The 72,089-nt window shown below is 36.8% G+C and overlaps 1 protein-coding gene across 3 annotated transcripts; it reads left to right on the plus strand.

Moving 5' to 3' along the window:
* Positions 1-8,625: 8,625 nt before the first annotated feature.
* ODF2L (outer dense fiber of sperm tails 2 like) lies at positions 8,626-56,205 on the plus strand. Of its 3 annotated transcripts, none has more exons than XM_073007143.1 (17): positions 8,626-8,934; positions 19,518-19,689; positions 21,018-21,150; positions 21,789-21,914; positions 23,387-23,449; positions 23,581-23,652; positions 24,245-24,361; positions 30,258-30,443; positions 34,222-34,331; positions 35,612-35,747; positions 45,432-45,542; positions 47,123-47,227; positions 49,107-49,265; positions 49,676-49,761; positions 49,843-50,005; positions 51,546-51,671; positions 55,648-56,205. In XM_073007143.1, the coding sequence occupies exons 2-17, from the start codon at positions 19,577-19,579 to the stop codon at positions 55,774-55,776; spliced, it is 1,935 nt and encodes a 644-aa protein (XP_072863244.1). In that variant the 5' UTR covers positions 8,626-8,934; positions 19,518-19,576; the 3' UTR covers positions 55,777-56,205. The 3 variants fall into 3 exon arrangements, with proteins under 3 accessions (XP_072863244.1, XP_072863243.1, XP_072863245.1); XM_073007142.1 differs by lacking the exon at positions 8,626-8,934 and adding an exon at positions 8,936-9,018; XM_073007144.1 differs by lacking the exons at positions 8,626-8,934; positions 21,018-21,150.
* The last annotated feature ends 15,884 nt before the right edge of the window (positions 56,206-72,089 follow it).

Consider the following 72,089-nt stretch of genomic DNA (forward strand, 5'->3'; position numbering starts at 1 on the left):
GTGAGAAGTCATGAAAGCCCCTATTCTTTAAGCTACTTTAACAGTTGGGTATCCTGTTACTTCCAGCTGAAGCTGATAACGATTGATAAAGGCACTTCAGAAAATAGCACTGACATTTCTAAAAAGTGTCAATCAATCTTTGGAAACATGTACATAAAGTGGTTTAATCTGTAAGCTATGTAACATTTTGATGAACATATTATTATTATTTTCAGCCCTTCTTTTCCAAATAAAAGGATCATGTTTAGCTTAATAAGCTAGCGGGGGAAAGACCTATTGAAAAATATCCATCCAAAGTAGACAAGCCTACGTTAAAAAGAAAAAAGGGAAAAAGCAAAGTAATTGTATAGGGTTCTAAAGCTTTTCTTAAAGTGTGTCCTAGACCACACATGTGCTAACTATGGCAGTTTCATATTTGTATCCCTGCATTATTAAGCTTCTGTGTCCAAAGGACCACTTTCTGTCTTCCTATAAATGGTTTTCTTTATACTTGGCACCTAGGAGTTCATCATTTTCTGAGGGTTCTTTAAATAGTTCACTAGCTCTCAAATTAATTTCTGGTTATATGAGTGGATTTTTCAAACAATACAAGAATAGAAAGTGTCTTAATTTCTCTATGACCACACAGCATCTTTATGCCATAAGACTTAAGTTGCTTACATTACCTTTAAAAAGCCCTTAATAGCTAATGAAAACCAAGTGATAACATAGTTTAAAAGGTAAATTTTATACTTAAGCATCATTTCCCTTTGGTCAGACAAACACTGATGTCCCAGAGGACAGAATATTAAGCTTAAAATACAAGGTTAAACAGTGTTATTTTCTGAATAGCATTTAAAATAAACAGATTTAAAAGCTGGTTATGTAATACAATGCATTAAATGTTTAATACCTGACCTAATTTCATTGACTGTAGACATTGAACATATGCTGCAAGGTGGGCTAAGTTTGACAGTAACTATTTAACCGGTCAAACATCCTGGATTTTTTTCAGATTATGGTAATTACTGGAATCATTTATAGTTAGAGGGAAAACTAGATTCACATATACTATTACTCTCCTTTAAAAAAAGGCTCATGTCTGAAGACTGTAACTTATGTGGAAAATATCTGGATGAAAAGAGATAAACATTCTTGATTGTGCATCATGTACTTTGCACCTTAAAACAATCATTGTCAATACCTACCACTTATAGAGCACATACGATTTATCAGTGATAAGGCAAGGTATTCTACAAATACGGCTTCAATTACCACAACAATCCTATCAGATGGGTAGAATTATTCCTTAGTTTTTTAATAGAGAAGCCTCAGAGAAGTAAAGTAATTTTTCCAAGACTTCTTGGTAGAAAACATGAATACAGGTTGGTCTGATTCCAAAGCCCTTGTTGCTAATTACTGTGTAATTGTAACAACCCATTTCACCCTCACCCCAGGCCCACACTTAGCCCTACCTCCACAGGTTTAGTTAGTGTAGTGCTGGGGTAGTTAGTTCCTTTCTGGATGGTTTCTGGTAAGAACCTCCTTTCAAGGTTCAGGGTAGCATGTTGTCCATTGCTATGGATTGAATGTTTGTATCCCCCACTCCCCAAAATTGATACGTTGAAACTATAATACTGAATGTGATGGTATTTAAGGATGGGGTCTTTCGGAGGTGATTAGGTCATGAAAGTGGAGCCCTCATGATGGGATTATTGCTCTTGTAAGAAGAGACATGACAGTGGGGAGCGCATGGTCAGTAACTAGCACTAGAAAGTCGGCAGAGCAAGAGCAAAGAAAAATTCCTTTGTTCCTAGGAAATCGAGTCCTCAAAGCCACTCAGTCAAAGCAGGCACTTTATAGCAAAGAAGGAGCAGAGGAAAGGAAAAGGACTCAGGTTTGAGAGACTGGAATCATTCCTATTTGATTCTTGGCAGCACAAATATGACAAGCTGCAACTCAAATGACTAGATGTAAAACCTTGTGCCTTGAAACAACCAGATAAACACTCCTCAGCCTTTGTTGTATGCATTCAAAGGATTAATGATGTGAGTTTACTGGTGCAGAGAATCATCATAATACTTTACCTGAAGACGTTTTTCAGTGGTGTCTTTGTAGAAGTCACCCCCTCCCCACCCCTCCACCTTCAGCCTAGAAATGCACATATAGTGGAACATTATGTGACCTGGGGATTTCTAAATCTGAAGTCTCTCCAGGAACTCATCTTGAAACGTGGGCAAGTCAAGGTCAAAAGTAAGACCATTCCCTCTGGCAGACAACACAGTTATTGGGGAGCACCTGGGGAGGTTTGGCATTATTTGCTTGAAAGACGTCATTTGTGAAATTGCCTTCCTGGGGAAGTATTTCCAGGAGATCTCATTGTTCTTGCACCCTTTCCACCTCTTGGTGGCCTGTCATGCTACCAAGAATGATATGGTGGGCTTCTTCAAGGGAATGGGCTCACCTGGCTATCAGAGTGAAGGCATGAGTGAGGTCATCCACAGCTGAACTAGATCCAGAATACCTGAAAGCACAGTGTAGTAGTGTATTGGAAGCATGTGTTTTTGCTTTTCAGAAATGATATCAAATAACTTCAGAGAAGATTATTTACTGCTCTATTGTCAAAAACTGAAGGGAAGGGTCAGGGAAAAGACAGCAGGTTATGTTCATGGCAGGCACCTCTCGGCACAGTCCAGTTCTAAGGAAACATTTCCGTGTTCTCCATATTGGCTGCCACATCCTCTGAAATCAGCATAGGCCATGGAGGAAGGAGTCCTGCTTTGTCGCATCTTCTATCCTGGGGTTTAATATTCATGAGTGAATAAGCATTTTGTACAAGACACCCTAAGACTCCTGCAGCAGTGCACCAAGCCCAGGGGCATACTTGAATCTAGCGGTTCCTGAGGCCTTATTTTTAATTGACTTGAAATACAGTTAGGAAGAATGGCACAAAAAGAACTTAGTTGTCTCTCCTGTGCGTCTATGTTCCAACTTTTCACTGATGGCTCTGTGAGCTCTCAGACTTGGCTGACTCTAAGTATAACTGGTGTGTTCTGTATTCTAGCCTGCAACTGGCTTAGTCTTCTTCTCTAAAAGCTCAGGATTTGAGAATGAAAGACCTCTTCAGCAGAAAAACATGTACACACTCAAAATTTTGCTTGCAGTTTTAGGGCGTTTAGACCCTTCTCCTCAGGGACCTAGGCACCTTATGTGAGGAAGTCCTGCTGTTCTCAGGACTGGTCACCCAGGCCCTGATGTTGATCATTTCTGGTTCCATGTCCTGTGCAAGACCAAAGCTTACCAAGATAGCTTTTTCTCTTTACATGGCAGATTGTGTTGCCCCTATGCCTCCTAGAACTCTGGGAAATGCCCACCGTTTCTCTCCTGGGCTTCAGGACAGAATTTCTTGATTTCTCTGATGATCAGCACTCTCCTCAAAACGCAGATCAGGAAGGGATGAACCGTTTTCTTGGTTTGGCCTGGATAAAGTTAGCACTATCTGGCTTTTTAGGCCCCAGGCAGGCAGCCTAATAAATCTTTTCTTTGAAATTCTAGTCTCCAAAAGTATTGCCCTTTGTCCTGCTGGTAATAATGTAGGAAACTAGCAACAAGGCTTCTAGGGATTTCCTGAAAACAGTGGCTCTGATACTGCTTGTGTTTTTCATCAGTGTCCACCCTCAAGTGGATCCTCGCACTACTCCCTTCAATCCTACAGCTTGCCATCTGAGCAACTGACGAAGATGTGCCAGACCTAGGTTAAACTTTAAAACATGCTTGACCATTGTATTTCCTGATCCTTTCAGAACATTCTACATGTTGGCTTATGGGGCCCTCAAATATAGCTGGAAATTGAGTTAGAGGTATAAGAATGCCTTAAAACGTGCCATCTTATGAGGCCATCAATTAGGTTGGTTGGCTCCAGAGTTAACTTGCCAGGAATAGATACTATAGATGTTATTCTTACACTGTAAAACACTGTGAAATCAGATTACTTTTAAATGATGTATCACAAAGTCATGGAAAAAAGCAGTGGTGAATATGGAATCCCAGGTCTTATATCCCAGCTTTTATACTAAAAATGGCTACAGTGTTTTCACTCTGCCTGTAAAATGGGAACTAATATCCTCCAACCTGCCCACCTCATGTTGGTTAAAAGGATTAAGCAAAATAATAGTTTGTAATTTATAATTCTATACAAAGCAAAGATCTTATTATTTATAAAAGGAAGAAACATGAAAGAGCTTGCTTCCCTTCTCTCTCCACCATGTGGGAGTAAAACAAGAAGGCATCCTTCTGCAAATCAAGAAGAGGGCCCTCACCAGGAACCAAATGGCTGGCACCTTGATCTTGGACTTCTCAAATTTATGTTGTTTAAGCCACCCAGTCTATATTTTTGTTATAGCACTCCAAACTAAGATATGCGCTGATACTCTATCTTGTAAAAGCAATGTTGTTCTGTTCCCCCAAGACTTTGCTCAATTCTTGTCTGACTTACCCTGTGGACAACCATCTTTGTAGTAAATGGAGTCTACCCAATTTTAAGACTTATATAAAACTACAGCAATCAAGAGAATGTGATGTAGGCAAATGTTTCGATTATAAATTATTAGAATGGATTGTCCAGAAATAAACACACACACACATATGGTCTAATCATTTTCAACAAAAGCACTAAATTAATTCAATGGGGAAGAGAAAGTCTTTTAAATAAACGGTGGTACCACATTGGGTATCTGTATAAAACAAAGGGAATCTTGACTCCTTATATCATTCCTAAAAAACTTAATTCAAGATACGTCATATACTTACTTATGAAAGCTTCAAATAATAAAACTTCTAAAAGAAAACATGGCAACTTCACAAATGTGGAGTTGTGGTACATTAAACTATAAAAGAAAAATACTGGTAAGTTAGATGTCTCAAATAAAAATTTTCTTCTCTTCAAAAGATACCATTAAGAAAATAGATAGATAAGAAATAGGAGGAAAATATTAGTTACATATATCTGACAAATCATTTTTCAGAATATGTAAACAACTCCTGAAAATCAACAATAAAACAACAATCCAATACAAAAATGGGTAAAAGACTTGAACAACACTTCATAAATCATGTACAAATGGTCAATAACTGAAAGGTACTGAACGTGATTCATTACCAAAAAAACACAAATTGAAATCCACGTGAGCTGCCACCTCACATCCCCTAGAACAGTTAAAATAAAAAATACTGCTTTACTAAATGTTGGCAAGGATGTGAAGCAACAGGAAGCATCATATACTGCTGGTAAAGTTAAACATACTCCTAGCTAAGAAAAATGAAAGCATATGTTAATAAATGCCTTTTAAAGAATGCTTATAGCAGCCTTATTCATAATAACTAAAAGCTGCAAACAACCTAAATATCTATCAACAGGAGCGCTAATAAGCAAATTGTGGTATATTTACACAATGAAATACTACTATATAGTAGGCTGTTCTTAAACAGTTTCTAAAATCTCTTGATTTTAGAGGACTGAATTAAAAGAATTTAGGGAAGGGGGTAATGAAGAGAGGTTGATTAATGAGTGCAGACATACAGTTAGATAGAAGAAATAAGATCTGACCTGGGAGAAGGCTTTCATACCAAAAAAGTGCAAGATTTTGCTTATTTATATTGGCAGAAGCCTATGGAAAATAATGAATTCCAAGTGTGGCAGACCAGGGATGACGGAATATTTTGATGTGTCCAAGATATTAATATGAATATATTTACCAGAGACCATAATTCACTGTGCTTGCTTTGAACATCTGGGAGTGGCTGCCAAGGTTTGCTCTGTTGGTTGGTTGAAACTAAATACAGTTGAGATGTTAGAAATGTCTTGATTTTAGAGGAATGAATTAAAAGACTTAGGGAAGGGGGTAATGAAGAGAGGTTGATTAATGAGTGCAGACATACAGTTAGATAGAAGAAATAAGACTCAGTGTTTGACAGATAAGTAGGGTGACTATAGTTAACAATAATCTATTGTATATTTCAAAATAACTAGAAGAGAACAATTTGAATGTTCATAGCATAAAGATAAATATTTAAGGTGATGGATATCCTGACTATCCTGATTTGATCTTTACACATTACACATTCATATAAATGTATCCAATTATCACATGTACCCTGAAAATATGTACATCTAGTATGTATCAATTTTTAAGGAAGACTTAGGGAATAGTACTGTAGGAATAGATTTATCATGTGTGAACCAGTCATCTCCTTTCAAAGGTGTTCTGAGAGGGTCAAAGGGCCTTCTTTTTACTAAAGCATTGAGGAAAATATAGGGAATGCCAGAATCCTTTAAAAGCTCTGTAGCTGCTATTCTATAAGCCTGGGGACGAAGATGTTGCCATTGCATGAAACCCCTAATTTTCTAATGGAAATAGTAAGATCCCAAAGTGATAGAGGCCAGGTGATACTACTGAGCCATCAGAGATGAGATACCTGTTGTTACCATGATACCAGCAGGACGTATCATGTTGTTTGACTAAGCGGGGATCTTTAGGAGTTGATAATTAATCAGTGTCCCTATAATTGAAATGGATAGTCTACTAAGATTCTACTTAATTTGTACAGCAAAAAATTTACCAGAACTAATGAAGAGACCTGAATGTCATAACCTTAAAGGAGATTTACAGCATCTTGACATTGGCTTTTTGACTCATGGCTATTATAATGGGAAGACAAAGTGGAAGCCTTTTGAACTGCCCCTATCTACTAAAAGATTAAACCAAAGGCAATACCATAGTCCTAGGGGAATTCCAGTGATTAGTGGCACTATTAAAGAGTGCAAAGATGTAAAGGTGGTGATTCTCCATCACACTTTCATTTAACCTTCTGTTTGTCCTCTGCAAACAGAAGGTTATCTAAAATACTGCTTTTTAATTTTGAAGTATTATTTGTATTCAAGTATCTTTATTCTATTTCATTGTTCGCTATTTTCACATTCTAGTCCCTATTTGTTGCCATGAAGGTAGAAATCACAATTTCTACCCAACACTGTAGTGTTGCATCCTACACACAAATGTACTTTAGTGAGCTCATATGTTTACATTTATGTATCATCTATGGCTTTTCTTGGTACAACAATGGCAGAGATAAATACTATCACAGAGACCATATGACTTGCGAAATCCATTAATAAAATACTTACTATCTGGCTGTATTAGCCCATTTTCATACTGCTATAAAGAATTGCCCGAGACTGGATACTTTATAAAGGAAAGGGGTTTAATAAGACTCACAGTTCAACATCGCTGGGGAGGCCTCAGGAAACTTACAATCATGGTGGAAGGTGAAGGGGAAGCAGGGCACCTTCTTAGTAAGTCAGCAGTAAGAAGTACCCGGTGGAGGGGGAAGAGCCCCTTACAAAACCATCCGATCACTTGAGAACTCACTGGCACGAGAACAGCATGGGGTAAACTGCCCCCATGATTCAATTACCTTCACCTGGTCTCTCTCTTGACACATGAGGATTATGGGGATTACAATTGAAGATGGGATGTGGCTGGGGACTCAAAGCCTAACCATATTACTGGCCCTTTACTGAAAATGTATTAATTCTGTCTCTCGCTTTAAATTATTAAAAGGGACAATTACAGTAGTGGGGAAAAAGCATTGCTGGAGTGCTTTAGTGAAACCAATTATTAGGTAGCAGTATGCCACGGTTACGGCTCAGTTGACAGTTGCTCTACCTGTGAACTTCCTATGTTGGTGTACGATTCTTAAGATGAATATTAAGTAGAGGCGTTGAATGAAGATTTTTTCCGAATTAAATCTTGCTTTGCTTCTTCAGGACTTTAAAAACCTGACCAGCTGGCTGTAGCGCAGATACAAAAGACTTTGAGACCTTGAAGTCACCTTGGAGAACATCATCACGCTCCCTCATTTAACAGGAAAAAACCTGAGGCCTAGGGAGGCATCTCAGCTAAAAATACCACTATACATTTAAAAGGTGGTTTCTTCCGGTCGCAGTTGCCTTCACGTTTTCAGATCTTTCCTTTAAAAAGTGAAAGCAGGCCGGGCGCGGGGGCTCACGCCTGTAATCCCAGCACTTTGGGACACCGAGATGGGCGGACCACGAGGTCAGGAAATCGACACCATCCTGGCTACCACGGTGAAACCCCGTCTCTACTAAAACTACAAAAAATAAAATAAAATATTAGCCGGGCATGGTGGCGGGCGCCTGTAGTCCCAGCTACACCGGAGGCTGAGGCAGGAGAACGGCGTGAACTCGGGGGCCGGAGCTTGCAGTCAGCCGAGATCGCGCCACTGCACTCCAGCCTGGGCGACAGAGCGAGACTCCGTCTCAAAAAAAAAAAAAAAAAAAAAAAAAAGCGCGAAAGCAGAACACATACAGGGCAAGCGCCAGAAAACTCGGAATTGGCTTTATTTCCTTTTTTTCTAGTTGGGCTCAGTTATGACTTTCGGTAATGTACACAAGTGCCGTCCTTTTCCAGAAACAAACGCTTAAAAAAAAAAAAAGCTTACCCGAGACACAAGGATAGACGAAGCTCCCCTCCCTGCCCCGTACCTCACCCTCGCCAATAGCTACAGGCGCTGCCCGCCGTCCCTAACCCGGACCAATCCGCAGCCTGCTGCGGCCTGACGGGAGGGGCGGAGACGCCGTTGCCAGAGAAGCCACTAGCCGGTTACTAGCTGAGCTTTTGTTCCACTTGAGAGGGCATTCTTCCGCGGCAAGCAGGTCTAGGAATTCGCCTGCTTCCCACCTCGCGTCCCTTGCCTTCTTTCCTACTCTACCCACTGTAGTGCCTCATGCGTCCCGCTCCCTCCTAGCCGACCAAGAGCACAGAAGGATTGCCAGAGTTTGCACTGCAGCAGCCGTGGTGCCTCTGACCCTTTTTATAGCGCGGCGACGGCGGGCTGACGTCACGACGACGTGCGGACGCAGCGGCGGGGGCGTAGGTACGCCTTTTGGGTTGGGGACGACTTTGTGGGGAGCAAAGCTGCTGGTGGGCGTTTACCGTGGGCGCCCCTGGAGGTGTGGAGGTGAGGGCCGTGGTGGGTCCCGGAAATAAAAGGCCCTCGCGCCCACCCAGCCCCCTCCGCGTTAAACCCCCCACCTCCCTCAGGCTGACTACCTGGCCTGGGAAAAGGGCGGCGAGACTCGCTCTTAGGAAGGGTGTGGTCGCTGGGACATCAGGGCAGATGTTAGCGTGAGGTGGGCTTGTCCAGAACCAAGTCCTGACCGGGCCGTTCCTGGATATGGTTGCGTTTCTTTCAGAAATAGTGACCTCTTAATCACTGGGCTGGCTTTTAAGCGCCCCTCATGTTATATATCAGATTGTGGGAAGCCCTGGGGGCTTCATAAGTGAGGCATATTCCAGGAATCCTCAGGAAATAATTCCTTCTCTAGGATTCCTCTAGGTCCCAGCACCTATAGGCGACCCCTGTAGTGCGGGATTGGCCTAGGGTCGTGGAGAGTGCTAAAGGCCGACTTGTGTTCAGTCCCAGCTCTGCCACTGAACCCGCTGTGTGGCCTTGTCTAGGTCACTTAACCTTCCTGGCTTGCTTACTGATAACTGTAAAATGGAGACAGTAATCATCACTTTGGGGTGGTTGTAATACGAGATTAAATAAGCAGAGGGCCATTAAGGTGGCACCGAATGTAGGTGGTTAGTGAGTGGTGGTGCTTGTTGTTTACTGAGAATAACCATACTGGGGCTGCTGTTGGGGATAAAGTCTATTTTGAAGACAGTTTCTTCATCACCCAACGCATAGTACGGTTTCAAGTGTTTTTGAATGAATGAGGTTCTTGGAGTTTTAAGTGCAACTTAGTTATGGTTAAAGAAACAAACCGCAGAAAACCTGTCTGCTTTTGAAATTGTGATGTTCCTCTTATAGTAAGAATGGCATGATCTTGTTTATGATCTGCTTTTTGCTTCTCTTTTTCATCTTCTAATTTCACAATGGATGTGTATTTATAGTGTAGTTTTTCTATCCTAAAAGTTCCCTGTGACAAACTTCAGAACAACAGAATTTAGTGATCTGGTCGCGGTGTGCTCTCCCTCTTTAGAATTGCAGTCTGTGCTTTTAGGTAGCTCAATCTTTATTCATTACTCATTTCCTTCATTTCCTTGTGTAGAACAGTCTTCATCTTTTGAATCTAAATTGAATTTATGAGTATTAAAACCTGACTGAATTAAGGCAAGTTTGTGTGTTACTTTTTGCTTTGTAGATTTTTATATTTATGTGTTAGTATCTCATGACCTTTTTTTTTTTTTTTGAGACAGAGTCTCGCTCTGTCGCCCAGGCTGGAATGCAGTGGCACGATCTCGGCTGACTGCAAGCTCCGCCTCCCGGGTTTACGCCATTCTCCTGCCTCAGCCTCCCGAGAAGCTGGGACTACAGGCGCCCACCACCACGCCCGGCTAATTTTTTGTATTTTTAGTAGAGACGGGGTTTCACCATGTTTGCCAGGATGGTCTCGATCTCCTGACCTCGTGATCCGCCCGTCTCGGCCTCCCAAAGTGCTGGGATTAAAGTATGAGCCACTGTGCCCGGCCTTTTTTTTTTTCTTTTTTTTTTTTTTTGTTTTTTTTGAGATGGAGTCTTGCTCTGTCGCAGTGGAGTGCAGTGGCGCAATCTGGGCTCACTGCAACCTTCACCTCCAGGGTTCAAGTGATTCTCCTGCCTCATCCTCTCGAGTAGTCGGGACTACAGGCGCCCACCACCAGGCTCAGCTACTTTTTGTATTTTTAGTAGAGACAGGTTTTCACCGTCTCATGACTTTTAATTCAAAGCTAAGTTCCACCAATTCCTTACTTGTAACCTTGGGCAAACGATTTAACCCTTCTAAGATTTAATTTCCTTATTTATAGCTTTTTAATAGCAACCTTGTGAAGCTTTTGTGAGATGTTTATAAGGTCAGTCAGTGCTCTGCTCAGTAAATGGCAACAGCTGTCATGTTGAAGGAAAGGAATATGCTTTATGTTTATCTGGTAAAGAATGGTGGCTTTATTTGGGATTAGACAGTATTCTGAACATCTTTGGCCCAGCCTTTTTCCGGGTAAGTGGGCTCTATATGGACACTTAAAAGTGTCCGAGTTTAAACAATAAATAATTTAGTCACCTTAACTTATATTTGAGAACCTAATCTATGCTCTCCACTGTGTTAGGTAATTTTTTAGGGCAGAGAGTGATGCTTATATTTGTCCTTACAGTTAATAGCAGGTTTAAAAGAGAACTAAAATATGAGCATTTATGGAGCAATTTAATTCTAAACTATAGGATTCTGAAAATACCTTTTTTTAGAGTTCTTGGCTGGAGAAATCAGGGCAACACTTTGAGAAGGAAATGGGATGTTGGCTTTGAAGTACATGCCGTGTTTACAGACCAGTCACTCTTGCTGTCAACTCTTCTGCCTATATTATCCAATCTGCAGCCCATCTTTTAAATATACATCCTTCTTTATTCATTGGAGAAAGGCATTGGTGAATTAGTTATCTAATATAATCTCTCTGTATCAGAAAATGTTTTTTCTACTTTGGTAGCTTTTACCCATAAGATTTATTTTCCAGCTTTTTGCCTGTTTCCAAGCTTCCTGTCCTTTTTTTTTTTCCCCCATACAATTACCTCTCTAGTAAACTTTTGTCTAGTGTCCAGAATAGTAAGGGGAAAAAAAACAGCATTCCTGTATCTACTTTGTGTTCCTTGCTGAATATTTCATGGTGACTTTTTTCAGTGGAAGCTGTGTTTGAAGCCAGTGGAAGTTAGTTTTCTAAGAATTCGTGTTTGGCAAAACAAAATCTGCAGGATTCGTATGCTACTCTCTTCAGAGAGATTGCTTTAAAATACGTATTTGTCTGAAGTTGGTTAGTTTACTTAGTCTGATCTAGGTGTTAAGGAAGGTCATGTACCATGATTTTCCTTTTTCTCTGGCCATGGCTAGCATCATGGTCCCTGAACAGTTATCCCCAAATGCTTGCTGTTGGCCAAAATGGAACATAGTTTAGTGAATGTAGCTGGATCAGCATAGCCTACAGAGCACTCCTGGAAAAGATTTTAAGTACATGTCCTCTTGGCAGTAGACTGGCAAAATTGTCTCTGTATAGGAAATTTAAATCTTTAAACATTTTAAAATGTTTTAAAATTGCTCATCTTTAAGGATTTTTAAATGGTTTTTCAAAATTTTTTATTTCCATAGATTTTTTTGGAAACAGGTGGTGTTTGGTTACATGAGTAAGTTCTTGAGTGGTGATTTGTGAGATTTTGGTGCACCCATTCCTGAGCAGTGTACACTGAATCCAATTTGTAGTCTTTTATCACTCAGCCCCTTCCCACCCTTTCACACTGAATCTCCAAAGTCCACTGATTCATTCTTATGCCTTTGCATCCTCATAGCTTAGCTCCCACTTATGAGTGAGAACATATGATGTTTGGTTTTCTATTGCTGAGTTACTTCACTTAAAGTTAAGTCTTCTATTCCATCCATGTTGCTGTGAATGTCATTAATTTATTCCTTTTTATGGCTGAGTAGTATTCTATCATATATATATATATGTGTATCACAGTTTTTTTACTCATTGATTGATGGACATTGTGTTGCTATAAACATGCATGTGCAAGTATCTTTTCCATATAATGACTTCTTTTCCTCTGAGTAGATGCCTAGTAGTGGGATTGCTGGATCAAATGGTAGCTCTACTATTAGTTCTTTAAGGAATCTCCACACTGTTTTCCATAGTGGTTGTACTAGTTTACATTCCGACCGACAGTGTAGAAGTGTTCCCTTTTCACCGCATCCATGCCAACGTCTGTTACTATTTTTTGATTATGGCTGTGCTTGCAGGAGTAACGTGGTATCACATTGTGGTTTTGATTTGCATTTCCCTGATGTGATGTTGAGCATTTTTTTTGTGTTTCTTGGCCATTTGTATATATTTTGAGAATTGTCTATTCATGTCCTTAGCCCACTTTTTGATGGGATTGTTTGTTTTTTTTCTTGCTAATTTGAGTTCATTGTAGGTTTTAGATATTAGTCTTTTGTCAGATGTATAGATTGTGAAGATTTTCTCCCACTCTGTGGGTTGTCTGTTTACTCTGCTGACTATTCCTTTTGCCATGCAAAAGCTCTTTAGTTTAATTAAGTCTCAGTTATTTATCTTTATTTTTATTGAATTTATTTTTGGGTTCTTGGTCATGAAATTTTTGCCTAAGCCAATATCTAGAAGGGTTTTTCTGATGTCATCTTCCAGAATTTTGTAGTTTCAGGTCTTAGATTTATATAGTTTCAGGCCTAGATTTAAGTCTTTGATCCATCTTGAGTTGATTTTTGTATAAGGTGAGAGATGAGGATCCAATTTCATTCTCCTACATGGGGTTTGCCAGTTATCCCAGCACCATTTGTTGAATAGGGTGTCTTTTCCCCACTTTATGTTTTCGCTTGCTTTGTCAAATATCAGTTGGCTGTAAGTATTTGGGTTTATGTCTGGGTTCTCTGTTCTGTTCCATTGGTCTGTGGGCCTATTTTTATACCAGGACCATGCTGTTTTGGTGACTGTGGCCTTGTAGTATAGTTTGAAATTGGGTAATGTGATGTCTTTTCACCTAGTCTTGGTTTGGCTATGTGGGCTCTTTTTTGGTTCCATGTGAATTTCAGGATTGTTTTTTCTAGTTCTGTTAAGAATGATGATGGTATTTTGATGCGAATTACATTTAAATTATAGATTGTTTTTGGCAGTATGGCCCTTTTCACAATGTTGTTTTGACCCATCCATGAGCATGGGATGTGTTTCCATTTGTTTTTGTCATCTATGATTTCTTTCAGCAGTGTTTTATAGTTTTTCTTATACAGATCTTTCACCTCCTTGGTTAGGTATATTCCTAAGTATTTTATTTTATTTTGTTTTGTTTTTGCAGCTATTATAAATAAAAGTGGTTGAGTTCTTGATTTGATTATCAGCTTGGTCACTGTTGGTGTATAGCAGTGCTACTGATTTGTGTACATTAATTTTGTATTCTGAAACTTCTGAATTTATCAGTTCTAGGAGCTTTTTGGAGGAGTCTTTAGGGTTCTCTAGGTATAGATTCATACCGTCAGCAAACAGCAACAGTTTGACTTCCTCTTTACCGATTTGGATGCCCTTTATTTCTTTCTCTTCTCTGCTCTGGCTAGGACTTCCAGTACTATGTTGAATACAAGTGGTGAGAGTGGGCATCTTTGTCTTGTTTCAGTTCTCAGAGGGAATGCTTTCAACTTTTCCCCATTCAGTATTATGTTGGCTATGGGTTTGTCATAGATGACTTTTGAGGTATGTCCCTTGTATGCTGATTTTGCTGGGGGTTTTAATCATAAAGGATGCTGGATTTTGTCAAACACTTTTTCTGCATCTATTGAGATGATCATGTGATTTTTGTTTTTAATTCTGTTTATGTGGTGTATCACATTTATTGACTTGTGGGTGTTAAACCATCCCTGCATCCCTGGTGTGAAACCCACTTGATCGTGGTGGATTATCTTTTTGATATGTTGTTGGATTCGGTTAGCTAGTCTTTTGTTAAGGTTTTTTTTTCTTTTTTTTTTTGAGATGGACTCTTGCTCTGTTGCCAGGCTGGAGTGCAGTGGCACGATCTTGACCCTCTGCAACCTCTGCCTCCCGATTCAAGCACTTTTCTGCCTCAGCCTGGGATTACAGGATGCCCAGCTAATTTTTGTATTTTTAGTAGAGACAGGGTTTCACCATCTTCACTAGACTGGTCTTGAACTCCTGACCTTGTGATCCACCCACCTTGGCCTCCCAAAGTGCTGGGATTACAGGTGTGAGCCACCACGCCTGACCTTTTAAGAATTCTTGCATCTGTGTTCATCAGGGATGTTGGTCTGTAGTTTTCTTTTTTGGTTATGTCCTTTCCTGGTGTTGGTATTAGGGTGACACTGGTTTCATAGAATGATTTAGGGAGGATTCTCTCTTTCTGTATCTTGTGGAATAGTGTCAATAGGATTGGTACCAATTCTTCTTTGAATGTCTGGTAGAATTCAGCTGTGAATCTGTCTGGTTCTGGACTTTTTTTTTTGTTGGTAATTTTAAAAATACTGTTTCAGTCTCACTGCTTGTTATTGGTCTGTTCAGGGTGTCTTAATTCTTCCTGATCTAAGCTAGGAGGGTTGTATCCAGGAATTTATCCATCTCCTCTAGGGTTTCTAGTTTATGTGTGTAAAGGTGTTCATAGTAGCCTGAGTGATCTTTTGTATTTCTGTGGTGTCAGTTGTAATATCTCCTGTTTCATTTCTAATTGAGCTTATTTGAATCTTTTCTTGATTAATCTTGCTAATGGTCTATCAATTTTATTTATCTTTTCAAAGGACCAGCTTTTTGTTTCATTTATCTTTTGTATTTTTGTTTCCAGTTTCATTTTGTTCTGCTCTGATCTTGGTTATTTCCTGTCTTCTGTTGGGTTTGGGTTTGTTTTGTTCTTGTTTCTCTAGTTTCTTGAGATGTGACCTTACATTTTCTGTTTGTGTTCTTTCAGACTTTTTGATGTAGGCGTTTAAGGCTATGAACCTTTCTCTTAGCACCACCTTTGCTGTATCCCAGAGGTTTTGATAGATTGTGTCAGTCTTATCGTTCAGTTTGAAGAATTTTTAAGTTATCTTTAAAAGGATTTGATCATTAAACATGTATACAGAATATGGGTCTTTGTTTCACCCACCACTGACAAGTTGTACAAAAGTACAATACATTTGTCAGTTAACAGTATATTCTACATTACTAAAAACATCTTATTGTGAAATGTCTGCTTTTCTATGCAAGAATACATTTGATCCAATAAAACAATAGCATTTCTTATAAAGTAGGACTTTTTATGCTAAAGAAAATTATTACATTTTTGTTCAACATATTTTTTGTTATACAGTTATCACAACACAAAAGCAGTGGAGTGCCTTGGAATCTGAACAGTATTTATCCTGGAGAAGATGATTGTTGACAATTTTCATGGAAATACCTGAGACAAATAGTTCTCTTCCTTGTGTGTTGAGAAATCAGTAATGTAGATTCCATTTTAGAATGTTAGGTAGAAAGTCATTCTGAATTCCTGTTTTTACAGTGTATTGATTTTATTATTTATTTGTTTACCCTTTAAGATAAGTGGCAGTTACCAATTATAGGTGATGAAGCAGAAAAATTTTATGACTTTGTTTTATGATAAAACTTTTAGAAAAGTTGTGTATAAAATACCGATACCAACTTTAAAGCAGTTTTTTCCAATTCTGTGAAGAAGCTCATTGGTAGCTTGATGGGGATGGCATTGAATCTATAAATTACCTTGGGCAGTATGGCCATTTTCACGATATTGATTCTTCCTATCCATGAGCATGGTATGTTCTTCCGTTTGTTTGTGTCCTCTTTTATTTCACTGAGCAGTGGTTTGTAGTTCTCCTTGAAGAGGTCCTTTACATCCCTTGTAAGTTGGATTCCTAGGTATTTTATTCTCTTTGAAGCAATTGTGAATGGAAGTTCATTCCTGATTTGGCTCTCTGTTTGTCTGTTACTGGTGTATAAGAATGCTTGTGATTTTTGCACATTAATTTTGTATCCTGAGACTTTGCTGAAGTTGCTTATCAGCTTAAGGAGATTTTGGGCTGAGACAATGGGGTTTTCTAAATATACAATCATGTCATCTGCAAACAGGGACAATTTGACTTCTTCTTTTCCTAACTGAATCCCCTTGATTTCTTTCTCTTGCCTGATTGCCCTAGCCAGAACTAATACCATAAAAATCCTAGAGGAAAACCTAGGTAGTACCATTCAGGACATAGGCATGGGCAAAGACTTCATGTCTAAAACACCAAAAGCAACAGCAGCAAAAGCCAAAATTGACAAATGGGATCTCATTAAACTAAAGAGCTTCTGCACAGCAAAAGAAACTACCATCAGAGTGAACAGGCAACCTACAGAATGGGAGAAAATTTTTGCAATCTACTCATCTGACAAAGGGCTAATATCCAGAACCTACAAAGAACTCAAACAAATTTATGAGAAAAAAACAACCCCATCAAAAAGTGGGCAAAGGATATGAACAGACATTTCTCAAAAGAAGACATTCATACAGCCAACAGACACATGAAAAAATGCTCACCATCACTGGCCATCAGAGAAATGCAAATCAAAACCACAATGAGATACCATCTCACACCAGTTAGAATGGCGATCATTCAAAAGTCAGGAAACAACAGGTGCTGGAGAGGATGTGGAGAAATAGGAACACTTTTACACTGTTGGTGGGATTGTAAACTAGTTCAACCATTATGGAAAACAGCATGGCGATTCTTCAAGGATCTAGAACTAGATGTACCATATGACCCAGCCATCCCATTACTGGGTATATACCCAAAGGATTATAAATTATGCTGCTATAAAGACACATGCACACGTATGTTTATTGCAGCACTATTCACAATTGCAAAGACTTGGAATTAACCCAAATGTCCATCAGTGACAGACTGGATTAAGAAAATGTGGCACATATACACCATGGAATACTATGCAGCCATAAAAAAGGATGAGTTTGTGTCCTTTGTAGGGACATGGATGCAACTGGAAACCATCATTCTTAGCAAACTATCACAAGAACAGAAAACCAAACACCGCATGTTCTCACTCATAGGTGGGAACTGAACAATGAGATCACTTGGACTCGGGAAGGGGAACATCACACACCGGGGCCTATCATGGGGAGGGGGGAGGGGGGAGGGATTGCATTGGGAGTTATACCTGATGTAAATGACGAGTTGATGGGTGCAGCACACCAACATGGCACAAGTATACATATGTAACAAACCTGCACGTTATGCACATGTACCCTACAACTTAAAGTATAATAATAATAAATAAATTAAAAAAAAAATACTGATACCAAACTAGTCTTATCTTGTAAAATATTTTTTACAAATTGAAAATTTCTGTCTTCTTACATTGTTTTTTAACCTTTATTGCAAATATAGGAACCATTTTTCTTTTAATGATCCCTGAAAAGACAAATCAAGGGGTGAATTTAAAAAAAGGTAAACAGTTTTTAGTCATTATATTTTTTAAGAGCTCTAAGCGTTATGTGTTTTCCTTCAATTTTTGCTTAGCTTTTACGAGGCTTGTAGGTGCTGAGAATTGAAATATAAAAAAGACATTCTTTCTTGAGATTCCAGTCCACAGAGAGACAAATATGACGAATATTTAAACAAGTGAAGGGTTGGTACCAGTTGCTTTCTGTATGGGATAGCTCTTGCAACTGAATGAATTAGTAGATGATGGTTCTCTTGATTGCAGTGACTTATCCCGAGCATATTCTTAACTTTTAGGTTTGGTTTTTTATTTGATTTTGTATACTTGTAATTCTTCTAGTCTATAGATAGCTCAAAATATTGTTATACCCTTGTAATAGATGTTGCATATTTGCAGCATTCAAGGGAATCATCCTAGACTAAGTTGGTTACTTAGCAGTTCCTTTTGGACTTCACTTTCTGGCATTTAAAAAATTTGACCATACTTCATTGGCCTGTTTCCTAAATATTTGTCTCTACAGTATATAGGACATTCAGATAAAATAAGTACATTTTATGAACACTTTGGAAGGTTTCTGAATGGCTAATATAAATAATCTTCAACCTGTAATATCACTTCTACTCTTAAGTGTTAAAAATTCTTGAATATAATATGTTTTGTAATATAGACATACAAAACTAAATTACAAGAGGTAAATATCTGAAAAAAATGTAGAAAACCTTGAATATAACCTTTGATTTTGTGTAAACATAAAATGAAGTCAGGGAACACATTACCATGTATTGTTAGAGTTGGGAAAACAGAGCCTTAATAGTTGCCAAAGCTCTAACTCATTACTTCAATTGGAGTAGTTTTGAAGAAATTCATAAATATTCACATTTTTAAAGTGACATCTACAGGTGTGAGTAAAAACAATTACATTAGTAAAATCTGGAAGTAATGTCTGTCTGTTCTTTTCGTTATCACCAATATTCTAGATTGAGTTGGGAATAGGAGTAAGTGAATTTACTTTTGAAAAGTCTGCTTGCAATTGAATATCCTATCCTTTGTAGCTATTGTTGCCAAGTCTTTGAAAAGTTAGATTTCTACAGATTTAGGCATAAATAACATACATTTCTTATGGCATGGGCCTAATAAGACAAACCATAAGTAACCCATGGTTTTTATGTTTGTTTTATAGTCCTGCTGGGTTCAAATATTGTAATACTTCAAGAAATAGACTAATAAAGATTTTGGCACTGTTGTGATTATTTAGGAATTGTCAGGCCTTTTGGAAACAGTGTATGGAAATTGGCTATTGTTGAGTGGTTGTGCTATGCAATTTTGATACAATTTTGAATTAGTATCACAATGAGTAGCAGTTATACTTTTTATTTTGTCTTTGAAATGTTATTCGTTTACACATCCTTATAGCCTTTATTTTTTATGAGAGAGTAATGACAAAAAAATCTCTATTGAGATAAATTTAATAACTAAAATATTTCCTAGGTTTCAGCTTGTGTGGAGAAGTTGCTGTGAAGCCACCTGTAAATCCATTTACTGAATTTATGGAGACGGCTATAAATGATGGAAGTCATTCAGAAGAACTCTTTTCCCATCTTAAAACTATATCAGAGAAAGAAGATTTACCACGGTGTACCAGTGAAAGTCATCTCAGCTGGTATTCTCATCAGTATCAGGGGAAATCTAAATTTCCGATTTCATAATTTCCTGTTTTGTCCATAATATAAATTATCTGAATCAAATACAGCATTCTTTTGAGAGTATCTTTTTCAAATCTAGTATTTATTTATTAAAATATATTTAATCTGATTACAAAGGTACTCATCTAGCAGAATTCAGCTAGTTTTTTTGAATCTGAATGAAAGCAATTAAAAATGAAAACCTAGCTGGGCGCAATGGCTCATACATACAATCTCAGTACTTTGGGAGGATGAGGCAGGTGGATCACTTGAGGTCGGGAGTTCAAGATCAGCCTGGTCAACATAGTGAAACCCCATCTCTAGTGAAAAAATGCAAAAATTAGCCAGATGTGGTAGCGTGTGCCTGTTGTTCCAGCTACTTGGAAGGCTGCGGTAGAAGAATCACTTGAACCCAGGAGGTGGAGGTTGCGGTTGCGGTTGCGGTGAGCCGAGATAGCACCACTACACTCCTGGGTGACAGAGCCTGGGTGACAGAGCGAGACTCCATCTCAAAAAAGAAAAAATAAAATGAAAACCTCATCTGTTAAGAATTTGTAAAATAAAGCTATTTAAGATAAATGAAAATGTAATAATATGTGATATCAGAAACGTAGTTAATGCATGTGAAATCACTGTCATTTGGTATATTACTATATAGCAAATACTTGTCATACTTCTTTAGAGTGGGGAATACACTTGTTATTTACATGAAATATTGCCCCCTGCCAAGTGGCAATCTTAGTATACCATTACTGTCAGTATGGATAGCTTAGTCCAGCTTCTGGTTTAACTTGTTATAAATGAAAATAATATTTTATCATCTATAATCATACTTGACTTTCTGCCTATGGTTTTTAATAAGGGACAGGTGTCATTTATAGATAGAATGTTCTTAGGCTCCTTACTTTAAGCCAGTTATACTTAACACATATTTTTGACATAGCCTCTAGGATGCCGTCAGTTGTTAATGAGCCGTTATGTTTTACAAAGAAAGAGAAAAGCTGCCAATTAAAGAGTTTCCGTATCACTTGGAATTTTATTTATAAATATTGAAAATGCTCCTTCAAACTTAACTATACATGTATCTTTAACCCAAATAACTTTTGTGATTACATACAAGTAAAATATAAGTAAAATAAGATATTCTTAAAATTTGCTTACACTCAAAGTCCAAGTTTCGAGCTACTTTTGGACTAAAAGTTGTCCTTGCTAGTAAGAGTACTGTATACGTGATATGGCATTTCTGAGGAGCATCTTTAAATTAAGTTGAATTTAACTTAAATTTTGTATGTGCATTTGTGATTAGCCTGAAGCAGGACATCCTAAATGAAAAGACTGAATTGGAAGCGACACTTAAGGAAGCGGAGTTGGTAACTTGTTCTATAGAATTACTTTTGCCACTATTTAAGGACACCATTGAAAAGATTAATTTTGAAAATGTGAGTGACTTATGAATATATAATAAAATGAAAAGCTAGTGTATTACTCAGAATGCATTAACTGAGGTCTCATATCTTATGTAGGTATGCTCATGTATGAGTATTTAATACCGAAAATGAGGGTTTATCAGAATTCCTTATTCCCGTGTCATTAACTACAATTCTTTTCCTGAAAGATAATCTCAGGCATACACCTGATAAGAGGCTAAGCTAGAAACAATATATTTTGGGTGCTTGAATTAACCGGAATTGAACTAGAAAATCAGCTTTTCTGAAGAGCGAATTTAAAACTAAAATCTTCTGAGAGGTGAAATGTATCAGTTTTCGATAGTATTATTTGGAATAGAGAACTATTTTTAAGTTCCAGCGTATTAAAGTTTAAATTAGGGACAAACAATAGATTATCTTCTATAACTTTTATTTAAAAGCCTAAAATGCTTTTAGAATATAAGCTCTTATTTTGATTTCATTTTATTTTAATGTACTGTATAACAGATCCAATTTATAAATTTTGTAACATTACTATGCACAAAAGAATGATTTTGTTAGGAAAAAATATGTTTGATAGTATCATATTTTAGAGGGTTTTACTTAATGTTGTATCTTAAAATGTGTATGTGGTTCTTGTAATTTGTCAGGCGAATCTTTCAGCATCGAATTTGAAGATTTCCGAACAGAAGGAAATATTAACAAAAGAATTAGACACTTTCAAAAGTGTAAAACTAGCTTTAGAACATCTTCTTAGAGAGCGAGACTACAAACAAGTAAGGCATTAACACTAAGCACTCATTTTAATAGTGATATTTCTCACTTGAAGGATACATTATTTTTAAACTGTAGAAATTATTGGTATATTTGAAATGGAAATAATTCTTTGAATTTTGTCAGTCATGAATCCCTACCTTTAATGTTTCATAAGTAGTTCTATGTGAAAACCACATTTTTATAGAAATGTATTTTTATTTTTCATCTCAAAAACTTTGTTATACTTAATTTTGCTGATTCTAATAAAATATACACATTTTGAGTTTAAACTCTTTGTACATTATATTTATATATATGTAACATATCTATATATTCTTCTGGTAAAAGCTTTATTGAAATAGAATTCACATACCATACAGTTCTCCCATTTAAATTATAAAATTCAGTGGTTTTCATTGTATTCACAGAATTGTGCAGCCATCACCACAGTCAATTTTAAAGCATTTTTATCACTCCAAAAAGAAAGCTTATACCCTTTAAATCACCTAAATTATTCTTCTGACTCCCTTTTGACTTTTTCCTATGATAATTTTTTTCAGAATTGTAAAAACTAATATTAGGTAATAGTTTTTGTAATTAAAAACTTAACATGCTTATAGAAAATTTTGATAAGCAGAGAAATATTCTCTTGATCTCAGCACTTAGTGAAACATCACGATTAAGGACTGTTAATTTTATGTTGTGTATGTTTTGCAGTCTTTTGTTTCTTTACTGTATATATGTTATGTGTGCATATATACGTGGTGTTTTAGAAAAATGGAGTAAAACTGCTCTCTGTTTTGTAACTTGACTTTTATACTTAACACTGTATTGTCAATATTTTCTCATGTATTGAATATTTTTTGAATAGAAAGGAATCTTAACTCGAGTTCTTTGGACCCTTATCGATCCAAGGATGGCCTTTATGAAATCCCTAAGCCCTCTGAAATTCCGTATATAATTTTGTGTTATATGTACATATATATATGGTTTTGGGTGAAAAGAATTGATAACTTTTTCACATTCTAAAGCAGAAGTATGACTTTCAAAAATGAATAAATAGTCTTCTGTGGTCTCATTTAAAATGGCTACATAGAATTCTGTTACTGATTCACTGTAATTCTTTAAGAGATTTCTTATTGCTAGCATTTAGATTGTTGATAATTTTTGCCTCTTTGTAAACGGCACTGTGTTGCATTCTATACTCTATACAAACTTCTTTTTTATAGAGGATTTTTGTGATTTTAGTGTCATTGACCTATACCTTCTGAAGCCTTCTTTTGAGATCAATTTAGTAAATTAACTAATTTCATAAATTGCAGACCAAAAATAATTTGGAATACTTGAGCAAAAATCTTTTCAATGGTTAACTCTTTTAAAAATATGAATTAAAAGTCATATTAATTTATTGAGTAATGCTTATTCCACTTCCTACTTTTTTATATAGAGAAATATAATTTGTGATCACTGATTTATAACGTTCTTTTCTCAGACAGGAGACAATTTACCCAGCATGTTGCTAGAAAATTTAACTGATAATGAAAGTGAAAATACTGTAAGTCTTTCCACACTTAACTTTTTGTCCATTCTTTCTGTTATTGTATTTGCATGCTGCTTGGTTTTATAAAATTAGCCAATATTATCCAAGTTGTGAAATTTCTAATTCTTATTTTATATTTGCTCAAGAATCTTAAGAAGAAGGTATTTGAAAAGGAGGCCCATATCCAAGAACTTTCTTGTTTGTTTCAGACTGAAAAGGTAAGCAAAATTTGAGCTTTTGAGCTTAATTCATTTTATTAATATTGACTTCTTTTTTTTTTTTTTTTTTTCCCATCCTGGCCCCAACTCCTCAGAAATAAACACAGAAAAGTATTTTGAAATTCTAGATTATTTGGATATTTTACAGCTTTTACCCATCAAATATAACATCTTAATTTTATTAAGCTTTTTTTAGAGTTTTATGGTGTTTTGTCAGGATATTTGGCATAAATCACTTCATATAGGAACTATTTTAAATTTGTATTGTATTTCAGTTGGGTGACAAATTAAGGAATGTTAATGTTTGTAGGAGCATTTTAGGTATACCCATACCTTTATAAAGATAGATGGGAATTTTAAAAAAGAGATGATTATCAGGAACCATTAAATAAAAAAGGTTGGGGGAAAGAACTTAGCCCTGGTTGGGCATGAAATACATTTGTAATAGGGGCGGCAGTTTATGTAAAGTAATGCTTTGCTTTTTATCAGCTGTTTAGATTGTTTTTTAAATCAGGGTAAAATTAGAGGTGCTGGGCTGGGGATACAGCAAATAATATGGTTATTTTTGGTTTTCTCTTTCTCTTTGTTACAGGCAAATACTTTGAAAGCAAACCGTTTTTCTCAATCGGTAAAAGTAGTACATGAACGACTACAGATCCAAATTCATAAAAAGGAAGCCGAGAACAATAAGTTGAAAGAATACGTAAAGGTTATATATAAATATATATCCGTTTTAATAGCTTAAGTGATAAAATTAATGAAACACTTTTATAGTGTTAGTTCTAGCCATTCCTTAGTTCTAGAATTTGATGGTTTTAAAATACACAGTTGTTGACATGGGAAATACATATTTAAGGTAAATCTTAGTATTTGTGGCCTAACTAAAGGTTTGGGTCCAAATTTCAATATAAAAATGCTGTCTCTGTTTAATACCAATCTAGGAAGGATTTATGGGATTGAGTTACTTTAAAAATCATTTCCACTTTATAATAAATTTATATTTACTGTGGAAAATTTATAGAAAATAAATTTAAATACACCAAAATCATTGTTAACATTTTGGTGTACATTATTTCAGTCTTTTTTCTCTGTCTGTACATACATACATATATACTTTCACATGTTTAACAGTCAATACAAGGTTTTTTTTTTGTTACTAATCATCATAATTTTAAAATCAGCCCAACTTCGATGTTCACAAAATTAAGTAATTCCCTTATTAAACAACTTTGTAGGAGTATAATTAAGGGGAATTTTTTGATTTAATTATTCTTTTGGAGTCAAAGTCACTTTGAGATGAGAATTTAAGATGGCATGTCATACAATATAAGGTAACTTTTTTTTTATTTCCGCCAAAGGCAAAGAAGCAATATTCCTACCTTGAGAGGTTACAGAGACTCCAACTCCATTGAGTGTGAGGACTTCTAAATTAGATTTCTGTTTGGTTTTGCAGTCCTGAATCATAACAGATGTCTGCAGCCTGTAGCATGTTTCAAAACTGTACTCGAGTTTGTGTGTGTGTGTCTGTTTCTTCCTTTAAAGGGACATTAAGTAGGTTTATGGGGCATGTAAATTTTGTATGCTAGGGCACTGCAGATGAACTGGACTTGGTATTCCAGTGGTCTGTCATAGTAAATACAGGAGAGCACATGTGATTGAATACATCTGATGTGTGATTGAACATATTAGGTAATCCTCTTTCCCAATTTATCTTAAAGCATAGTGTTTATTTTTTATAACCATGATAATTTGGAGAAAGAACATAAGGCTAAAATCCTAAAATTTTGCTTTGAAATTCTACTAATAATTTGAATTCAAATTCTTTTACCAAAATGCTACTGTTAAGAAATGATTAAAAGAAACTGAGTTTATGCATTTTTCTACATTTTCTGTCACAGACTTTTGGATTTAAGGCATTAAGTAATTAAGGGGTCCAGAATTTAGTTCTTTTTGACTTAGGTTTGACAGTGTTTTGTTTTTGTTTTTGTTTTTGTTTTTAAGAGTATGAATCCAATGAACTCAATTTGGCAACATCAATCTCAACTGTTTAGTGTTGAGTAATTTGTTGTATTGGGTCTTTTAAAAATTTACATTGTAAATCTCTGGGAACTATCCCACAGATGCCTTGCACCAGTTTTTCTTTCTAGATCTTTGTGATGTAGCAATTAGAGTTAGAACATTTTCATATTTTCAGAAGAGATTGAGAATAATTGTCTGTATAAAATGTGACATGTATACGGACACTACTTTGGAGATAGAAGAAGACAGATAATCAACTTTATGTGTTCATTCATTTGGCAAAAGACTTGAGAGGTTATTTTGAAATTATAAAAATAATTTGTCATTTCAGTATACTCCTTGATAGTGCCTAAGTGTGGGATTTGATAAATCTGGTGAGAACATCGTGTCTGGAACCATGTTCAAAAAGAACATTTACTTTCTATGTTTAAAAGTCTTTTAACCTAAGACAGCAACTATTCATGGTGTGGTGATGACACCGTGTGGACTTCTAGAGGAATGACAGCAGTGTTTCCTGTGGGATGATCCTTTGTCTTATGTCGACTTACTGTACTGCTGTTTTTCCCCAACTAGTTATGTTTTATGGGATTTTGTTTTTTTAAAAGCAATTTAAGAATGTATTGCTCCTTCTCTTAGTTTACTTAGTCACTCTTCAAAGAAATCAAATCTAAATCTTAATATATACTTCTTAATCTCAATTTTAGTGGCAGTTAAGAAACTTAGATTTTGATGATTGTAGAGTTAAGTTGAAAAGTCCTAGGTTTAGCTTTTACTGTGACTCCTTTGCAATTTTTAAAAATTAAAATGGCTGTCTAAGGAATGGGAGACTAAAACTTAAATTCTGTAATAATTTCACATTTCAATATTACACAGGTTTCAAAAATATAAAAACATTAAAATCATAAGTCTTTAAATTAATAGATACTTAATACTCAAATACTTTAAATACAAAGTCTTAAAATAATTTGAAGTAAAAACATTTGAGTCCTCACCTTAAATCACATCCCTCATCTACCCAGCCTAATATTCTGTCTCTCATGTCACCAAGAGGTATGCCAAAGAGATAGTCATGCCAATTAGTTACAGTCACATTCAATGATAGAAACGTGTCCTCAATAATACTAATCTTATGACTGTTATAGTCATTAATTTGTCTAAACCTGTGTTTGGTCTTGAAATAATGACTTCCATAAATTTACTTTATTGGATAAAGTAGTATTTTATTATCTTTAATGTAACTCTAGTGTCAGGACATGCCCCCTAATTCTAGTAAATTAAAATTTGGTAAATAAATCTGTTTATCTCATCTATAGCCTTATTAAAGATTATAATCATATCTTTAAGATTTTAGCTTTCAAAATGAATAGTCCTAATATATTTGGGGAGCTACCAATTCCTTTGAATATTGGTACATATTTAGATTGTTTCTAGCTCAACTGTGTTTTTTTAAACTAGTTTTTAAAACTAGTAAGATGTGTAATATTCTAGATGTGAACTAAAAAAGCTGAGTTAATCACAGAAGTTTTAAGGAAGTTAGTGTTTGTACCATAATCACTAATACTAGTATCTTTAATAATGGTAGCATTAGTTTGATATAGGATTATATGTTTTAAATTTGCATCCTTTAACAGGTTATAGAGAGGCATTGGTGAAGTCACCTTTCTTCACTATTTTGCTTTTTTAATTAATCTTATTAATCATTTTGATAAAACCTGTATAGAGAATTATTGTATTAGGCCATTTTAACATTGTTATGAAGAAATACCTGAGACTGCATAGTTTATAAAGAAGAGAAGTTTAATTGGCCCACAGTTCCACAGGCTGTACAGGAAGCATGATTCTGGCATCTGCTCAGCTTCTGGGGAGGCCTCAGGAAACTTAGCAGTCACGGTGGAAGACAAGCGGGGAGTGAGGCATCTCACATGGTGGGAGCAGAAGCAAGAGAGAGAGCAAGTAGGGAGGCACTGCACACTTTTAAACAACCCGATTTCGCGAGAACTCTCTCACTATCAGGAGAACAGCACCAAGAGGATGCTGTAAACCATTCATAAGAAACAACCCCTATAATCCAACCACCTCCCACCAGGCCCCAGCGCCAACACTGGGGGTTACAGTTTGACATGAAATTTGGGTAGGGACACAGATCCAAACCGATATAGTTTGGCTGTGTCCCCACCGAAATCTCATCTTGAATTGTAATCTTAAGAATCCCCATGTGTTTAGGGAGAGACCTGATGGGAGGTGATTGGATCATGGGGGTGGTTTCCCCCATCCTGTTCTCATGATAGTGAGTGAGATCTGATGGTTTTATAAGAGGCTCTTCCCCCTTGGCTCTTCACTCTTTTCTCTCCTGCTGCCATGTGAAGAAGGTCCCTGCTTCCCCCTCGCCTTCTGCCATGATTGAAGTTTCCTGAGGCCTCCCTAGCCATGTGGAACTGTGAGTCAATTAAAACTTGGCCCTTTGTAAATCACCCAGTCTCAAGTATTTATAGCAGCATGAGAATGGACTAATACAGTTAATTGGTACTGCAGAGAGTGGGTATTGCTATAAAGATACCCACAAATGTGGAAGTGACTTTGGAACCAAGTAATTGGCAGAGGTTGGAACAGTTTGGATGGCTCAGAAGAAGACAAGAAGATGTGGGAAAGCTTGGAACTTCCTAGAGGCTTGTTGAATGGTGTTGAGCAAAATGCTGATAGTGATATGAACAATGAAGCCCTGGCTGAGGTGGTCTCAGATACAGATGAGGAACTTGTTGGGAACTGGAATAAAGGTGACTCTTGCTATGCTTTAGCAAAGAGACTGACGGTATTTTACCCCTGCCCTAGAGATCTGTGGAACTTTGAATTTGAAAGAGATGATTTAGGGTATCTGGTAGAAGAAATTTCTAAGAAGAAAAACATTCAAGATATGACCTTGTTGATTCTGAAAGCTTTCAGTTTTATGCATTCACAAAGTGATGGTTTGAAATTGGAACATATGTTTAAAAGGGAAACAGAGTGTAAAAGTTTGGAAAATTTGCAGCCTGACCCTGCGATAGAAAAGAAACACCCATTTTCTGGGGAGAAATTCAAGTGGTCTGCAGAAATTTGCATAAATAATGAGAAGTCAAATGTTAATCAATGGGGAAAATATCTCTGGGGCATGTCAGAGGTCTTCATGGCAGCCCCTTCCATCACAGACCCAGAGGCCTAGGAGGAAAAAGTGGTTTTGTGGGCTGGGCCTAGGGCCTTGCTGCTTCGTACTGTCTTGGGACTTGGTGCCCTGTGTTCTAGTTGTGGTTAAAAGGGGCCAATGTATAGCTCAGGCCATTTTTTCAGAGGGTGGATGCCCCAAGCCTTGGCGACTTCCATGTGGTGTTGGACTTGCAGGTGCACAGGGTCAAGAATTGAGGCTTGGGAACCTCAGCCTAGATTTCATGGGATGTGTGGAAGCACCTGGATGTCCAGGCAGAAGTTTGCTGCAGGGGTAGAGCCCTCATGGAGAACCTCTGCTGGGGCAGTGTGGAAGAGAAATGTGGGGTTGGAGCCCCCACATAGAGTCCCCATTGGAGCACTGCCTAGTGGAGCTGTGAGAAGAGGCCACAGTCTTCCAGACCCCAGAATGGTAGATCCACTGACAGCTTGCACCATGTGCCTGGAAGAGCTCCGGATACTCAATTCCAGCCTGGGAAAGCAGCTAGGAAGGGGGCTGTACCCTGCAGGCCACAGGGCTGGAGCTGCCAAAGACCATGGGAGCCCACTCCTTGCATCAGCATGGTGTGAAACATGGAGTCAAGGGAGATTATTTAGGAGCTTTAAGATTTAATGATTGCCCTGTTGGATTTTGGACTTGCACGGGTCCTGTAGCCTGCCCTTTTTTGGTCAATTTCTTCCATTTGGAATGGGAACATTTACCCAATACCTGTGCCCCCATTGTTTCTTGGAAGTAATTAACTTGCTTTTTATTTTACAGACTCCTAGGCAGAAGGGACTTGCCTTGTCTCAGATGAGACTTTAGACTTGGACTTTTGGGTTAATGCTGGAATGAATTAAGGCTTTGGAGGACTGTTGGAAAGGCATCATTGTGTTTTGAAATGTGATGACATGAGATTTGGGAGGGGCAAGGGGCAGAATGCTTTGGTTTGGCTGTGTCCCCACCCAAATCTCATTTTGAATTGTAATCCTTATAATCTCCATGTGTCTAGGGAGAGACCTGGTAGGAGGTGATTGGATCATGGGGGTGGTTTTCCCCATGCTGTTCTCATGATAGTGAGTGAGTTCTTGTGAGACCTGATGGTTTTATAAGAGGCTCTTCCCCCTTTACTCCTCACTCTTCTCTCTCCTGCCACCATGTGAAGAAGGTCCTTGCTTCCTCTTCACCTTCTGCCATGATCGTAAGTTTCCTGAGATCTTCCCAGCCATGTGGAACTGTGAGTCAATTAAACTTCTTTCCTTTATAAATTACTCAGTCTAGGTTATTTCTTTATGGCAGTGTGAGAATGAAGTAATACACAAACCATATCAGTTATGTACATATTTTTACAATGTTTACATAAACATTGGAGTTCTGAAATAATTTAATTGTTGCTAATTTTTTTTTTTAGAGCTTAGAAACCAAGATAGCCAAGTGGAGCCTGCAATTGAGAACGAATAAGAATGAGGCTGTAGTGATGAAAGAAGCAAGTAGGCAAATAGCTGTAGCTTTAAAAAAGGCATCTAAAGTTTACAAACAAAGGCTTGACCATTTTACAGGAGCTACTGAAAAACTTACTTTCCAAATTAGAGATCAGGTATGTAAATTCATTCTTTTTAAAATTAAAAGTTATATTTTATGTACTTAGTTTATATAATTAATGTTATGATGCTTCATATAGTAATTTTATTCTTCTCTTAATGCTGTTTATACCAGAAAAACTTACACTTTTTGCTTTAAATCTTTTATTTTGAAATATTACATAAAATGTCAAATTTTCATATTGAAATATATCAGCATTTCCTTGGGAACTTTACTTAAAGGAAATATTAAGTGTGTCCCCCCCTACACAAACAAAAAGGTTCTATTGGCCAACTAATTAAGGGTAATATATTATACACATTTCCTCTTGGGACATTGTGGTCCATGTTAGCAAATTAAAGGCTCTGAGAAGGCTTTCAGAAACAGTGGAACGAAGGGTGTTGAACTAAGAGTTTCCCATACTTTTTTAACCACAGAGCTATTCTTTTACCCACAGAGCAACTCTTGGAACTGGTTCTGAGGAACACTAGTTTGAGAAATGCTGATTTATGTTATTAGACCCTATGACTTTATTCAGTAATTAACCTCATTTAATCTCAGTAATACATTTAAAACCATGTGCTGACATAAACACATCATGTAAAATATATCTTTGGGTATAGTACAAATTTGGAAATGGCCTTAGTGCTTTGTTGTTTTCAACACATTATATTTATTCAATTACTAATTAATAATTTTTTAAATAAAGTCTGACTGATATCCTACCTCTTAAGAACTTATGTTAAGGCTTATAGAATTATTAGAGGCTTTTAGAAAAGAAAACAGACTTGTATAAAAGCTTATTGCAAACAAAATAGTATTTTGTTAACTTTGTGACTTGGGATAAGAAAAGAAAACAGACTTGTATAAAAGCTTATTGCAAACAAAATAGTATTTTGTTAACTTTGTGACTTGGGATAAGCTTAACCTCTTTAAGCTTCAATTTCCTCATGTATAAAATAGGGGATCATAATACTCCCTATCTCATGTGTTTGTAGGGAGAGATAAATGAGAAAATATATTTTTGCACTGCCCTCCTTTCTGTTCCTGTAATGCATGAAGTTTTTTTCTTTGTTTTGTTGTTTTTCTTGTTTGTTGCTGCATCTGGCTTTAATGTTCTTCCCTGGCTCACAATAGCTCTTTCTTTTTTTAATCATTCAGGTATCTTTTCAATTGACATCTCTTCAGAGAGGCCTTTCTTGACCATTCTTTTTGAAGTAGTCCTAAAAAATCATATCAATGTCTTAATTTTTTTTCATAGCATTCACTATAATCTGAAACTATATCATTTATTTCATTTATCACTGCTGTTGTGTTTTGTTTTATTTTTAACTGTTTCCTTCTACTTGAATATAAGTCTCAGAAGGCAGGAGCTTGCTATCCTATTCACCTAAGGTAAGGGTACCATTATTTAAAACAGTATCTTAAGTCTAAAACATGAACAGTTCAGCAATAAGAGCTAAATAATAGTTTAACAAAATGTTATCACATATCTACACAATGCATAAATTTTACCAAGGACTACAGAGAGAGATCAAGGACAAGGAGGATTTGTAAAGGTCTGTGGTCTTTCGTAATTAGAAGGTCACTAGTTACTAATTCAGATGCAGTTTCAGTGCAGTGGAAGGAAAGGTGAAAAGGGGGATTTTTTTTTATATCTGCGTGTTGTAAGGAGAGATGAAAGAAGAAATGAGGATTTGGAAAGTACTAGAGACAAATGATTCTGACATTTAGTACCCAGGGGTGAGGATGTTAAATGCTCTATAATTCTGCACACTGAAGAATTAACCCATTTCCTTCTTTGGAAATTAGATCCTAATTTTGCTTCTGGTGGCTTAGATGTGCCATTTCTCTAAAGCAAAGAGAAAAGGTAGGCCAACTCAAAAAACTCTCTAGGAAGGTAATTCCATCACTGACTAGTTTTGACATCTAGGAATGCCATACTGATGAAGTAGGTAATAATTATCTTGCTAACACATAAATTCTTTTCTTACTGATAAAACTTCTGTATATCTTAATTTATATTATAAACTTATACTTCATAATTTATATTAAAGCTTATTTTATACAAAATATGAAAATACTCGTCTTTAATATATCAAAAATATTACTGTGAAAAAATTTAAACAAAACAGTCTTGCGCATAATACATGCCCAGTAAATACTTGCTCAGTAAATGGATGAATGATGAAAGAAGGAAGTACCCAATAAATGTTAATTGTTGTCATTACTGTTTCTGAGCTTTTTGATATGTAATTACTGGCATTGTTGCCTTCCAGTGTGTTTTTATGTAGAATGTAGACAGGAGGCACAGTGGCTACAGCTCTTTAGGTGGATCTGCAGTTAATAGATTTGAGCTATTTATTGAGTGCGTGCTGTGCTGCAGGCACTATCAAGGCCCTAGAAATACAGCTATGAACAAAAGCAGATAAAAATCCCTACCTCGTGGGAGTTCACATTCAAAATGGATAAGCCACTACTATCATTTATGTCTCTTTGTGGACAGTAGCAGTGTTTGAAGGCTGATGGGGTGACCTCTATAAAATAGATCTTGGCGTCGTTATAGCAGAGATAAGTAAGGTGCATCACCAAATGTTATGGAGCTTTGGAACTAGGGGTAGTTTCTGTGTATACCACAGGGGCTTTATCCTCTGATGCTTATGTGGTTGTTACCATCTTCTGTATATAGAGCATGAAATTAATTCAAGACCAGCCTGGGTAACATAGCAAGATGCTGTCTCTACTATATATATATATATATATATATATAAAATAGTATATACACCATATGTATAAAATAGATATATGTAGACATATATGTATAGTAGATATATATATGGTATATACATATATATCTAGATATATTTTACGTATGTGTGTATATATATATGGTGGCTGTGGTGGCACACATTTGTAGCCCTAGCTACTAGGGAGGCTGAGGCAGGAGGATCCCTTGCACTCAGGAGTTGGAGGCTACAGTGAACCATCATGACCGTGCCACTGCACTTCAGCCAGGGCAAAATAAAAAAAAAGTAAAATGGAAAGTTCAGTAAAAAGAAAAGAACTTATCTTAATTATGAAATATTGTTTAAAAATAGTTGCAACATCTTTTAAAATGTTAAGTTGAAACTTCCACTATGTGTATATAAAATAATAGCAATATAGATATTTACTTTAAAATTTTTCTGTTCAAAGTTGTACACTGACTTTATTTATTTATTTCAATAGTTTTTGGGGGACAGGTTGTTTCTGGTTACCTGGAAAACTTCTTTAGTGGTTATTTCTGACATTTTGGTGCACCTATCAGCCAAGCACTGTACACTGTACCCAATGTGTAGTCTTTTACCCCTCACTTCCCTCCCTCCCTTCCCCCAAATTCCTGAAGTCCATTATATCAAACTTATGCTTTTGCGTTTTCATAGCTTACCTCCCACTTATGAGTGAGAACATACGATATTTGGTTTTCCATTCCTGAGTTACTTCACTTAGAATAGTGATCTCCAACTTCATCCAGGTTGCTGCAGATGTTCCTTTTAATGGCTGAGTATATTCCATGGTGGTTATATACCATATTTTCTTTATCCACTCATTGGTTGATGGGCATTTAGGCTGGTTCCATATTTTTGCAATTATGAATTGCACTGCTATAAACATGCATGTACAGTTTTCTGTATTTGAAGTTCCATACTTTTTGGAAGATTGCTTCCCAGTTTATAATGTATTTGTGTTTAGAGATCTGAGCAAAACAAAAATGTTTTAAAATTATAGTATGAATACTTTTATGTATTTTTTAGGAAGCCAAGTTGTCTGAAACAATTTCAACTTCCAATGCCTGGAAAAGTCATTATGAGAAAATTGTAATAGAAAAAACTGAATTGGAAGTACAGATTGAAACAATGAAAAAGTAAGAAAAAATTTAGAATCTTTTGTTATTTAGTAAGAGTTTTCACTTTTTAAAAAATTCTTTGAGTTGTTTGTATTTTGATTTTTTTAGATTACATATGGTAAAGGTGCTACCTATATGATTTGATATTTTTGCATTTATAATTCTGTAAAGTTTTCTTACCTTACTATTAAAAATAATTAAAATGATTGCTCATTAAAAGTGAATTGGTGTTCACATTTTGAATTTTTTTTTTTTTTTTTGAGGCAGTGTCTCACTTTGTTGCACAGGCTAAAGTGCAATGGTGTGATCTTGGCTAATTGCAACCTCTGCCTCCCAGGTTCAAGCAATTCTCCTGTCTCAGCCTCCCTAGTAGCTGGGACTACAGGCACGCACCACCATGCCCAACTGTTTTTTTTGTATTTTTAGTAGAGACAGGGTTTCACCATGTTGATCAGGATGGTCTCGATCTCCTGACCTTGTGATCTGCCCACCTTGGCCTCCCAAAGTGCTGGATTTACAGGTGTGAGCCACCATGCCTGGCCCACATTTTGAAATTTTACACCTGTAGATTATCATTCAGTATTTCAGTATGCCATCTATTATTTGTAGTAAATGTTAATATTTACTTTTTCTTAAATGGAGGTGATGTTTCTCTTTTAAACAAGAATGTATAAAAATATATTTAAAAAGTTTATAATAACTGCTTTGAAAATCCTAAAAATTATTGTTCCTTAATTAAAGTGACTTAAATGCATAACAAAGAAAATGAAAAATAAAAATACATGTATTTTATTATTTGAAATGTATTACTGATAACACTATAATGAACCCTGAATATTTGATTTTAAGTGTTTTCTGTGTCTTCAGTTTAGTCATTGAAAACTACCATATATAATTCATTTCTAAAGTTTAGTTGTTATTGCCTCACTTAATTCTTTTCTTTAACCTTGTCCCTTAAATAGTGTATATATGTGTGCATGTGTATGAATGAGAGGAAGAGAGAGATGTGCATCTTGTGGATAATAGTTTAGAAGTTTTATTGAACAGCAAAGAGCATGTTGGATAATTTTTTGTTGGTATCATCAGTGGGTAATTGTTTCTAATCACAGTTACTTTGGTTGTACCCTTTTGGATTACTTCTCCCTATTTTTCTTGTTCTATCAGTTCTATTTATGGTTGTGTATTCCCTATTTGAAACATTGCATCCTACCAAAGTGATTTCAGAAACACACTTAAAATGTGTTATTTGAATAAAAATTTTTATGACTTTTATAAAATGTGTCATTCATTTTATAAAGGCAAATCATCAATCTTTTGGAAGCTCTGAAGAAAATGGAAGACGATGGAAAAAATTCATGTGAAGAAATTCTTAGGAAAATTCACTCAATTGAATATGAAAATGAAACTCTGAATCTTGAGAATACAAAATTAAAGGTACTATGTATGAGTGTTTGTACAGGCGTGTATTGTATAATGACCATAGTCTACTTAGTAGACATAACTTGAAGAAAGAGTATGTTTAGAGCGTGTTCTTATATAATTTTGTCTTCTGTGCTTGTCAGGGTATTATGTTTTCAGCAGTGCTAAATAATATTTATGAAGTTAACAGTCTCTTTGCCTCAACTTTTAAAATAAACTACTATCCAATTTTGCAGTTAAATGAATCATCCAAATTACATTAACTTTAGTACATAAGATTATTTCTAGGTGTCATGGTTACAATAGGATATAACCTCAGGCCTGGTCTGTTTGAAACCAGAAAGTATGTTCTTGGCTGCTTCATAATCAGAAAGAATTTTCCAGCTTACTCATGTCCAAGAGGTAATTGCTTTCCATAGGTACCAGAGGAGAGACAGGGGAGAAGCTTTTAAATTTTCTGAGAAAAAGAGATATTTGAGTTCTCAGTCAACCCAAGATACATATAATCAGATGGAACTTGAAAGATGATGGCATCATTTCCACTTCCATAATAATACTTTTAGAGGACAGAAAATAGAAGACAGAAAAGAACCTTTTTAAACCATGAAATAAAGTTTATATGCACAGGATAAATAATATATTTGGAGTATAGAGTACATTTTAGAGAAACTTATAAAATAAGCATCTGACATTGCTTTGTTGTATTTATAGCAGTTTAATTCTATCACTATAATTAGAATTAACTAAATGATAATACATTTAGTCTGTGTATTAAGATGTCCTTAAGACATGTTAAATTCTTAAGAGATATTGCAGATATATTTTGTGGTCCTTGAGAGAAAAGATCTTTAATGTTAAAAGAGAAGTGAAGGTCTAAGGCTTTTTTTTTTTTTTTTTTTGATTTAAGGTTTGTTTTTGTTTGTTTGTTTTGCATTAGAAATGTACTTGTTTCTTGGAAGCATTATAATTACTGGCTGTTTAGAATTACACATTATATAAAACTTGCAGTGGGTTTTTGAAAATGAGTTTGTTTATGAGAAAAATATACACAATTTAAAAATCATCACCAAAGGAAATTATTTTAATAAAATGATAGCATTCCAGGCTTTAAGGTTCTGAATTGTTATTTTAAAAGATTATTTTTCTGATGGAGATACATCCAAATCTCTTTTACCCTTTCTAAACCCTTCTTTCGCTATACGTCTAAAATGTGTGCTGAGAAGAGAATTTTAACCATTGTAGGTCTTAGCATTATTTTCTTAGGAGCCGATCTGTTTTCTACATACTGATCTGTCTTTGTGGGAGATTCATAGTGTTATGCAGTACAGTATATAGTAATTAAAGATTGTTCATTATATATTGCAGAAGGCAACAGATTGCCCAAGCCAAAAAGATTCTTTCCCTTTGTAGGTTTATAAAGTTGGTAACTTTTCTCATCTTGATATTGAGTTTCAGTCTCCTTTAGACCAATGGGGTAAAGCTAGGCTCACAAATCTCAAGTCTGTTTTGTTCCAGGTGGAAAGACTCGATTAGTTTGGAGTGCAGGACTTGAAATTGCCAGTCCTGTTGACTGTGGTCCTTCAGAGTGAGTGGAGGAAATAGGAATCTAAGTGATATACGTTATAGGAAGTAGCAGGGTCTTCTTTTCTCACCTTTAATGTATTTAGTAATACAATTATTTCGGCTACTTTTTGTTAGGAAAGATTTTTTTAAAAATCAAAATTGCAATGTACCTTAATACCATTTTTTTTTTGGCAGTGACATTGTGATATTTTGAATTAGAATTTTTTCCTTCAAGAAATTTTGTAAGTCCTTTATAGTCCTTCAAGCAGTATGAACTTCTTATTTCTTAATAAAAAGAAGTTCATTTATTCAGTGAACATAGTTCCTCCAACTTCTGACAATTTATTCAGTATTACCTTTTGAGTGAAGAATATATACTCATTACAGTAAAATTGGAAACTATAGAAATAAGGAAAGAACAGAATGATCATTGATCCCACATTCCTTGGAGATAACCGTATTTTGTAATATTTGTTTTTTCACAGTTGTAATTAAAATAATGTCTTGCTTTGTTCACTTTAAAATGGAAACAGATACTGTATGTATATAACATATAAACTTTTTATAAGCATCCTTTTAAATTACTCTGTAATATATATTCAATGTAGAAGTGTTAGGTGATTCCCTATTTGTTGGACATTCACGTTATTCCCATTGTTTTTCACATTTAATAAAATAATGCTCTGATGAACATTTTCGTACATAAACTTCTTGTTGTATTGTCTTTAGCTTAGATTTCCATATAGAATTACTGAGTCATAGAATATGAACATTTTGAATGTTCTTGATATGCTTTGCTACATTTCTTCTGAAAAGGTATTTTATTACCCATACTGGCATTAGTTCTCTATACCTCATCAGCACAGGAAATGAAATGTGTGTTTTTATTTGTAGTGTTTGCTAATTTGGCAGGTAAAAATGTTATCTATGGTTTTAATTTGTAACTCTTTGAGGAGCTAGTTTTAAATTTCTAAACAATTTCTATTTTTATTCTTCTCATGGTTATCTGTGTATCAGTAAATTATATATTATACTATTCCTTGGTTTATCACATTTAGTCAATTATATTAACCTTCTAATTAGTAGAGCACTAACATAATTGATAATATAAATACTAATACAACTAAAAGACATGTTAAATTCCTAATAAATGCTACAACAAACATAACTTTTATGCTTTCGAAAAAATAAGTGAAGGTTGTTTGATACAGGAAGCTAAAAGAGTTAAGGCTTTTATGGACATAAGATATGAACATAAGGGCAATATTCAATAAACACTTCCAAGATAGGGCTCAATGACAGAAGAAAGAGGAGGAGGAACATGGAGTATATGGGCTTTATGTAGAGTGCTGTGTACCTCTGTGGCTTGCTGTGTTCAGCTGTGTTTGTGTGCTTTGTATTCAGCTGATGTTTTTTACATGGTTCAGACAATTAATGAGCTAGAAAAAACTGCATCTGAACAAAAGTTACTTCTTTGTTATACATCATTCCCCTGCTTACCAATATTGTAAGATGAGCTTCACTTGACAGAAATGTGAAGCATAGGACAGATTATGTATCTTCACCTTTTATTTGGAAAATAAGGATGTTTTCCAGCTACCTGTTCTCTATCTGTTCTCCCCACATTCACTTCGCCAGTGTTATTAAATTGACAGTTTGTTCTGTAACCTCAAGTGCTCTTTTAATAGATTGATTCTAAACATTAATAGTAATGACTTATAATTGTTCTTTCACTACACAGTCAAGTAATATGTTTATGCATGTTTTTTTCTTGTACAACTTTAAAATTTTACCTGGAGTTTCCAAAAACCCTACTTGTTGTACTCTTTGCCCTTATCGTTGTCTTCCCCCCCAGCCCCCTTCTTGAAATTCTTCATCCTATCTCTGTTCTCTGAAGAACCTATTTTCCCCAGATTTCTTCTACTTAGGGCGTTCTATCTTCTTGTTTCAGTCTGAATGGGTTGGTCTCTAGGCCTGCTGCCCAGATGCCATGCTGGAATTTTCTTGACTGCTACCCTGGTTCCACTGTTTCCTTGAACCCACATTGTGTTTCTTTTTCTTTTTACTGGAATATATCTGCAAATAATATTCCCTTAAGGGAGAGAAAATTAGAAGTAAACATTAAAATGGTCTTACATGTCTAAAAATGCCTTTATTCTGTCATTTTGATTAATGGTTTCAGCTGGGTATAGCAACTTAGATTGAAAGTAATTTTTACTGAGAACTTTGAAGGCTTTGCTCCATGGTTTTCCATAAGTCAGAGTTGCTAGTAGAGAAAATCTGCCATCAGTCTGATACTTATTCCTCTATAGTGACATTTTTTATTTTTCTTGAAAGTTTTAAGAGATTCCTCTTATCCTTGGTGTTTTGAAACTTCACACACATCTAGTTGTGTCTTCCAGTACTTTGTGCTAAGTACGTTGTAGACTTTGTAAATCCAAAGACTCATGCCCTTTACCTCTGGAAAATTCTGTTATATTATTTCTTTGGTAATGCTCTCTCTCCTGCCCCTTTCCATTTTCTCCAGTCTGTCTGTCTGGATGTACTGCTGATTGTATTGTTGATTTGTTGGACCTCCTAGATTGATACTCTGTCTTCAATTTCTGGGTTTTGTTCAATTTTGGGGGCAGATTTCTTTGGTCTTTATCTTTTAATCCTTCATTTAAAAGTTTAATTTTCAAGAATTTTAAAAAGTATTCCCCAAGTGTTCCTATCATCAAATATCTGAAAATACCTATAAAAATTTTTTCTTTTTTTTTTTTCAGTGTTTCAATTTATTGTTTCCAACTGGCACTGTTTTTTTTTTTTTTTTTGAGACAGTTGCTCTGTTGCTGATGCTGGAGTGCAGTGGCACAATCAGAACTCACTGCAGCCTCGACCTCCCAGGCTCAAGCAATCTCCCACCTCAGCCTCACAAGTAGCTGGGACCACAGCACATAGCTAATTTGTGTGTGTGTGTGTGTGTGTGTATGTGTGTAGTTGGGGTCTCCCTGTGCTGCCTAGGCTCCTGGGCTTTTGAAGTCCTGGGCTCAAGCAGTCCTCCCACCTTGTCCTCCCAAACTACTGGGATTACAGGTACGAACCACTGCGCCCAAACCAATTTTTTTCTTCCTTTTTTTTTAATATATAAAAAACTTTTAGATCTCTCTCATGATACTCTTTTTCCAAAAGTCTGATGACATTTAAGAATTTACAAATGAGACAATAAAAAGACTAATGAAACAGTAGAAAACCAAATGGATATGTGGATGATTCTTGTCACTTGATTGGTTTCACTTCACTTTTCTCAACTGTTGAGAAACTAGCAGTTTACTGGTGGCCCCTAAAAAATGCCAAAATACATGCGTCTTTGCTCTGGGTCACCAGCACCATCCCTCTGTTGTTCCCTAACAGTTCATTCTATTTCTTTAGAGAAGGACTTGTCTTATCTTTGTTTGTTGGGAAGTAAACTCCTAGTTCCAGGTGTTCTTCCCTTGAGTGTGTGAGCAGGGGGTGGAGGGTAGTGGTAGTCAGCTGTTCTATTCACAGACTTTGAATTAATCCTTTTCAAACCCAGGTCTCACTCTTGCCCTTAACCCTGTGCCTCTCTAGATTCTTCAGGTAGATGAACTTCCTGCTTGCCTAAATCCATTCCTGATTCATTAGTCAGTCATCAGTTTTCCAGAAGCATTAAAAATATTTTTTCCTTTGACAGCCCCTGGTCTGTTATTTTTATTAAGTTGACTTATAAACATTCCTTTTGCTTTATATTAGTTTGGTCATTTGGTCTTGGGAATGAATGGAGATTTTAAAATGTGGTTAGTTTTCCAGCAGAAGACTCCTTAAACCTAGGAAATTCTCTGTAATAGGGCACATTACTAATCTTCCCATTTTTTACCCTGTTTTATTCTCTCTATATTAATTTTGCAGGTAGAACTTCATTACACTTACTTGTTTGTATAATTTTTCTCCCTCTGAGGGCTGTTTTTCCCTCCATCCTCCACATACCAGGGCCAGGGATCATTTTATCCTCCCATTACTTCTAGTGCCTAGTACTGTGCCTGGAATACATCAGTCATTTAATAAATGACTCTGGAGAGTAGCAACCATAATGGCTACTATCTATCAATTACCATTAATGTAGGAGGCACTTGATAAGTACTTTACATTTTTTTACTTCTAATTCTCATGTCAATGCTGTCATAAAGATGCTTTTCTTAATTATGGATGAATACATTGAAACTCAGAGAGATTAAATAACATGCCCAAGATCATACAACTAGTTTACTGGCAGAGCCAGAATAGAATTTGGAAGAAGACAGGAAAAAAATACTAGACACAATCTTGTTCATATTTTATAATTAGAAATTTGATTTGTCTCACATTTTAAGTTATATAAAGTTTGCCAGAAATTGTATTGGAAAATTCCAGAAAACAAAATACACTAGCAACACTAGGGAAGTTTCTTTTATATGTCAGCAAGCCTTATATTAAGATTCAGCTTCACTATATATAACAGAAAATCCAAATTATATGGCTTAAGTAAGATAGAGATATATGTTTATTATGTAGAAGTAGTACAGAGTTGGCACTTCAAGACTGATGTGGCTCTTTAGCTTTTTAACTTTCTATTCTGCCATCCCTAGGTATGACCCTCATTCTTTTGATCTAGAATAGAGGCTGGAGCTTCAGCCATTATAGTCAAGTTTCAAGCAACAGGATGGAGGAAAAAAAGATGCATTACTTCCCTTTTTAAAAAATTTCCTCCCCTTTAAGGAGCCTTCTCAAAATTCCCATATGACTTGATTCTCTTACTTATTTAGGCACGTGACCCCCACCTAGCTGCAAGGGAGACTAGGGAATGTAGTCTTCTAGTTATTCTGAGCTCTAGCCAAATATGAATACTCGTTTTATGTTTTCTGCATCTACTCCTATAGTTCTCCTATTCTTACGCTTTGGAATGCCATTTTTCTCAGTATCTAAATCCTACCTTTCCTTTAAAGTTTAGCTCAAATGCTACTTCCTCCCAAAGTCTTCTCAATGAATCTCTCCTTGTAAACTCCTATCTTTGTGTACATACAGGTTGCCCAGGGAAGGTGTGACATATACTCTTAATGAGTAGTTATTGAATGAATGCTTAAATTACTCTATTTGGAAAGAGGAAGCAATTTTATTATGTTTATTTTCTTATTTTCTTGAAATCCTTCATAGAGAAAGGATTAGAAAGATATTTTAAACTAGTTTTTGATAAAATTATGAATTAATTTTAAATTATATAGACTATAAAAGTCATTGAGTTAAAGTTTGTATCTTAGCATATTAATAATTAAGAAATGTATTTTTAATGCATTATTTTCTGGATTTTTAAGGAAAACATTTAAATAAGTTTGGCATATGTTATTTGCAGTGTAAATGCAGTTTTTTTGCAGCCTAGATGTTTGTGTTTTATTACTTTTAATTACTTTAGAATAGTTTTAGATTTTAAAGTTGCAAATGAAAAATAAACTGTTAATGCTGCTTCCAAGGCCCAGTAACCTCCTCTATTAGACACAACAGAAAGTTTATTTGGAAGGTTAAAAAGTTGTATTTGTTTCTTACAGAAAGTTAGAAAAACAGAAAAACACAAAAGGAAAAAAATTTAAATCGCCCATAATCTCACAACTGAAAGATAACTGGAATTAATATTTTAGCATATATGTAATTTTTTTATTTTATGTGTGATATATATGCTACTTCCAATAGCTAATTCCAGTTTTTTACTGTTGCAAATAAAAACATAGTTTCGTTGAGTCTTTTTTGCTTATCTGTTTTCTTAGGATATATTTAATTGTTTGGTCAAAAGAGAGACTCATTTTTAATATTGTTCTATATTTCCAAATTACCTATCATAAATGTGTCTACTATGAGTAAAACAGTCCCTATACATTTTCCAGTACTAGGTAATTAAAAGTACTAATTTTAAAACAAATCTCTCCAAATTTTATAAATAATCTCATTTATTTTTGTGGCTTTACATACCATCTATGTGCTCAAGGCTTTCAAATTTATACCTCTAGACCTTGTCCCTGAATTCCAGACATATATTCTGCTGCCTGATTGACATCTCCACTTCGATATTTAATAGGTGTCTCAAAGTTGTCATGTCCAAAATGGAGCTCTTGATGTTTCCCAAAATAGTAAATCCTACAGTTTTCCTCATCCCAATTAATGGAAAATCATCATTTTTCTCATACGCTGCTTCCAGTCTGTCATCAAATCCACCTCAAGTATATTCAGAATTTGACGACTTCTCACCAGCACCACTGTCATTATCCCGATTCAAGCCTCCATTATCTCTCATTGTTACTGTGACCTCATGATCATTCTCCTTGCTTCAGCCGTGGCCCCTGCAGGCAGCATTCAGTATAGCAGTAGAGTTGTTCCTGTAAAAATGTAGTCAGATCATGTCACTGCCCTGCTCCGAACCCCCCAGAGATATCTTGGTTCATAAATACCTACAAGTCATTATACCATCTCATTTTCTATTTCCTCTCTTCTTCTTCTACTCTCATCTCCTTCCATTCTTCCCATTTCTTCTCTATTTCTACCTCACTGGCTTTCTTGTTGTTTTCCCCTAACTTGCTAGGCCTCCTGCCGCTGTTGCCTTTTTCTCTTAAACAGACACACTTCCTATCAGTTTTACTCAAAAGTCTCTTTCTCAGGAGGCCTTCCCCCACATGTCATTCCTAGCTGCTTTTGTGTTTGATTTATTTTACTGCTTATTCTTATTTTTGGTCTGTCTGTCCCTCCAGTATGTAAGTTTCATGGAGGAAGGGAATTTCGTCTGTTTTGTTCACTAATAGAACCTTCAATGCCTACAGCATAAAAACTAATGAACATACTGGTTCATGTATTCATCAATCATTCACATTTCTGCCTTTTTGAATTAATTGCTCATTTTTTATAGTTGTCTTTTGTCCTAATTAATATATAATAACTGTATATTAAGGATATTAATGTTATATTTGTTTTATTTTTGTAACGACAAATGTTATTTGACAAGGCATCAAATTTGTCATTTGCTAATATTTTTTCATATTTTGTTTGCCATTTAAACTGTATTGGAAAGCTATGAAATTTTGGAGAGAGATACACGTGCACATATTTTTTTAAATGGCTTCTCTTGAGAGTGCTCTCACAGCTCTGCACATCTTGTAATCAAAGACATTGTCCATGTAGACTGTCTTTTCAAGGATATTTGCATAGTAGATATCCTTGGAATATGATAACTGTGTCTCCCTTAGGAGTATGGGCAGGCATGCTCACTGCCTGCTATAAGAAATTTGGGTCCCCTAAACTCAGGTTCATTTTTCTGCAATGCATTTGACTGCATATGCAGTTGCCACCTGGCCTGTTTGGGTTGCTCTGTGGGAATTGGGGCTCAGGAAACTGATACAAATGCTGACAGTCTTGCTACTCTTATTGCTATGAGTAATAAGTCCCCTGTCTCTGACCTAGGAATCTTGTACCTTCTGTTATAGCATCCATGAAATTGCAGTAGGCTAACTAGTAAGCTTGCAAGGAAGATAATATCTCAGACTTTTACATTTCTCCATATCTTCTTTTAATTTTATGCTCTTTAGGACTTTTGCTATCCTGAAATGAAATACAGTTTTACCTGAATTGTCTTTGAAAATTTTTAAAGTTTTTATTTAATTCATTTGATGCTTCTTTAGTTGGGCTGAGGCAGGTAGTCAACCTATTTTTTTTCCTAATAAACAGTTATTTTATTGCCATTTATTTAGTTGTCCATGTTTCCTCCATTGATTTAAAAATCTAACCTTTATCATGTACTAAGTATAATTTTTCTGTATTTTGCTTTTCCAGTAACCTCTATATTCTATTGATTTTTCATATCTAGGAACATTTCCAAGTTTTTTTGTCAGTAAATTTAAAAAGTTTTAAAAATCATATGTCCTGTGTAAATCTTAAGAAGGTTGTTCATGAGTATTAGTCACTAACTTTGTGAAATTCCTAAATTTTAGATGGTAATTGCATGCAATCAGAAATAATTATTTTATCAACTTTGTTAATACATGAGTTATGTTTTTATAATTCTGTAGCACTGAAGTATAAATATATTCTAATGACTTATAAAATCTGTATCTTTTTTGCTAGACTACACTTGCTGCTTTGAAGGATGAAGTTGTTTCTGTTGAAAATGAACTCTTAGAATTGCAGGAAGTAGAAAAAAACCAGAAAACCCTTGTTGAAATGTATAAAACTCAGGTGACTACTGCATTTATTTTAGTGCTTACTAAAATTGGTAGACAATTTAAAACACTATTTGTTTGCAATCTAAATAAACAGAACTGAAGAGAGTTGGGGCTATCATTGTGGGTTATAATATGGTATGACTCAAATATTTCTTAAGGTTCCACACATCTTTGTAAATAGATGATTCTGCCGATTACTGATTCCAACACTGCATATGGATATAGTGGATATTCCTAAAAGTAGATTTAATATTAATTACTTAGGTATAATGTGACCTCTAATGTATTCTTGTTAATCTTGGCTATATTTGTTTGTCATCATGTATATTTAATGGTATTGATTTAGATTAATGACTCCCTTCTAGGGTCATTAAAGTTCATTATGCCTCCTTTCTCAGGAAATAAAGTATAATTCAGATTTATTCACATGAAATGCCAAGAAAAGAACATGTGACAATATATATGAAATAGACCATGTGTTCAATGGTAATTTGTAGAAAAACCTTTATTTTTTGGAAATGTAGTATTCAAGAAAAAACTTCATGAGAAAGATGGGACTTATGCAGGTCCTTGCATGATGGATAACACACTGGTCAGAGAAAGTTTGAATTAAAGAATAATGAACTGGCTGGGCATAGTAGCTCACACCTGTAATCCACTGAGAGGCTGAGGTGGGCGGATCACTTGAAGTCAGGAGTTTGAGACTAGCCTGACCACTATGGTGAAACCCTGTCTCTACTAAAAATACAAAAATTAGGCAGGTGTGGTGACACGCACCTGTAGTCTCAGCTACTCAGGAGGCTGAGGCAGGATAATTGCTTGAATCCAGGAGGTGGAGGTTGCAGTGAGCCGAGAGTGTACCAGTGTGCTCCCAGACTGGGCGACAGAGCAAGACTCCATCTCCAGAAAAAAAAAAAAAAAAAAAGAATGTACTAAGGATGAAAGCTTAAGGAGGGCAAAGTGTGGGCAGTAGAAAGGGGCTGCATCTCGATGGATTAGATGGGAAAATTAGAGTTGAGACCTCCATTTAGAGTATTTCAGTCATCCAAGTCTGAGGTAGGAATGGAGATTGTGGGGGACTGTGGGACCTCTTCTTCATCAGGGTCTTCCAGCTGGTTATTTGTGTTTAATCCCTCAGCAGGAATATTGTTGTTGAGTGACCATATTCTGGGTGCAGGGCCTAGAATCTTTTTTTTTTTTAAATCAGATTTTGATTTGGTGGGAAAAATAATTTAAATGGAAGCTAGTTTGGCCCAGAGACTGGTTCTTTGAAGTGACATTGATCTGCAAATGAAACCTTTGTAGTCTTCAAAGCTCAACTGGAGAGTTCAGAAGTATTGATGAGAGAAGACAGGTAAATCAGACAAAGATTGTGGGTTAGAGTAGACCACTGAGTGATTCTGTATTTAAAGAAGGAATAACATTAGATGAACCAATCGAGGATGTTGATAGGAAAATAATGACTTGTTTAAAATGAAATTTTAAATTTTAGATTTTTATCTCATTATGATTCTAAAAATAATACGTTTCTCTAATAACAGACTTTATTTTCAGGTACAAAGTTGTATCTCTAATAATAGACTTTATTTTCAGGTACAAAAGTTGCAAGAAGCAGCTGAAATAGTAAAAAGCAGATGTGAAAAATTGCTACATAAAAATAACCAAATAACAAAAACCAAACATAAAAATATAGAGAAGGTATGTTTGGAATTTCAAATAAAATATAAAATATATAAAAATTTTATTTATATATCTTTTACTTTGTGAATAGTATGCAAATTCATTCATTTTGGTCATTTTCTCTAGTTCATACTTAGGAAAGGGCTAGTCTTAACCTCTGTAAGAGTTTGTTTTCCAAGGAAATAATGTTTCTTCCAGGCTGGAAATGTTTGTTTATGTGAATTATTTTCACTTTTTTGTTAATATTTGGAAAATAGCATAACATAAATGTTTAATTTTTCTGATGCAAGAACAGACTTTAAATAGCTCAAAAAATGGTTATCAATCATAAGTATACAAACCTAAGTACCTCTCATTTTTAATCTCACCCTTTTTTTCTGGTTATAAATCTTTTACGTCTAAAAAAGTAAAGCCAATATCTGCTAAATGCATTTTTGAAGAAAAATAATATCTTTTAAAAAACCATCATTTCTTTTATTTGTTCTATTGCAACAGAATGAAGGGAAGGCCAATGTTGGCAAGTTATGATGTTTTTGTGAATATTTTAAAGTTTTTAAATGAAACCGCATCTCTGGGTTTTTGTGTTGTTTTGGTAAAGAAGCAGTGAAAGTTGTAGGATGCTGACTCCTGGCAGCAGAGGTCATGCGATGTTAGTGGTCAGTTCCATCTGAATCTAATAAGGTTACTCTCTCTGGGTTGCTCCCCTGTCTTAGGATTGAGGAGTCAGAGCAAGGCAATAATGTGAAGAAGGGGTCAGCCAGAGCAAGCGTCCTCCAGTTATACAGAGATAAAGATAGCCCACTGAATGCACAACTTACTGCTTTCATGGAATTACTTTTCACCTATTTTTAGCAGGCCAGCGAAGAAACCATTTCATGTCTTTTGGTCTCTTTTTCTCATGAAACATACCAGTGCAAATGTCTCCTTTTCTGCTGGGCAGCACTGCAAATAAAAGCATATTTTACAATTCTGTTCAAATGACAGAAAGGGCTAGAGCCTTTTTCAGATACTGTGAGGTCACGATGTTTTCTTTCTAGTATTTTACAAGACAACTATTTTTTTAATGAAATTTTTCTTTTTCTTCACTGTTTTAAGTCTCCTGGTTTTCTCATGGTCTCTAAGATGTTTTAGGGACACTGAGGGATCCTTTGTTCTGGTTTTGTCTTTCATGATCAAGAATGCCAGATACTACACAGAAACTATTAGGTGTTCCCATCTCAGGGAAAGAGTCTATTTTTTGTAATTAGCAGTGCAAACATTTCTTAAGGTTGCCGCTTTTCACATCTCCACAAAAGTGCTGCAGTGAGGAACTGCAGTAGCCAAAACAGGTTAATGTAGATGAAATTAGATTTGTTGATAGTAACATTAATGGTCAAATTAAAGGCAAGCGAGAACTGATGATACTAGCTATTTTTAAATAATATACAGTAAACCCTACCAGTTTTGGCTAAGATGAGTGAAGCAAGCTGCTCTAACTTAGGTAAGTATCTGAGTTATAAGATTGAATGACTGAAAGTGACATTTCCTTTAGAACCTATAGCTGGATAGTAGACAACTACAGCTTTATTAGTAATGATTATTAGTGATAATCTGTGCTTGAATATAATGTCAGGATTTTAAAAATTTGCTTTTAAAAATTAGTTAAACATCCACCCTGTCAGCTAATTTACCCTATTTATGTACTCAATAAACTTTTTGAAAACTAAAGTCTACCCCACTTTTTAGTTATACATTCTTATTTAACAGAGTTTAAATTAATATTTATTCAGTTGTGTTCTTATTTAAAGCCATTATACCTAAAATACTTGTGTTACAAGCATATCTAGTATTTAAGATAATAAAAATATTAATGCTGAATGTGTGATCTTGCACTTATTTCCCTACTGCCACAACTCAGATGAAAGGCCAGATGGAGTCCCATCTGAAGGAGTTAGAGCGTGTCTGTGATTCCTTGATGGCAGCTGAACGGAGGCTTCACGAGTGTCAGGAGAGTCTGCAGTGCTGCAAGGGGAAGTGTGCAGACCAGGAACACACCGTTAGGGAGCTTCAGGGCCAGGTGTGCAGCCATCCTTCTGAGTTTTGCTAAATGCGTTAAAAGAATGCTTTGGAATGATTTCACCAGTTGAGGGCACTCATGTCAGAGCTTGATTTTTAAATTCCCATCTACTTAGTTTGTAAAACATCATTTTCACGCAGATACTATAATACTGTTTTGCAAGCTATTCTTTTAGTATTTTATGGTGAAAAATTGATAATTAAAATTCCTATTTTTAAATTCCTGGTTAAATTTAACCAGGAATTTAAAACTTCCATTTTAACAATATAACGTTTTCTTGGTGTCTTTCTGTGTAAGAGCAGTAACATTTATACCTTCTCATTGCTTGTGGTCTAACAATAAATTGTGTGGATTTCTTTGGAAGTTGATTGTGAAGAAAATGACTAAGAAAACTTTTTTTTTTCTTTTAGGTTGATGGAAGTCACAGTCTTCTGACAAAGCTTTCTCTGGAAGAGGAAAACTATCTTATTCAATTGAAGTGTGAAAACCTTCAACAGTAAGTATTAAATTACTTAACATTGCTGCTGCATATTTCTCTGCACACTAAACTTTTGAAATATATGTTTTCTGTAAAAAGAAAATTAGAACAGATGGACACAGAAAATAAAGAGCTTGAGAAGAAGCTGGCAAACCAAGAAGAATGTCTTAAGCACAGCAATCTTAAGTTTAAAGAGAAATCTGCAGAATATACAGCATTGGCCAGACAACTGGAAGCCGCTTTAGAAGAAGGAAGACAGAAGGTATGCATGGCCTTTATTTAGAAACTTTTTAATTCATTTACCAAAGAGTCATCTTTTTACACATCTTGCCAAACCAGTAGTTATTGTTTTTGTCTTGATGACAGGGTGAAGGGAGCAATTACATTTTTGTTCTTTAACTATCTTCTCTTTCAAGCAAAACAGATACATTGCTGGGCTAGAGTTACTTCACTAGATAAATGGTAATGTGGCTGGAGAAAGGGCAGAGATGGAAAACACTTTGAAGACATAATATCCTCCTGTACCTTTTTTTTTATATACAACCAAATTGAATGTGCAAATAATTGAACATTTTTGTTGTGATCAGGATTCAGTGAGCTGTAATGTTCAAGTCCCTTTTGACAAATATTGTTGCATAAATAAATACATACAATATTAAATTTCAGTTACATCCATTAGGTTAGCATTCAATGAATACTTCAGTGTCAGGCAATCTGCTAGTGCTTGAGATGCAAAGATGAATGAGACCTGGCCTTAGCTCTCAGCACTCTCATAATCTGGTAGGGTTCAGCCTAAGTGCATTTTGGAAATGCCAGGCATGCTCTCAGATTCCTTCCTGAAAGGAAGAGTTCAGAGTCCCAGAGGTATGTCTGCCCTCTCCTTTCTCTCCTGCTACGGTGGAATATGGGGCTATCTGTAGCTTCTGCCCATGTGAGAGTGCCATCACTGCCCTGTTACCATGGCCTACACTGAGGGGATGGTGCCGAGGGCATTGATGTTTGTCCTAAGGGCCTTTTCTCCCATAGCTTCAGATCACACTGGCATCTCTCATGCATAATTGTTCTTGGAATATGTACAGAAGAAATCTTTATAATAACTTAGAACTGAGTTCATAGGAATTAGGTTGGAGGACAGTCCTTTCCACTAGCTCCTCGTTCCTGGATCAATCCCTGCCTCTACTCTCATTCTTGTGGCTCCAACCCAGCATTCTTACAAATAGGCTTCCACATATCTGATTCCTTAGAAGAACATAACTAAGCTAGACTTCCTGCCAAAATAAGTAATCAGGTAAATATGAAAATTCAAATTCAGACCAGTTTGGAAGTGAACGAATGAAGAACCAGTCTCTGTGTTTGTGTGTGTGTGTGTTTGTAGGAAGTGTGTATACCAATTCCTACTCCCAGTTCTGTTAATCCAAGTGTATAATGAGCATTTAACAAGGAATTTCTATGTTCCATCACTGCTTTTAACACCCTGGTGAATATAAATGCTATAAAAATGGTAACTGGTCTCAGTCTGTTTTTAAAATATACTGTTGGAGAAAACACCTACCTAAGTCACAGAGCAGTGAAAATGTATACATCTCTTCCATCTCAAGCCAATTTTGCAGATATTTAATGCTGTGAAGATAAGTATAGTACATACTTACACTATATATGCTTCTTCAAGATAGAACATCTTTAAACTTGGATATAACATACAAGTAATATGTTTATAAAAAAGGTACAATATAACTATGTCAAGGCTTTAAATCATATTTTAAAGAAAGCACTTTATTTTACTCTTTTGATAAAAATTACAGGTTGCTGAAGAAATAGAGAAAATGTCATCTAGAGAGAGAGCTTTACAAATTAAAATATTAGATCTGGAAACTGAGCTTAGAAAGAAAAACGAAGAACAAAATCAACTTGTTTGCAAAATGAACAGTGTAAGTATTAGCATGGCTTAACATATTATAAAAAATAGCATTTAATATTCTTACCATGTAGAAAGTACAAAGCGAGTGAATCAAGGCTATTGTTTTATTGATAATATTAAAAATAACAAGCAATATAAAACATAAAAAATAAAAATGTTATGATATGCCAAATAATTTATTATTCTGCCTCCTTGGATGGCACGTATTGCATTGCCCTCAAATCTGATAAAATCTCATCAGGCCCTTTCCCTACATGTTACTTTTGCAATGACAATGAAAATTACAGATATAATCTACTTGATTTCATCCTGATATGAATTTTTCATTTTTTAAAGATAAACACGTGAGTTTTATATCTGTCTTGAATAATGAATATTTTATTTTAGAAAGTTATAATTTTGTATTAAACATTCAGTATTGTTAGATATGCATGTGAGATGGATACTTTAGTCCATTCAGTCGAGAAATGAAAACACCAAATTGACTGTGTTCAATTAGTCTTCTGTTTTTTTCCTGAATACGCATGAAATAGTCAATTGGCATAGAATATTCTGAAAGCTAGTATTACTCATGATTAAATTACTTAATAACTATCTATTAGATAATGACATAGAGAATAATGATACTGTATTTTTTCCAGGATCCAGAGAGTCCATTAAATCTATTTTTTTTATTCCCAAGTGTCTAAAAAGTTGAAAACCTAAAAGATTCAAGGGTTAAATGACTGTTGGCATGCACAATTTGATTTTATTGCCATCAAAAGTTTCATGACAACTTAATCAGAACAAAATGTCGATCACCTTTAATTTAGCACAGGCTTTCCATTTATTTCAAAACTTTTTTTTAAACTCACCATTAGAGTTTCTGACATTGTAAAATATGTGTGTTGTTTTTTGTGTAATTGAAGCCTCTGAAAAAATAAATGAGGTGGGTTTTGCTGTAATATCCCTAGTACTTGGCTAAAGTTAGTAAAATAAATAGATTCCATTCACAATTGCTACTAAGAGAATAAAATATTTAGGAATGCAACTTACAAGGGATGTGAAGGACCTCTTCAAGGAGAACCATAAACCACTGCTGAAGGAAATAAGAGAGGACACAAACAAATGGAAAAACATTCCATGCTCGTGAATAAGACAAACCAATATCATGAAAATGGCCATACTCCCCAAAGTAATTTATAGATTCCGTGCTATCCCCATCAAACTACCATTGATTTTCTTTACAGAATTAGAAAAAACTACTTCAAATTTCATTTGGAACCAAAAAAGAGCCCACATAACCAAGACAATCCTAAACAAAAAGAACAAAGCTGGAGGCATCACATTACCTGACTTCAGACTATACAACAAGGCTACAGTAACCAAAATAGCATGGTACTGGTGCCAAAACAGATACAAAGACCAATGGAACAGAACAGAGGCCTCAGAAATAACACCACACATCTACAACTATCTGATCTTTGACAAACCTGACAAAAGCAATGAGGAAAGGATTCCCTATTTAATAAATGGTGTTGGGAAAACTGGCTAGCCATATGCAGAAAACTGAAACTGGATCCCTTCCTTACACCTTATACAAAAATTAACTCAGATGGATTAAAGACTTAAATGTAAGACCTAAAACCATAAAAACCCTAGAAGAAAACCTAGGCAATACCATTCAGGACATAGGCATGGACAAAGACTTCATGACTAAAACACCAAAAGTAATGGCAATAAAAGCCAAAATTGACAAATGGGATCTAATTAAACTAAAGAGCTTCTGCACAGCAAAAGAAACTATCATCAGAGTGAACAGGCAACTTGACAGAATGGGAGAAAATTTCTGCAATCTATCCATCTGACAAAGGGCCAATATCCAGAATCTACAAAGAACTTAAACAAATGTACAAGAAAAAAAACCCCATCAAAAAGTGGGCAAAGAATATGAACAGACATGTCTCAAGACATTTAGGCAGCCAAAAAACATATGAAAAAAAGCTCATCATCACTGATCATTAGATAAATGCAAATCAAAACCACAGTGAGATATCATCTCATGCCAGTTAGAATGATGATCATTATAAAGTCAGGAAGCAACAGATGCTGGAGAGGATGTGGAGAAATAGGAATGCTTTTACACTGTTGGTGGGAGTGTAAATTAGTTCAACCACTGTGGAAGACAGTGTGGCGATTCCTCAAGGATCTAGAACCAGAAATACCATTTGACTCAGCAATCCCATTACTGGGTGTATACCCAAAGGGCTATAAATCATTCTACTCTAAAGACACATGCACACATGTGTTTATTGCAGCACTATTCACAATAGCAAAGACTTGGGGCCAACCCAAATGCCCATCAGTGATAGACTGAATAAAGAAAATGTGGCACATATACACCATGGAATACTATGCAGCCATAAAAAAGGATGAGTTCATGTCCTTTGCAGGGACATGGATGAAGCTAGAAACCATCATTCTCAGCAAACTAACACAAGAACAGAAAACCAAACACCGCATGTTCTCACTCATAAGTGGGAGTTGAACAATGAGAACACATGGATACAGGGCAGGGAACATCACACAATGGGGCCTGTCAGGGCATGGGGGGCTAGGGGAAGGATAACAGTAGTAGAAATACCTAATGTAGAGGATGGGTTGATGGGTGCAGCATACCACCACAGCATGTGTATACCTAGGTAACCAACCTGCACGTTCTGTACATGTATCCCAGAACTTAAAGTATAATAATAATAATAATAAATAAAGATCTGATGTTTTGTTAAACCTGATAATTTATGTACTAGTAAAATTCTAGAATTCTAAGCATAGATTTAAACATTGCTGAAAAATTAGTTTGCGTGTTTTATGCCTTCCAGGGGACAGTTAAGTAGGCAGTATTTAATATGCCTGCTTTAGCCCCATTTGAATTGTAAGCACTCTGAGAGCATGTCTCTTAGTTGCCTTTATCCCTGGTGTCTCCCACAGTGCCCTGCTCACCTGCAGGCCTTTTTGTATTTTCTGTCCAAGTACCCTAATGGGGTGGCGCAGAATGGATTTACAGATCTGAGGATGACCTCAGCAGCTTAATCCAAGGCACCCCTCCTGAAGCCTGAAATGTCTTTGAAGTCTTATGTATTATCCTAAAATCCATTGACATTTTATATCCTACCCTACAAAATAAGTGTGTGTTACTATTTTTCTTTCCAAATTGTTGAGTAAAACTCAATGTATTTATCCTGTGACTTTGTGCTGCTAAGGCTATCACATTATTTTTTACTTGCCCCATTTCCTGAGATGGGCATTGCTCAGTTTCAGAAGGTATCAGGTGTCATTGAACACCTGATATGAAGGATGTAAAAGTTCTCTCTTTTCTGTCTAGGTGTCTATATTTTAATTGGAAGCTAGATGATATTTGCAACCTGTGGTTATCTAAAGCATTGTCAGTGAACTCACCTACTTAAGAATTCATATAAACCTTAGTTAAAAAAAAAAAAGTGTTGCAGTTTTAAATTTTTTCCTCAAAGAACAACTTTAATGTGAAGAATTATTTTTATTTTTTAAGGCATTCTAGAAATAAAATGTTCACATTATCAAAACTAGAGTGCTGTCAACTTTTAAGACATTTAATTATTTTGGAATAAAATGTGAATTTTTAGACAGAAAATGGCAAAAACTGGTATGAAAATATATCATGTTACATGTGAAATTATAACAGTTGTTAAAGAACCTATTAAGTTAATTATGTTAAATATGTAATAATTTGGTGCTAAATGAATGTGTATTATAAATTATATCAGTGAAAATCAACCATATGTGTGCTTTAATTATTAATTTTAAAGAAGAGTGAGCTCTAAGAATGAACACATCAGATGTGAGTATTCTTTTAAAAAATCAAAAAGAATTATCTAGTTGTTGTATATATGTTTTTAATGTTATGACTCTGCTCCTTTGGAATGAATGCTATTATTGCTTATCTGTATTTTTTTCCTTTTTTTCTTTAGAAAGCACAACATCAGGAAGTGTGTTTGAAAGAAGTACAAAATAGTCTTGAGAAGTCAGAAAATCAAAATGAGAGTATTAAGAATTATTTACAGTTTCTTAAAACTTCGTATGTAACAATGTTTGAATAAATTGTTAGATTTATTTTCTCTAAGTAGTAGATTTTTATTATGAGTCTAAAATGTGATTGGGTAAAAAAATAAATATACTACCAGTTATATTTTATGATTTATGGGTGATAGTATTAGAGTTTTTATGTAAAGATTTTTGAAACATAATTTATCTAACTGAAACTTTAAAATAGGATAGTTGTTACTTTTCCTTTTTGCTGGATAATTCTTATTTATCTCTGGTTTAATTTCTTTTAAAAGTAAATTGGTTTTTAGAATTTTTCTCTCACACATACACATAGAACTCCGATTAATTCTTTGTGATGTTTGTAGCCACCATTCAAGTGAATTTGTAGTGAGTCTTTGCCAATTTGATTTTAAATAATGTATATAATTGATTATATTGTGGCGATATATAAATGTAATAAAGTAAAATATTCTTAATTTTAATTTTTAATAATGGTGTAATTACATACTTTCTAAAGCTACTAAATTTTAAGTCACAGCTATTAAATACCAGCTGCTAATGACAGGTGAAAACGTGGTCATGCATTGTTTCTTTATAAAGAACAGACATTCAGGCTGTCTTCAATTTGTAGTCTCTTTTATTCATTTTATACTAATGATTATCTGATATTATTATTATTATTTTAGGCATTCTAAAGCCCCTTAGTTAAATAAAAGATTAAAGGAGAACAACTTATCCCACCTTTCCATGGCCAACTCACATGGAGATGATCAAAATAAGCACTCTTAACATCAAGAAGCTTTAAAATAAGGTCTTTAGTATTGAGATGAAGTTGTCCAAGTTGACAAAGAACTTGTTTGCTATGATCTCCCACTGTGTGTGCCAAGGCAGGATACTCTAAAAGGGGATGGACGTGGTTTACAAAGGATCAAGTAATAATGACTCCTCTTGGACAATGACTTTAGATCTGTTAATTCAAAGGAACACTCAGGTCTTAAAAGATCTCTAAAAAAGGCAGGTTTTGAACTACACAGTTCCAGCCTATGAACAGACATATCTCTTTAAGATGTTTTATGCTTTTTTCTGATCAGAGTTGAGGGCCTGGTCCCCACTTATCCCCTCACTTTTAAGACTGTCATACCATCCACAGATGCTTACTTTCTAGTGACCCAATTGCTTCATAGTATTTTTCTTAAAATAGCAAAATACAGAGTGTCAGAACTGGCCACATTTTTTACCCAACAATTGCTAACAAGATTAGTGTCACTTTTTAAAAAAATCATAGTACTCATGGTACTAAAAACATACCTGACCCTTGCAGCCGTTTCTTTATCTCCTAATACAAAGGGAGCCTCAAGAAATGCCCACATGAAAGGAAAGCAAAGCTCTTGAGTTTTACTCACTAAACTGTAAGCTCCTTAAGGGCTGAAATATATCTTAGTCATATAAATATCTAGGTACTCAGTTGATGTTTGTGGATAGATGGACAGATGTTGAAAGAAGCAGGTATTCATACTCCTGTTTTAGATATGAAAAATGTAAGCAAAAAGGGTTAACTACTATGGCTGTGGTATGAAACATAAGTTTAAAGTTGGCATTTAAATTCAAGTCTACAATATTAAAGTTCTATGTACAGTGCTGTTTTCCCACTGTAGCAGCAGCCCAGCAGTAGCGCTGCTATGATTGATTAGGCATTTGCTATGTTGCAGAGTTAATACTTGTGATAATATATTAACTTGTTTAATTTTCAGGAAACTAAGACATGGAAAGGTTAGGTAACTTGCCCAAGGTCGCACAGCTAGTAAGTGGCAGACGTCCAGAGTCGCTGCTCTGCTCTTAACTCTCACCATACTACCTCTGTATCCATTTCATAAATAAAGATAGTGGTTTCTTTTAACAGTAATGCATTTGTCTTACCCATGAATACCTCCTTTCTCATATTTTTAATTTTTTATTGTGACCAAAATAATTTGTGCTTATGGCATTTAAAAATTGGTGCCTGCAGCTTTAGATGGACTGTGGATGAAAAGACTACCACAGAGTTCCTAAGGTTGGTATTTAGCTCCTAGTGACACAACATGACAAAGGAAAGTTGCTGAATGCTAGAATTTAACAATCTCTGCTTAATACTGTTTCCGTGTGAAGCATTAGGTACACACATTGGGCTTACTGGTATGTGACATAAATTCAATGTCAGTGAGGTCCTTGAGCCAGAAAGCCCATTTCCCCACAGTACTAAAAGATCTGCACGATTTTCCCTTTAACTTTGATATTCAGGGCCTCAAGACTTTCTAAGTTGTAAATGTTTTATTCCATTATCTATGTTACTATTACTTCTCATGTTCCTTTCCTCTTTAGTTGGCCTCCTGGATATGACCTCCATGCAGCTTTGTCTTTTCCCTCAGGTTATCTACACTGGCTCTCTTATGAGGTATTTCCTCCAGCGATTTTTCTGACCACTAATGTTATTTTCAAAGTCAGTCATTCTCTTTTTCTGTTGGATGTTGAACTTTTAATTAAGAAATCGTGGTATTTTTTAGTTTCTGAAAATCTTTTTTTAATTCTATAATTCCATGATATTTTTCATTAAAATTCTCCTCTGTCTCTTCCATTGGTTCTGCTTCAGTAGACATCTGTCTTATTTCTGTTCCGCCGGTCTTCTTTCTTCCCATGCCCCGTAAATGAATTTAACTTTTCCTGGCCTACTCAAGCTGTGGTTTCCTCAGCATCTGCCAGCACCTTGTGCACATCTCTTGGGCAGTAGCAAACTAAGTGGTAAGAGATGCGGTGACTTCATTTCTCATGGACCTGTGAGACCTCTTACCATCTGATAACTTTCTGTGAGGAGCTGTTTAACTCCCAGACCTTTTCAGTCTCAAGCAGCAGTTCCTTCCCAACTACAAGATTGGAAAGCCCTTCACTAGAGAGCCCCTTAAAGGTTTTCTGAGGCCAGCAGGTCTGTTGCAGCAAATGGCAAGTGAAGTCCTCTTAGGAAGTGAGTCACAGCAGGGTCTGTAGTTGGAAAAACACACAGCAATTTAAAGAATGAATTTGATCTATCTCTGCTGGCTTGTAGTTTATTCGTTATATTTAGGTGAAAAAAAGTCACAAAATCATGTTTATTTTTGTAATTAAACACCTCTCTGTATATAGGTTCACATGTGTTGGTATGCACATGGAGAAAGGAATAGAAACCTATACACCTGATATGGTTTGATTCTGTGTCCCCAACCAAATCTCATCTCAAATTGTAATCCCCATGTGTTGGAGGAGAGGCCTGGTGGGAGGTGATTGGATCATGGGGGCACATTTCCCCCTTGCTGTTCTCTGGATAGTGAATGAGTTTTCATGAGATATAATGATTTAAAAGTGTGTGGCAGTTCCCCCCTCACTCTCTCAGTCCTCCTCCTGCTCTGCCATGGTAAGACGTGCTTACTTCCCCTTTGCTTTCCACCATAATTGTAAGTTTCCTGAGGCCTCGTCGTCATGTTTCCTGTTAAGCCTGTGGAACTGACTCAAACTCAAATCAGCAAGATAAAAATAATCCCATTAAAAAGTGGACAAAGGATATGAACAAATTCTCAAAAGAAGATATACAAATGACCGACAAACATATGAAAAAAAATGCTCAACATCACTAATTGTCAGGGAAATGCAAATTAAAACCACAATGAGATACCACCTTACTACTGCAAGAATGGCCATAATCAAAAAAATCAAAAAAGAATAGATGTTGGCATGGATGTGGTGAAAAGGGAACACTTCTACACTGCTGGTAGAAATGTAAACTAGTAAAACCACTATGGAAAATAGGATGGAGAGTCCTTAAAGAACTAAAAATAAAACTACCATTTCATCAGCAATCCCACTACTGGGTATCTGCCCAAAGGAAAAGAAGTCATTATGTGAAAAATATACTGCATATGCTTGTTTATAGCAGCACAGTTTGCAATTGCAAAAATATGGAACCAGCCTAAATGCCTGTCAACCAATGAGAGGATAAAGAAAATGTGGTACATATACACTGCTCAGTCACAAAAAGGAAAAAAATCACAGCATTCACAGCAACCTGGATGGAGTGGGAGACCATTATTCTAAGTGAAGCAACTCAGAAATAGAAAACCAAATATCATATATTCTCACTCATAAGTGGGAGCTAAGCTATGAGGATACAAAGGCATAAGAATGATATAATGGACTTTGGGGACTCTGGAAAAGGGTTGGGGGGAGGGGAGGGATAAAAGACTACACAATGGGTATAGTGTAAACTGCTCGGGTGATGAGTACACCAAAATCTCAGAAATCACCACTAACGAACTTACCCATGTGACCAAACACCACCTGTTCCCCAAAAACTATTGAAATTTTAAAAAAAGAAATAATTTTATTGTAATGTCAAGGAAAACTTCTTGAATGTCACCTGAATGTAATCCTAAAACTCATTTTTGTCTATAAAATTTGCTTTAACTTCTATGGACAAACACAGTTAATCACCTTAAAACTTCATAAATTTGCATTTCCAGGCTAGAAGTATAACTTGATTTCACTATTTTGAGCTTGTTTTATTTGAAATTTTTTATTTTAGCCTTTCTGATAGTATACATGTGGTAGTGTAAGCATTTCAAGAAATAAGAATTTTAATTTCAAATGACTCACGGTAAAACACCAAGCACAATACTGTATGGTATATTGGATACTCAAAGACTTCTTTCTTTTTCCTGCCTGACATAGAAAGAAATTTTAGAAATTAATAAAAATGTGAATTCCAACAATAAAATATCGAAGGATATGAACAGACAATTCACAAGAGAAGAATCACCAATGGCCAATAATCATGTTTATAAGATATTCAGATTAATTAGTAAGGGAATGTAAAGTAAAACTAATCTTTTTTATTATTTTTGTCTAAAATAATTTTAAATCATTAATTCCTAGTATTGAAAAGATGAGATAAAATGAAGATTTTCTCATATTACCAATGGAGCTTATTGTTTCTTTATCTGGGTACCACACAATATATTAACTATAACTCTATTGTTAAATAATTGCATTTCCCAAGATTGGCAAAAGAAATCTCCAAATGTTGGGATATTAGAAAGATAATTAGGAAAAAGGCTGGGCTCAGTGGCTCACGCCTATAATCCTAGCACTTTGGGAGGCCAAGGTGGGTAGATCACCTGAGGTCAGGAGTTCGAAACCAGCCCGGCCAAAGTGGTGAAACCCCGTCTCTACTAAAAATATAAAAATTAGTAAGGCACGGTGGCAAGCTCCTGTAATCCCAGCTACTCAGGAGGCTGAGGCAGGAGAATCACTTGAACCCGGGAGACAGAGGTTGCAGTGAGCAGAGATCACGCCACTCCAACCTAGGTGACAGAACAAGACTCCGTATTGAAAAAAAAAAAGAAAAAGCTATTTAGGGAAAAAACCCAACTGACTAGAAATTAAAAATACTTATAAATAATATTAAATAGATAAAAATAGATTTTTGGAGGGAGAAAATGGCAGATAGGAGGCAGGACTAACTTGCAGCTACCACTTGGGCAGACGGAGCAACATGTGGGGTCCCACATCATGAGCTTTTGCTCCGGTAACTACCACAGGAACATACCAGGAATGCTGAGAGAATCCACAGACCCTTTGAAGGAGGTTTGCTGGGTTGCTGCTACAAGCTCAGTGGGACAGCTGAGGAACTGTGAATTGGCTTTTTTTCTCAGCTGGGAGGCTTGTAGCCTGAGGCAAGTTCTCAACCCTGCTCACGGGCTGCCTGGAAATAAACTTGGTGCTATTATGGGGACAAAGTGGGAGTGAGACTGGCCTTTCAGGCTGTGGGCTGCATGGAAGTTGGGTGAGGCCTGTGGCTGCTGCCTTTCCCCCACTTCCCTGGTGATCTGTGTGACACAGCAGAGGCAGCCATAATCCTCCAGAGAACATAACTCCATTGGCCTGTGAATCACACTCCCAACCCCTACAACAGCAGCAGCAGCAAGCCCTGCCAAGGAGAGTCTGAGCTCAGACATGCCCAACCCTGCCCCTACCCCCCACCCCATAGTCTTTCTCTACTTGCCCTGGTAGCCAAAGACAAATGACATAATCTCCTAGGAGCTCTATGGCTCTGCCTACTGGCTTGATCCTTCCTATACTACTGCAGCTGATGTGCTCTTCAAAGTGCCACCTTCTGGCTGGAGGCCAACCAACAAAACCAGCACTCTTAAAAATACAACCAAGGACCCTCACAGAGTCCACTTCACTCCCCTGCTACCTCCACCAAAGTAGCTGTTGGTATCTGCAGCTAAGAGAGTTGAAGATGGATCACATCACAGGACTCCTTGCAGACACTCCCCAGTACCAGCCTGGAGCCTGGTAGCTCCACTGGGTGGCTAGATCCAGAAGAGAAATAACAATCACTGTAGTTTGGCTCTCAGGAAGCCACATCCCTAGGGGAAAAAGGAAAGCACCACATCAAGGGGGCACACCCATGGAACAAAATAATCTGAACAGCAGTCCATGTGTCACAGATCTTCCCTCTGATGTAGTCTACCCAAATAAGAAGGAATCAGAAAAACAATTTGGGAAATATGACAAAACAAGGTTCTTTAACACCCCCCCCCCCCCCAGCAATGGATCCAAACCAGGATAAAAATCTCTAAATTGCCAGAAAAAGAATTCAGAAGGTCAACTGTTAAGCCAATAAAGGATGCACCAGAAAAAAGTGAAATCCAACTTAAAGAAAAAAAAAAAAAAAGATACAGAATACAAACGGAAAAAATCTCTAGTGAAATAGATAGCATAAATAAAAAACAATCACATCTTCTGGAAATGAGGGACATACCCAGAGAATTGCAAAATGCACTGAAAAGTCTCAGCAACAGAATTGAACAAGTAGAAGAAAAAACTTCAGAGCTCAAAGACAAGGCTTTGAATTTATCTAATCCAACAAAGAAAAAGAAAAAAGAACTTAAAAAAATGAAGAAGCCTCCAAGAAGTTTGGGATTATCTTAAATGACCAAACTTAAGAATAATTGGTGTTCCTAAGGAAGAAGAGAACTCTAAAAGTTTGGAAAACATATTTGAGGGTATAGTTGAGGAAAACTTCCCTGGCCTTGCTAGAGATCTAGACATCCAAATACAAGAAGCTCAAAGAACACCTAGGAAGTTCATTGCAAAATGATTATCACCTAGGCACATAGTCATCAGGTTATCTAAAGTCAAGAGGAAATAAAGAATCTTAAGAGCTGTGAGGCAAAAACATCAAGTAACCTATAAAGGAAAAACCTATCAGATTAACAGCAGATTAGATTTCCCAGCAGAAAGCCTACAAGCTAGAAGGGACAGGGATCCTATCTTTAGCATCCTTAAACAAATCAGTTATCAGTTAAGAATTTCGTATCTAGCAAAACTAAGCTTCATAAATAAGGAAAGATACGGTCTTTTTCAGACAAACAAATGCTGAGAGAATTGCCACTACCAAGCCAGCACTGCAAGAATGGCTAAAAGGAGCTTTAAATCTTGAAACAAATCTCCAAAATACAGCAAAATAGAATCTCCTTAAGCATAAATCTTACAGAACCTATAAAACAACAACATAATGAAAAAAAAAAAAGGTATTCAAGCAACAAATAGCACAATGGATGGAATGGTACCTCACATCTCAATAGTAATATTGAATGTAAATGGCCTAAATGCTCCACTTAAAAGATACAGAATGCTGGCAGAATGGATAAGAATTCATCATTCAAGTATCTGCTATCTTCAAAAGACTCACCTGACACATAAGGATTCACATAAACTTAAGGTAAAGGTGTAGAAAAAGGTATTCCATGCAAATGGACACCAAAAATGGGCAGGTGTAGCTATTCTTATATCAGACAAAACAAACTTTAAAGCAGCAGCAGTTAAAAACGACAAAGAGGGACATTATGTAATGATAAAAGGAGTAGTCCAACAGGAAAATATAATCCTAAATATATATGCACTGAACACCAGAGCTCCCAAATTTATAAAACAATTACTATTAGACCTAAGAAGGGAGATAGACAGCAACACAATAGTAGTGGGGGATGTCAGTATTCTACTGATAGCACTAGACAGGCCCTCATGACAGAAAGTCAACAGAGAAACAATGGACTTAAACTGTACCCTACAACAAATGGACTTAACAGATATTTACAGAACATTCTACCCAACAACTGAAAAATATATATTCTGTTCATCAGCACATGGGATGTTCTCCAAGACAGACCACATGGCAGGCCACAAAACAAGTCTCAACCAATTTAAGAAAATTGAAATTATAGCAAGTACTCTGTCAGACCACAGTGAAATAAAATTTGATATCAAATCCAAAAGGAACCCTCAGAACCATGAAAATACATGGAAATTAAATAACCTGCTCCCAAATGATCATTGGGTCAACAATGAAATCAAGATGGAAATTTAAAAAATTATTTAACTGAACAAGAATAGTGACACAACCTGTCAAAACCTCTGGGATACAGCAAAGGTGGTGCTAAGAGGAACGTTCGTAGCATTAAGAGCTTATGTCAAAAAGTCTGAAAAAGCATAAATAGACAATCTAAGGTCATTCCTCAATGAGCTAGAGACACTTCTTTTCCCAGAGGAAAAGAAGTCATTATATGAAAAAGATACCTGCACACACATGTTTATAGCAGAACAATTTGCAATTGCAAAAATATGGAACCAGCCCAAATGCCGATCAATCAGCAACTGGATGAAGAAAATGTGTGTACATATGTGTGTGTGTGTGTCTGTCTGTGTGTGTGTGTGTGTGTAGATAGATAGATGATAGGTAGACCATGGAATACTACTCAGCAATAAAAAGGAACAAAATAATGCTTTTACAGCAACCTAGGTGGAATTGGAGACTACTATTCTAAGTGAAGTAACTCAGAGATGGAAAACCAAACGTCATACGTTCTCACGCATAAGTGGGAGCTAAGCTATGAGGATGCAAAGGCATAAGAAAGATACAATGGAATGTGGGGACTCTGGGGAAAGGGTGGGAGAGGGGTGAGGGATAGAAGACTACACATTGGGCACAGTGTACACTGCTCAGGTGATAGGTGCCCCAAAATCTCAGAAATCACGATTAAAGAACTTACTCATGTAACCAAACCACTGGTTCCACAAAAACCTATATTGAAATAAAAAATAATAATAAATGTTAGAACCAGGAACTATTAAATAAATCCAAAAATATTTTGGACTAAATTATAATGAAAATATGACACATTAAAACTTGTAAGATAGAATTAATCAGTGGTTAGAGAGAAATTTATATAAATATATATCAGAAGGAAAATGACTATAAATCAGTATTCTACAATTCCACCTTAAAAAACTAGAAAAGCTACTCGGGAGCCTGAGGCAGGAGAAGGGAATGAACCCGGGAGGTCGAGCTTGCAGTGAGTCCAGATCATGCCACTGCACTCTAGTCTGGGTGACAGAGTGAGACTCCATCTCAAAAAAAAAAAAAAAAAAAAAACCTAGGAAAGAATCCCCCCCAAGCCAGATTAGAAGGAAGAAAATATTAAAGATAACACAAACTAATAAATTAAAAAACATATACAGAGAAACTTAGGTCAAAAGTTAATTCTTTGAAGATTAGTAAATTCATTAAGGAAAACAGAGAAATTATTGATATTACAAATGAAAAGGAGGATGTCGCTGCTGATCTTATATTGATAGGAAGTTTGGAGCAACATTATGCCAATAAGTTTGAAAACTTACATGAAATTGGAAAACTCCTGAAAGAACACAGCATACCAAAACTTATAGAAGAAATAACATTGGAATAGTGTAATATTAATTGAATAAATAAAAATTATTAAAGAGACCTGTAAGGTTCTTGTATCTGTTCGAACCCCGAGAGCGCGCCAACAGACAACGAGGCGGTGTGGAGCAACATGCTGTTTTAATGAGCGCCTGGGTGCAGGAGGGCTGAGGCCTAAAATGGTGTCAGCCCCAGGTGAGGACAGGGTAGAAGTTTTATGGTCTCCTGTAAACAGAAAGTGTCCTAGTCTGATGTAACTGCTACGCTGTACCTGGATGTCCTGTTTCTCTTAAGGGGTACCTGTCGTCCAGCCAGGGTAGGTATTTTCTGGCAGGCTCTCTTCCTGCTTCTGCTATCTTGCTGACGCCTGCTGCTGACACAAGTGGCCTTGCACCTTGGGACTGGGCCTGAGAAGGGAGGAGCTCCTTAAGCTTTCAGGCCCCAGGGAGAATCTTACATTCCTGTGTATTTGGTTATAGAAAAGGAAAAAGGGACGACTTTCTCAATAACTACTTCAGGCATGACATAGGGGTGACATGGGCACCTTGGAAAAAGAAAAACTTAATTTTGGGGGTATTCTTGAGAGATGGGTTGGTATCTATTGTGTCGTAGTAGCAGGAGAATTGTCTGGATTGTCTGTTGGTTAACTGTAGTTTCAACAAGAGTTTTAATGGCTTTTATTATCAGTGGGATAACACAGGGGAGAAACAGGGGAGCCCAGTGATAAAGATTATTGTCACTACCAGCATTTTAAATTCTCCTAAATTAGAGAACCACCCACCTAGAAGGTTTGTTGGGTCCCATCCCTTCCAGGTTTGGACTGGTACATGGGCTATTTTTCTGATGTTTGAAGCAATTTCTAGAACCACTTTTTTGTTATCGTCTATGTTAAGATAGCAATTGGAGATATTAAATTTACCACAGACTCCACCCTTTTCTGCTAATAAGTAGTCTAGTGCTAGCTTGTTTTGATAAATTGCCACGTGCATTTTGTTGTTGTGCGAGCATTTCCAGGGCTGAGGTAGTTTGGTTAGTGATTAGTTCTAGAACAGCATGTAGTCTAATTATTCTATTTAACATATATATAGGAGTGCGATAACCCCATAAACCATCCTCAGTCCAAGTGGCAGGACCGTAATATTTGATGATTCTTTGTGGAGGCCATTTGTCCCCTTGCCATCTTTGGCTTCCTCCTACCTTTAAGGATCATTTTTCTTTGTTTAGATTATTATATACAGGGACTCCGAGGGTATTGCCTGCTATTAATGTTTTGGAAGAGGGAGTAGCCTTGGGGGTGAGCTTGACCCTTGTGCGATGGATCCAGTGGGGGTGTCCTTGGACTCTCACTGTAGTTGGCGTGCTGAGTATCACAGTGTAGGGGTCTGTCCACTTAGGTTGTAGCTTTTGGTGAGGGCTGGCTTGGCAGATAAACATGTCTGTGCCTGCAAAACAGTTATGGTGAGAGGACAAGGAGGTGTCAACAGGGAGAGGCATGGCCTTATTTGCTGCTTCACGAATGAAAGACCATGTCTGGATTAAGGAGGGGAAGTAATTCCCGAGTGGCTCAGAGTTTGGTAAGGGTGGAGGCCCCAAGACAAAAGTTCGGCCATACATGATTTCAAAGGGACTATACAAAGAGGGTGGTTTTGGTGTTGTGCGAAGTCTCATGAGGGTGAAAGGGAGATTTTTTTGTCCACAACTGGCAGGTTTCTAGAGCCAGCTTGGTGAGTTGCACTTTAAGGACAGAGTTAATTTTTTCAACTTTGCCTCAAGATTGAGGCTTATAGGGTGTGTGGAGAATCTGCTTTATTCTTAAGGATGTAGAGACACCTTGGGTAATTTGGCTGATGAAGGCAGGCCTGTTATTGGACTGGATAGATGTTGGGAGCCTGAAACAGGGAATTATATGCATGATGAGTTTGTGTGACGACACTTGCACCTTCTTAAGTTTTGGGGAACACTTCTACTTACCTGGAGAAAGTACAGGCAAAGACTAGAAGATAGTGGAGCCATTTATTGGGCAGCATGTGAGTGAAATCTACTTGCCAATCTTACCTGGGTACCTGGCCCTGGGCTTGGTGGGTTGGAAAAGGCTGCAGCCGGAGGGAGCCCAGGGGTGACACTGAGTGGCAGATAGAGGAGGACTGGGTAATCTCTCAAACATCACTGGAAAGGTGAGGACAAGTGAGAATAGGATGGAGAAGTTGCAAGAGAGGTTTGTAACCAACATGGAAATCGTTGTGGAGGCTTTGTAGGTAAGGAAGATTTTGAGAGTAAGGAAGAATAATACGCCCTTCCTTAACATACCATGGTCCTTGCTTTTGAAGGTTTTGGGCTCAGAAGTCCTTCTTTTCTTCTGAGGAGTAAAGAAACCGGTCTTGCATGGGTTGTAGGGCTACTTGTTTGGCAACCTGATCTGCTAGCGCATTTCCAGCCGATATAGGATTGTCTGGGGTTTGGTGGCCGCTGCAGTGAATGATGGCAACTTTCTGTGGGAGGCTGGCAGCTTGAAGGAGCTTGCTGATGAGAGAGTCATTTATGACAGGGGTGTTTTTTGTAGTTAGGAAACCCCGTTCTTTCCAGATGGATGAGTGTGAGTGCACTATGTGGAACGCATCATGAGAATTTGAATATATGTTCATCTGTTGTCTGGCTGCTAGAGCAAGAGCTTGAGTGAGGGTGATGAGTTCAGCTTTTTGGGAGGTGGTTCCTAGGGGGAGCAGATTGGCTTCAATAGTCTGGGGGGTGACACTATAGCATAGCCAGCATGCTAGCATCCTTGATGTAGGAAGGAGTTGCCATTTAGAAACCAATTACATCTGGAAGGGGCTGGTATATGAGGTTTGGAAAAGGTATAAGAAAGGTTTGAATAGTGTTCACACAGAAGCGCGTAGAGTCTTGGGTGGTTGTAGCTTCAGGTAAGAGCGTGGCTGGGTTTAGACGGGAGCTGGTTAGCATGGTGATTTGGGGAATTTTTATGAATAGAGCATACAGTTGGAGGAACTGTAGGGCAGAGATGAGACTTAGTACACTGTGGTAAGCTAGCATGTCTTTGATGTTATGGGTTGAACAAACTGTTAGGTTGGCATGAAGAGAGAGTTTTAGGCTTTTAAGGGTGAGGACAGCAGCTGCTGCCAATGCTCGGAGGCAGGCTTCAAGCTGTTTGGAGAGGTAGGCAATAACCTGGAGGGTGGGTCCCTTAGACTGGGTTAGAACACCTAGTGTAACTCCACGCGTTGGTCGGTATAGAGGGAGAAAGGTTTGGTGAGTTCTGGGAGAGTGAGGATGAGGGCTGAGGTGACAGCCTTCTGGAGTAGACACAAAGATTGGGTAACAGGCTGTGCAGGTTTTAAAGGCTCATGGAAAGGTCCTTTAGCAGCTTGGTATAACGGTTTGGCAAGTAGAGCAAAGGAGGGAACCCGGAGCCTAAAATATCCCTCTAGTTCTAGAAAAGAGAGAATTTCTTGCTTAGTTTGCAGAGGCAGGAAGGACTGGAGGAAGGATATGCAGTCCGTTGTGAGCCTTCAGGTTTGCGGGGTAAGAGCTAGGCCTAGATAGGTGACTGAGGGGGTGCATATATGTGTGCTTTCTTAGGAGAGACCTGATACCCCTGTTCGGCCAAGAAGTTTAAAAGAGAGATGGTATGGGCGTTGCAGTCTCATTGAGAGGGGCTACATAGGAGCAGATGATTAACATGGATGGTTTTAGGGATCAGGTACAGAGGTCTTGAGCAAGGCCCTGTCCAAGAAGGTGGGGGCTGTCTCTAAAACCTTGAGGTAGTATACACAGGTGAGCTGACGTGAAAGGTGGGTGTCAGCGTTTTTCCACATGAAGGCAAAGAGGTTTTGGGAATCAGGGTGTAATGGAATTGTGAAAAAAAAAGCATCCTTTAGGAGAAAAATGGGTGGTATTGGAGGGAACTGTGGAAAGTAAAGTATATGGATTAGGAACTATTGGACATACTGGGAGTACAGCTTGGTTAATGAGCCTGAGGTCCTGGACTAATTGATAAGTTCCATCTGGCTTTTTAACAGGTAGAATTGGTGTGTGAAAGGGAAATTTGTTGGGCGGAGTAGGTGACTGGTGAGGAGGCCAGAAATGATAGGCTTTACGCCTATGAGAGCTGATTGAGGGATGGGACACTGCTTCTGTGATAGGAACTGGGTGGTCTCTTTAAAGGTAAGGCAGAGGGGGGTGTGGTGTTTTGTGACTGAGGGTCTGGAAGTATCCTAAACAGCAGCGTTAACTACGAATTGGGGATAAGGAAAAGTTGCATGCTTTAAGGTAGGAGGTTGGAGGAGTAGAAGAAAGTTAGAAGCCCCGGAGGGGTCTGGGTTGATGCATTGGGTACTATGGGGAACGTGGAAATGGATAGTGTGGAGTTTTGAAAGGATATCTCTGCCTAGGAGCGGAGTTGGGCATAAGGGCAGGACTCAGATAGAGTGAGTGAAGGAAAAGGTGTGCAGGGAGCAGAAAAGTGAAGGGGTGGCTTGGGGTTTTGAGACTTGTCCATCAATTCCCACAACAGAGACTTGGGAGGACTGGGTGGATTCTGAAAAATAAGGTAAAGCAGAGTAGGTTGTCTGATATTAATAATTAAAAAAAAAAAAACCATACTGGCCTACCTGTCACCATCAGGGTTACCCTTGGCTCAGATGGAGCAATGGTAGTTGCCAGGGCATCCATTCCAGGGCACCATCAGTCTTCAGTGGCAAGGCCAATGAGATTCAAGTAGGAGGTTTTGGCTGGCTTAGGAAGGGGTGGTCCTTGCAGGGGCTGCTGACAGTCCAACCTCCTGTGGGGTCCTCTGCAGAGGGGACACGGCCTGGTGGGCTTACCTGGGTTTGGGCATTGTCTGGACTAGCGGCCTTCATTGCCGCACTTCAAACAGGCGCCAGGTGGAGGTGGATTTCTAAGAGACTTCCTTGTGGAGCTGCAGCCCCGTGGGCCTGCAGGGCCCCTGATGGTGGAATCAAGCATTTGAAACTCTGCCTGTTTTTGCCTTTTACTTTCCTCATTATGATTGATAAAGACTTTGAAGGCTAAATTAAGAAGGTCTCGTTCTGGGGTGTGAGGGCTGTCACCAAGCTTCTGAAGCTTGTACTGAATATCGGGAGTGGATTGGGAGATGAATCGAAGGTTTAAGATAGTAGTTCCTTCTGGGCTGGCTGGGTCTAGGTTGGTATTTTTTCTCATGGCTTCAGTTAAACCAGAGAGAAAAAAGGCTGGGTTTTTGTTAGGACCTTGGGTGATTTCTGAAAGTTTTTTATAGTTTACCACTTTATGGGCACCCTTTTTGAGTCCTGCAAGGAGACACACAATCATGTGGTCTTGATGGCGGTGTCCAGAGGCCCTGTCTTGATAATCCTAGTGGGGGTCCTGGTTGGGGACTGCCTCTGCAACAGTAGGCTGGGCAGGAGCTTGGTGATGAATTGTATTAGCATGTGCCTGAGCTAGGGTCCAGATATGGTCTTGGCCTTCTGGGGGAAGGGTGGAAGAGAGGATAACGCAGAGGTCATGCCAGGTTAGTTCATAAGACTGGGTGAGGTACTAAAACTCTCTAATATAAGAGGTAGGGTCTTCTGGAAATGAACTGAGTCTTTTGTTAATTTGAGAGAGATCAGTGAGGGAGAAGGGAATGTGAACTGTAATAATACCTTCAGTTCCTGCTACTTCCCGAAGTGGGCACTCTAGCACCTGCACTGAAGTAAGGGTGCGGTATGGGCCAAAGGTGGTGCCCAAGCGAGTGTGGGCAGGAGAGAAGGAAGAAGTTGAAAGTGGTTCCTGCTGAGGGTTTGAAGGGGGAGGGGGGATGAGTTAACAGGCAGTGAAGGCTAGATAGGGGCAAAAGGTGGCAAGATGGGTTTATAAGCTTCAGGAGAGGGTGGTGGGGGAGGAGAATGGGTACAGGCAATACTAGAATTGTCCTGAGGAGGGGACGGTGTAGGAAAAGAAGTGGATACTGCTGATTGAGAAGATGGCAGCTGGGAAGATGGTAGCTGAGAAGATAAGGAGGAGGCTTGGGCGGTTAAAGAAGACAGTTCAGAGAAAGAGATAGGGGCTGGGAGGGGTGGACAGCAGTCAGCTGGATTGAATGAGGAAAAAGAGGTAGGGTCAGGAGGAGAAAGGTGATCAGGGCAGCAAGAATGGCGGAGAAGGATTTGAACAGGTGAGCGAGAATTGCAGAGGTTGAGTTGTGATCTGAGTGCAAAAAGCCCTGGACGTAAGGAATTTTTCCCTATTTCTCCAGTCGTCAGCAATAATTATTTAAATCAGTTAAAATTGTAAAGTCGAATGTTTCATTTGTGGGTCATTTGGACCCATTATCCAATTCGTATTGTGGCCAGATTGAATTGCAAAAAATGACAAGGCGCTTAGGGTGGATATCTTGCCTGAGGCCTAACGTTTGCAGGTTTTTTATGAGGCAGCCTAGAGGGCTGTTTGATGGAATGGAGGACCGTGAGTTTCACATAACAGAGGGTAGGTTTGGGAGAACAGGGAAAAGGAGACTGTCCTGCATGGCCGGAGGGATATGATAAAAGGAGTGATCCTCACTGCTGCCTTTTTCACTCCAGG

This window comes from Chlorocebus sabaeus, chromosome 20, assembly GCF_047675955.1.
Source record: "Chlorocebus sabaeus isolate Y175 chromosome 20, mChlSab1.0.hap1, whole genome shotgun sequence".
NCBI classification, from domain to species: Eukaryota; Metazoa; Chordata; class Mammalia; order Primates; family Cercopithecidae; genus Chlorocebus; species Chlorocebus sabaeus.

Bases quoted from the DNA above. Each gene is read 5' to 3' on its own strand.
- ODF2L (XM_073007143.1), top strand. From the start codon at position 19,577: ATGGAGACGGCTATAAATGATGGAAGTCATTCAGAAGAACTCTTTTCC. The intron at 21,915-23,386 runs GTAAGGCATTAA...TTCTTTTCTCAG, and splicing joins GAGAGCGAGACTACAAACAA to ACAGGAGACAATTTACCCAG. The intron at 47,228-49,106 runs GTATGTTTGGAA...GCCACAACTCAG, and splicing joins AACATAAAAATATAGAGAAG to ATGAAAGGCCAGATGGAGTC.